Here is a 64,548-nt window from a genome sequence, read left to right as displayed (position 1 = left end):
ATCTGTACAGAAAAAAATATTAGAAACTTGTGTACTTCCAAAAATTTGATTTGTAGTCGGTTTTAACTTTCACCCGCACCTCACCGTTGTAAGATTGATATATTTATCTCCATTAGTTATTCACTTAAGATATTCCAAATACTTCTGGAGAGATTGATACGATGTAAACATCCCCATTCTTTTCAGGAAACATACATTGCACAAAGATGTCCATACTACAGAGCTAAAGGGTCAAATTAAGCACTATAACTTTACTCATGAATTGTGGTTTTGGTACATACATTCTTAAACAAGAAAGAAGAAAACAATTTTTTCCAAACATTGGTCAGTTAAGTCCTCTGTTAAGAGTTACATGGTTAAACCTGTCTTTAGCAAGACCCTGTACCTCATTTTGTTCTAGACCTTAATAAACTGAAAAGAGGGTCCCATGTTTTTAGATAATTCAATTAAATTGGCCCTGCAAAGTTCATTCCCCTTCGTTGTGAGATAACTGTTATGTATTTGTGTTGTACAGTGTATAATTTTGGATTTGATGTCTTCTCGCTAGATTGTTATTTTAACTTGCCAACACAGTTATCTCATTAACTATCTCCTCAACAAGTAACGTCGTAAATCTTCAAAGGTAATCCACAATTTATATCACTCTTTTATGTCTTTGTTTCCATCAAACTTTCCCATGGTTAAAGAAGAGCCCTTGCTATTTTGTTGGTGTACATTAATATATGATCCCTTAAAAATGATGCACCTGAATTTGAAGTTACTCTATATTTATTTAATCTTTTTTTTTTTTATACAAGTTTACTAATCCCTATACTCTCAAGTAGTTTTGTGCATTCTTTCAGTAAATATGCGCATGTTTAATTGTTGCTTTTTGATAGCTACTACAAACTGTCTATCATCTCATCTCTATTTGTACAGGTTTGTTTTACAGATAGCATTTCCTCTCCTTCTCTCTACCATTCTTTTGTATGGAAATGATATGTACATGTATAGGCCATTACGGTGCTCTATGTAGTATGTTCTACTTATTCATTTTTACTCCATGTATGAAAGTATAATTACTATGATTTTTGTTTCCTTTTTTTGTTTCCCCGTTTTTTTTTTCTGAAGAAAAATGATGGCAACACTAAATTGAAGTTTGTCATTTTGTTTTGATTCATATGGTATTAATCTGTTATATCTTAACAAATATCTTCAACCTATTTATATTATTTTGTATTACATGTTGACAAACTGAATTACACGTACTGTTTAATTACATGGAGAGTGAAATTCTTATTGTGTTGGCTTTTGAACAGAAAATGTAATATATCGATGTATTATATTCCATTTGTTTTTATGTACCCTCTGATAAAGGCTCAGTTTATTATGCAAGTTAATTTATGTTACGTGATCACCAGAAAGAATAGAAAAAGATTTAAGCTGGCTTCCCAGATGAATGTTTTTTTATACTACAAATGTCAAATTTATTACTGATAGGCACTACACAGCATTCCTATGGCTACTTCAGTCCGATGATGATGAATACATGTGTACATAGCCTAGAAATTATGGACAAATTACTTCATCATAGTGACAAATTCATAGTTATCCGCTCTTTTACAAAATATTTTTTACAAGTTATGTGCTATTTCAAGCATAATTATTTCCTTTTGCAACTTTTTATTTAAAGTAGGAATAGGTGGTAGGCTTTATCCTGTCAAGATCTATTTACAACCTAGCTCCCCCTTTTACAAATGTTTTATCTGATTTTAATCAAGAAAGCTGCTAATCTCTTTCAAACCAATTTCTTATTTTCTGGCCAAACCTTTACCAAGACTGCACAGCACTCCCTTTCTCTCCTATTTTCTGGAAAAACTTTTAGTGAATGCATAAATATTGGAAAATTTGGATATAGTCAGATTATACTAGAACGGTAGGACATTTTATGTAAACATGTAATTTGCACTTTGTATTTATTAGCCCAACCGCTATTCTGTTTTATATATATACATGTAGTATGTGAACACCACAGAAGCATTTTGAATAATTAACAATGGAGTATTTTAACAAATTGTCGTGATGCGAGCTAGTGTTCCATACGAAGAGAGTTTTAACTGGCGACGGAGGAGAATATGAACCTCTTGCGTGTGCCGATATTTTGTATTTTATTCTGAAAATGCAAAATCTGTGAAGTATTAAATATGAAATATTACCAAAATATGTGTCTCATGTTTTCTTATTGATCATAATTCATGAAAGTTTAATTTGTAGTGATGAGTAATACTGAACAGGAGGCTTATAATAAGTACAGAAAGCTATTTAATGTGCCGATTGATTGATTGATTCAAATTTATTCCATTTCATATATATCAATTGTTTGCACAATAAAGAAAATAGTTGACAAAGTTCAAAATTATGAAATGAAACAGGAACCTACTGGAAAGCATTGTAGGTTCCCAAGAATAAATATGAACATTATTTTCATAAATCATTTTGAACTTAATAATCACAGTAAAATAGATATAATATAACATATTTTCACAAACCCTTTTAAAGTGTCTGAATAATCGAAATATACAAAAAGAACAGAATTACAAAACGGGACATGAAGGACAGGATGATGATAATGGAGATGATTATAATTTTGATAAGGAAAGAAGAGGAAACGGAATGAAGGCAGCTAGTAATGATGATGATGACTATGCGGTTGATGATGCTGGTGATGTAGGTGTAGAAAGATATGAGAGTGACGATGATGGTTTCATCAATGAGAAGTATATGTTTGGTTGTTGCATGATTGAATCTGAGAATGGAATGGTCAACAAAAAAAAAAAATTTGATTGAGAATGTATAATTTGTCACAATAATACCGATCCTATCACAATGAAAACATATTCAATACATGCCAACATTTGAAAATCAGAAATCTGTACAAATTATGCTATTTAAAAAAAAAGAGGAACAATTCTAACTCTCCTATTCAATACTACAGACAAATTTGTACAGGAAGAGGAACACCTGCATTAAAATGATAATTATCTTCTCCCAAAAAGAGGAATGTTCCTCTTTAATCTGAACAGTTGGCATGTATGGATTCAGAAGAGTATGCAAGACATCTCAAGACTGCAGTTGCTTTCCTAAAGCTTTTACTTTAGTCATGAAAACGATAATGGAGGCATAAAAAGATTTGTGTATCACAAGGTTGAACAGACAAGAACAATGTCAATAGAAACGATATACAAAAACAATTTCAGTTATTAATTCATTTATTTATCGTGCAAAGTTACATCTACCATGTTGCAACCCTCATTAGGTTCTGATAGTCTGTTGTAGGAGATTGCTAAAAAATAACATTTCAATTCAATTTATTTTGATCCAATTAATCTTTGTATAAAAGATTTTAAAAAATTGTAAAAATACATGAATTAATTCATGCAATTTCATACATAAATACATTTGAATGACATACATGTATAACAAATACAAATTATAACAGAACTAAATTGTAAAACTAAAAAAAATATTGTCAAAGTTTAGACAGTTAAATTCCCTGATAAAATAGGATTTGGTAAATATAAATGGTTGGAAACAAGAAAGCGACACAAAGAGGGAATGGAGAGAAGAAAAAAATGTATGGAATAAAGAGAAGAAAAAAGGAACAAACTTTAATTTTGTTTGTTCCCGAACTGTACAACCTCTTGTAATGATTCCATTAGTTGTATGAAATTAAGAAAATGTGATACCTCACTTCCTAGGTGGAAAAAGGTGCAATGCAGATCACGCAGATATTATTATTATTTTTTTTTTTAGCAGATGTTTCTGCATTTATTGATAAATCAAATATAAAACATTCAAATAACAATAATAGTATATAATATAATTGATTTACATCAAGAGTGACAACTTAATACACACAAAATAAAATATTTAAAAAAATGCATAATTGAAAGCTTGAAAGTATGGAGGTAAGTAAAAATAATCAAGATAAATGCAGAGGCCAACTATCATAAGCAAGGAAGCTTGAGTTGATAGCAGCCGGGAAGGGGGGGGGGGTACATGGCGCTGTTTTAGGAGAATGTAGGGGAATAGAGAGTCACATATAAAGATTTTGTTCAGAAAGTATCTGAATAAAAAGTGGAAAGAAATTAATAAAAGAAAAAAGAAGAAAAATGTGCAAGTGTGTGCAAGTGGGTGTGTGCAGGTGAAGTAAGTGTTCGATTCGTATTGTTAATGAACTGGTCATCTAAAATTAATTTAAATAAACAATCAAAACCTCTGAGACCCTTATGATGTTTTTGAATATGTAGATATTGAAGAGGGGAAAAAGAGAAAATGATCGATGGAAAGGAAGAAGAGGGTAGGAGGAGGAGCAGAAGAAATGGGGAGAGGAGGAAGAAGACACGGAGCCTGACAGGGAAGAAATGAACGAGGTTGATGAAAACGTAAAGCATTACACTAATCACTACTACTAGTGACAATACCACCCTTGACATTGCAGGTGATGGGCTTAGGTGATCTTGTATGACCAGAGTCACCAGACCAGTGTGATATGAGCACTTGGCACTTTATACAACCACAGGAGAAGCAGTTATTGATAATGAGGTAGAAGAAGAGGGAGAGGAGAAGATGATGGAGAAGAGGAGGGAGAAGAGGAGAGGGAGGGAGAGGAGGGAGAAGAGGAGAGGGAGGGAGAAGAGGAGAGGGAGAGGGAGAGGAGAGGGAGGGAGGGTGAAGAGGGAGGGAGGAAGAGCAGAAGTGGCAGAAGAAAAGGGGAGATGAGGCAGAAGATAGAGAAGAATATGGCAGGGGAAGAAGAGGGAGAGGAAGGAGCTAGAGCAGAAGCGGGAGATGCATGAGGAAGAAAACATGGAGATCGACGAAGACACGGAGCAAGCTGATGAGGTTGATGACGAGATAAAGCACTACACTAATCAGTACTACTTCTACTACATGTACTACTACTAATGATAATAGTGAAAAGATTTTTTAAAAGAGGCCATATTTAAAGTTACATAATCAATTAAATTTCAACATCTTCACTTGTATAATGCAAGCACCGCAACATCGAATTGAACGATTTTACCATTTAAAATGTATATACACTGTGTTCATGTATGTAATGATAATTATGAAAAAATGAATGTGCAAGTATTTATGTTGTGCAAGTCTTTATGTTGTACGATTTGATTTTTAAGTTTAAATAATTGTATTAAATTACTGTTTACATTTATCTATAGATTCCCTCTACTTCAACGGCTGAAGCCAGGAGGAGGAAGAGAAAAACTACTAGTGTAAAGAAAAAGGTGTGTATGAGGTCACCGTCATCTCAAACAATGTCAATTTTGTTGAAGTTGGCAGGGCCTATTGTTTAACCGAAATGTAGTTATGTTGTATTTAATCTCATATTCCACTACCATTTCCTGAAGGCCTTCAACATCATCGCAACTGGAGCGGCAGAGGTAGAGAGGGAGGACCTTGACATGCCCCTACCTCCTAAGTCTAACCCAATTCACCATGCACAATTATTAGACGAAGGCAGGGAAAATCTTACTGATCAGTTTAGAACATTGGGTGCTCCATTGGCCGAAAATACAAACGCGATGGCAGCCTTGACAAGGCGGGTCATGGAGATGGAGGAGAAAATCAAAGGCTTGGAGACCGAGTTAAAACTCATGAAGGCCAGAAACACTGCCACCACGCCCCAGCTAAACTTCACATTTCCTCCTGCTGCAGCCCATCCACCCGCCCCTCTCGAACGGCCTCCGCCCGCGGCTCAACCGGCCCCTCTCCCTGCCGCTATAGACCCTGGGGCAGAGTTGGAAAACATTGCCCAAGGTATCTTGTTAGATCTCATGGCAACACAGACGACCAATGCGCTGGCACGGAAACTGGCAAATGTTTATTTTACCAAAGAAGAAAGAATACCATTTAACATGAATGGGACCCAAGGGTACATCCGCCTGGACGCTATCAGGGTAGAAAAGCTTAAAGCAATCTTTTTGCACTTGATGGGTGCTCAGGCGAAGAACCAAGAGTCTCTCAGGGCTAAAGCCACGGTGGCGATCGACCTCCAGACGAGAGGCTATAGGAAAAAAATGAGACGGGGAAAAGACTGTAAATTATGTATTCTGGCATATCAAGCAGCAGTGCCAGCGTAGATTATGCAATGCTTAACAAGATAAAAGACATGGTAGGTGGATCCCTCAAATCAGTCATTTTCACTCGAAAGTGCTTCTGTAGTAAGTAATCTTAAACACTTTACAGAAAAGAATTTACAGCTTGATTTTTATCGGACGAGGGCTACACGGGTGCATATGGCAGGAATGGGCATATAACAAGATCCCTCTTACGATTCACTACCTTTATGGCTGGTCCTTGAGCAGACATCAAAAAGAGGGAAATGGAAATGGAAAACAAAAATAATAATAAGAGGTAAACTATTCCTTCTGATATTATATTGAATGTCAGATCAACACTTATCATTCTTTGAAACATGTAATAAGAATGTATTTTTATTTTGTATTAAAAAAAAGAAGGGTATAACAACAGTACCATACAATTGTTTATACTCTCATTATTATGAGATTATAATACTGACATCTTAAATAGGCATGAAACAAAAAGTACTCATAAAAAGGTTCAATAACATGATTGAAATCAATATTGGAATTAATATTGGTTGGCTCATTACTCTGTTTCTATCTGAATGAAATATTCCAACAGAGGAGACTCCAGAGCAGATAATGTTGACGTACGCAGGCTACCTCGAGCATTCATCGGGAATTTCCGCCTCTAGTGCCATCGCACATTGTGGGATGCTGAAAAGAATACAGGATATGGCAGGTGGATCGCTGAAGTTGGTCTTCAATGAATCCAAAGTGCTGCTGAAGTTAGTAATTTTAAAAACTTTACAGAAAAACGATATAGTTTGATATCAAATATTGGGCACCTTCAGATCTTTACAGCCTGAAAGCTTCCATTCAAATATGGCAAGATCCAGAGAATTGTCAATGCACTGTTTTGACAATTATGCAAACAGCTCCTCACTAATGTAGATTGCAAACATAACATTTAAAACAAAACAAAATCTGATTTTTCCAAGAACTATAATTCTTGCAAATTATATTACACATGTACTTAAACAGCATCTTTTATTTCAGATTACAGTTTAGAATCCTCCTCGTTGGAAAATAGGAATGAAATATCATTCATAAGTACAAAATAATTTCTTAACCCTGTATAATTTACTTGCATATTCAATACATAATTGTATTTCATACATTTATTTTCAAACAGCATCGTTCAAAGATTGAAAGAATCCAATATGTCTAAAACGAGGCATAAATACCTCGACACACTCAAGAAGTTTGGAAACTTCATTCTGTCGGAGGCCGGATACACAGGGCAGTATGGAAGACCAGAGGATGTGGCAAGAACCCTCTTACGGGTCACTACATTAATGTTCGGCCTCTGACCAGACATAAAAAAAAAGAGAGAGATGGCAAACAAAAAAATGATCAGAGGTAAAAGGTTCCCTCTGATAGTTGGCTAATATCTGAAGAAGGGAAAGTGACGTGTCCGATACTGCGGGCATTCACCCGTCACCTGTTTCTATCTGAATTAAATATCACAACAGAGGAGAGTCCAGAAGAAATTATGGAGACATTTGAAGCACTTGTCTGGGATATCAGGTATCAGTGCCATGCTTAAACGAATTCAAGACATGGCAGGTGGATCCCAAAACTAAGATCCGAAGAAGTGCTAATGTACTGTTTCAAAATTATGCTAACAACTCCAAACTAATGTAGATAGCAAACACAGCATTTTTTCCAATAACTATAATTCATGAAAATTATATTACACATGTACTTTAACAGCATCTTTCATTTCAGATTGCAGTTAAAAATCTTCCTCGTTGGAAAATAGGAAATGAAATACCATTCATAAGTACAAAATAATTTGTGCACCATGTATAATTTGATGTTTTGTATGTAACTTTAGTTGCATATTTTACTACTGGTATACATATATTTCATACATTTATTTTCAAACAGCATCGTTCAAAGACTAAAGAAGACTACATGCCCAAGACCAGGCACAAATATCTTGATACGCTAAAGAAATTTGGGAACTTTCTCTCATCGGAGGCTGGATATTCAGGCCAGTATGGGAGGCAGGAGGATGTAGCGAGAACCCTCCTAAGGGTCACTGCCTTCATGTCCGGCCTCTGACCCGCCATCAAAAAAAGAGAGATGGCAAACAAAAAAAATGTTCAGAGGTAAAAGGTTCCCTCTGATAGTTGGCTTATATCTGGAAAAAGGAAAGGGACGTGTCCGATACTGCGGGCATATACCTGCAACCTGTAAGTGTCCGATACTGCGGGCATACACCTGCAACCTGTTTCTATCTGAATTAAAGATCACAACAGAGGAGAATCCAGAAGAAATTATGAAGACATTTGAAACACTTGTCTGGCACTTTCTTTCGTCGGAGGCCGAATACTCAGGGCAGTATGGAAGGCAGGAAGATGTGACAAGAACCCTCTTGAGGGTTACCACCTTCATGTCCGACCTTTGACCGGACATTAAAAAAGAGATATGGTAAACAAAAAAAAATAATAAGAGGTAAAAGGTTCCCTCTGTATTATATACATCTGCTGATGTAAAACATTAGAGAAAACTTCCCTTTTGAATTTAAGTTCAATTTACTATACGATTTCAAAAATCAGCTGTTTGATTAATTTCACACAGTAAATTCAATCAAGGCCCGCATTCCTCATGGGAACATATCAAGGCAGTGAGGAACACCCCATTGTTGAGCTGGAAGCACAGAATGCTGGATGATGGGGGCTATGTGCCACCCTCATAAGAGCTGAAGGAGCAAAACGCTTGAAATTGTAAGTTGTAACCTTCATAGATCAGGCAGCAGTGCCATTGCACATTGTGCCATGCTGATGTCATACTGAACTGCCTGCACTCTTAAGTGCTCCTGAAGTTATACCATCGGATGGCATTGAGGGGGACATCATATTCCTCTCAACATAATCGTACTGCCCTGACTGGTTCTTTTAAGGGCGATATTTTGATATCCCAAAAAGAAGAGCCAGCCATTTTCCGTGGATTAGCCTAGCTCAGTAACCTCAGATAAACCATAATCAGCAATATCTTCAACAATTAAAATTACAATATTTTAATGCCACTTTATTAGACTGCATGGCTCATATGCATTATGATGCAATCTTCATTTAAGATAAATCCAAACCCCTCAATATGCTTTGCACTGTAGAAGATGAAAATAACATTAAATAATTTTGGATGATTGAATTGATGATTTACAACAGGTTCAAGACCACGAGACAAATAGCACCTATGGGGATGCAGTCCTTATCCTCGACCAGTATGGGTGTACCTTCACGGATACCTACTCAAAGATGAGAGATTTCACACCACGGTACAAGGCAAGCATCTCACCGGACCCCAACGAGCCATACTTTATGGAGAAGCCTGGGGACGACTGTCAAATTCTGGACAGATCATGTCCAGGATGTGGGAGTCCTACAATCTCCCAGGAACTGTAGAAGATGAAAATAACATGAACTTAATTTTGGATGATTGAATAGAAGATGAAAATAATATGAAATAAATTTTGGATGGTTGAATTGATGATTTACAACAGGTGGAAGACCACAAAACTCACAGCACATATGGGGATGCCGTCCTTATCCTCGACCAGTATGGGTGTACCCTGGTGGATACGTACTCCAAAATGAGAGACTTTACGCCAGGGTACAAGGCAAGCATCTCACCGGACCCCAACGAGCCGTACTTTATGGGGAAGACTGGGGGACGACTGTCAAATCCTTGACAGATCATGTCCAGGATTTGAGAGTCCTACAATCTCCCAGAAAATTTCTCCCAATCAACATTTGTAAAACTGCCGCCACCAATGCACGTTAATTAAATGAAATTCAATTCATGTTTGGTTTTCTAAGGAAAACAAATATTAAATTGATGTAGTAAAAAAAACAACCATAAAATGTCTACAATACGAAATGGGCACAACATGACACAAAATAGGAATGTCAATAGATCTAATTAATGAATTATAAGAGAAAATCGTTCAGAGCGGCAACGCACATTTGATAAAATGTATTTTGCATAACGACAGGGCTGTTGGGGTATGTAAGAAAATAATATTTGGTGGCAATGGTATCAAGATACATGTATGCCAAACATACTCTAATTAAAAATAAGGCAATCACATGAGGGGGGGGGGGGGGGGGGAGAGAACATGTTCCCCGTGGTGCATGTTGTACGATGGAGGAGTTACAATTTATTTTCTCTGTTTGGTTTCTCCTGTTCTATCGTTTCTCATTTGATCTTCCTCCAAATGAACCATAGCTAAGAACCAGAAGTGAGAATCACATTAAACTCAAGATCACTTGGATCACTCAAGTCTGTTTTCACAGAATCCAAAGTGCTGCTAAAGTTAGTCATTTTAAAAAGCTACACAGAATATTCTGAAAGGTTTAAATGTGTCATTTGCCGTACGTTATTATAATTCTAGAATTCTAATTTCTAATTATAAAAATGCTCTTGGGAAGCTCATTTTGTTAAAGTCAACCCAATTCATAAAAAAAAAAAATTCAACCAATCATACCCAGTTATGAATCTTATTCATTAAGAAACAGGAATCCTATGGAATACTTACCAGTATTGTATTGTGACAAATGGATCCAACTAGAGAGTATAAGTAAAATTCATAGATAACATTAGAGAAAACTTCCCATTTGAATTTAAATTTGATTTACTATATGATTTCAAAAATCAGCTGTTTGATTAATTTCACACAGAAAAATTCAATGAAGGCGAGGCAGCCTGGAAGGGAATCAAAGCAGTCAGAGACGCCCTCATAGTAGAACTGGAGTGCCAAAATGCTGGACGAGGGGGGCTGTGTGCCACCCTTAAAACCAATGAGGTGGCAACCAGTAAAGAGCGAGATGGAAAGAGAGACTTCTTGGTATTAAAATATTACAAATTGGAACCTTCATAGATAATATAAGGGAAAACTTCCCATTTGAATTTGAATTCAATTTACTATATGATTTCAATAATCAGCTGTTCGGTTAATTTCACACAGAAAAATTCAATCAAGGCTAGGCTTCATGGACGATCATAAAGGCGGTGAGGGACGCCCTCCTCGTCGAAATGGAAGCCCAGAATGCAGGACGAGGGGGGCTGTGTGCCACCCTCAAAAGAGGAGAAGAAGAGAGCTCTATAGCTATTGATGGAAAGAGGGAATTCTTGGTATTCAAATATTACAACTTTTGTATAACTGTTGCCAGCTATGCTGGAGATGAATACCCTGAGGAAACAAAGGGTATTCCGTGATAGATCTCACCCACTCGACATGAACGGCGACACAGAAATGTTCGAGAAATACAGATTCACTAGGGATGGTGTGAGATCTATCATTGCGAGTTTGGAGGCAGCACTCTAGCCCAAATCTCAAGAAAGGGGGGGGGGGGGGGGGTGCCCGGCAGTATCGCAAAATCAGAGCAGATGTTGACAACATTGCTCCATTATCTAGCAGGAGGTGGGTACTACCGGTAAGTTGGGAGAAGTGGCGGATTATCAACATCTGCAGCCTTCCGGCACACCCATCTTGTAGCCAATTTTTTTTATTTGACATCGCGCGACATCATATCCAGCTACTGGAATGGGGGTCACATACCGGTATACGTGAGTGTTAATTGTTATAGAAACCACTCGATCAAAATGGTGGCACTGCTAGCAATGCTGGAGGTGTATACCCTGAGGAAACAAAGGGTATTCCGTGATAGATCTCACCCATTCGACCTGTACAATGATACAGAAATGTTTAAGAAGTACAGATTCACCAGGGATGGGGTAAGATCTATCATTGCAAGTTTGGAGGCAGCACAGAGAAATAAGGCAGTGCCACCAAGCGTGCAAGTATTTATTGCATTAAGATTTTTCGCTACCAAACTTGAGGATAAAGTTCTTGAAGAAACAACTGCTAAATACTTGCCACCGAGTAATTGCCCCATCCTCGATGTACCAAAAGTTAACCCGGTAATTTGGGAAAAGTCGTCGCCGTTCACACAAAGTCGTGACCTGAAACTGACAAGAGTCCAAAAGTTACTCACGAGGGGCTTAACCGTTTAAACACGCTCGCTTTCATCTACACAAGCGCTGAGGCAGCCAGTGGCGTCGCAGGGTCGCTTTCGTCAGAACCTGCAGAAAAAGTAGCTGCTAACATACCCCAAGAGGTAAAGTAGCCCTTCCCTCTACTCCCTCATAAAATTACACTCAAACTTCCAACAGGTAAGTTATCGTTTGAGCTTTCAATTAAACTGTATATTACCAGTTTACATCAATCGTAAAGGACGATATTCAATTAATGTCCGTCCATCTGTGATTACAGGTACATAATCACTAACTGTGTAGCTCGATGGCCTGGTAGTACACATGTATTCCGTGATAGATCTCACCCACTCAACATGTATGATGACATTGCGAGTTTGGATGCAGCACTCCAGCCAAAAATTCAAAGAAACAAGCCTGCAAGCATGCATTAAGATTTTTCGCTACTGGATCGGTGCTGGACAGTAGCGCAACCATTCACGGTGTGAGCCGCTCCACCACCTGCAGAATAATTTCAAATGTGAAAGTCTTGCAAAACTAGTGTGTTCTTAGTGAGTGGAAATGGAAAAAACAAAAAGTAAAAGTTAAATAATTATAAGTAGCTGCATACGAAGAGAGTTTAACTGGCAATGGAAGAGAATATGAACCTCTTGTGTGAAATATGTAATATATTGTAACGGTCTGCAGTCGTGACGTAATAAAGAGGCCTGACGTAGCTATTTGTTTACATTATCACTAAGGAAGATGTTTTAATAAACAAACTCTAGCTAGCCTTCGGAGTAAATAATATTTATCGCATCAATCGATAGATAGATAAATAAGATAGACGGAGAGATAAATAGGCCTTTACTTGTTGATTGTGATTACTAGTTTTTCAACTTTGGAAGGTAGGAAATATTCAATTTGATATTAGAAAAGATATTTAGAGTACGCACTATCAACTACATACTAGTCTATGTTCTATTATTAGCCCCCCTTTGAGGGGCGTTCGTCGAGACAACATGTAATTAAGCTCTCCCTGGAAATTCCCCCCATAGCCGTCTGAGGAACTAGACGTTAATTGGAACTGGAAAATGAAGGTACAGAACGAAGTCGACGCTGGAATTAACATGTACCACTATTAAGATGCTGGAACTAAGATGTACCACTATTAAGACGCTGGAATTAAGATGTACCACTATTAAGATGCTGGAACTAAGATGTACCACTATTAAGACGCTGGAATTAAGATGTACCACTATTAAGATGCTGGAATTAAGATTTACCACTATTAAGACGCTGGAATTAAGATTTACCACTATTAAGATGCTGGAATTAAGATGTACCACTATTAAGATGCTGGAATTAAGATGTACCACTATTAAGACGCTGGAATTAAGATGTATCACTATTAAGATGCTGGAATTAAGATGTACCACTATTATTAAGATGTACCACTATAAAGACGCTGGAAGATTTTTAAGTCCACCTCTCCCACTATGATGCTATAGAAATGGAATTTAACTAAGATGGGAAACTTCCAAGTTCCCTAGTCCTAATGAATCATTGCCCTTCAGTTTATTACATGTATTAGAATATAAGAATGACAATTATATAAATTACTTAAATATAACTATGAGCACAAGGCATTGTAACAGTGGTGATATAAAGATGTTGTAAATATTTGAAGTACATGTATTAATAAAAGTTGACCATTTTTCTTTCGTCTTGAAACACTTTGTCTTTCTTAACTGGTACACCTCCGTCATAGTCGTATATTTCAACGAAACAAACATAAATAAGTAATTGTAGCTTTCTCCGTCTCTTCTCAAATAAAAGATAACACCTTATTCCTTTAACCGCTCAGACATAATTAAGAAGATGTCCTCTAACGAATATCCTGACAGATATAAAGAACCAAATTCCCCAGCTGGGAATGAGAACAATCCCGACAAAGAGGTCGAGATTGAAGAATGAAGACACCACAATACGAAGGGGAAGGCAAGGCCTAAGTCTCGTAAGAGAGGCGAGAAGCGAAATCTCAAGAGGACACTGACTGCAATCCAACATCAATTACAGAAAAGAGAAGACAGGATGGATTTAAAAATGATTATTGAAGTAGATCTGAAATAATATTTCCTGTAACTGAATTTCTTGGAAAACTAGAGTGTTCTTAGTGAGTGGAAATGGAAGAACAAAGTAAAAAAAAAAACAATTACAATTAGCTCCATACGAAGAGAGTTTAACTGGCAACGGAGGAGAATATGAACCTCTTGCATGAAATATTTATCTAAAAATATTACCAAATATATGGCTCATGTCTCAATGATCATGAGGTTGTCATTTGTAAAAGGCTAATTAGTAAAATGTAATGATTGTTGAGGATGATGATAATAAAGATGATTATGAATTCGATGAGGAAAGAAGTGGAGACAGAGTGAAGGCAATATAGTATTGTTTGCGGGATGATGATACAGATGATGGTAATCATGCTGAAGATGATCATGATAATAATGATGATAATTATGATTGTGATAAAATGATTTTGATGGTGTCTTGGTGGGGATGATGACGATGGTGGTGATGATGATGATGATGATGATGACGATAGTGGTGATGGTGGGGATGAGGATGCAAATGCAGGTGTTGAAAGAGATGATGGTGATGATTTGATGAGAATTATGCTATTAGTTTGACTACTGAATGATCTCTCTGAGTTAAATTGAAAAAAAAATACAACTGATTGTGGATATACATGTGTATTCTACCACCATTTGACAATGACACCATCATCTTTATAGGACACATTTATAAAATATGCAAAACATCTCAAGACTGCAGATACTTCCTGAAATATTTTACATGTACTTATCTCTCTTTCTTAACTACATCACAAGTATCTCATCACCCTCCTAGATTAGATCCAGGTCATTGGTTGGTATAAGCTCAGTTGGTTCCATGTCAGTCTATCTTTCCGGCTGCATCATATCACATATGGATCTCATTGCTATTGCACACTAGTAGATCCTGGTCCTATCAGCTATCTCTTCTTCTGTACCACATCACATGGATCTCGTCACTGTTATAGACTTTAAGTCCAGGTCCTTCCTAGGTAGGTCAGCTAGGTCCAGTCTCAACTGATCCATCTTTCCTTTTGTGTCATCAACCATTGATCCAGGTCTTCTTGTTGGTATCAGCTGGGCTGGTCCTGTGTTGGTCCATCTTTTCTTCTATACCACATCACATGGATCTCATCGCTGTTGTAGACTGGATCGAGATCTTCTCTGGGTATTTCCTCCACAGAAAAATGTGGTTCCATCAGCTGATAAAAATCAAGTAAACATGCAACAAATTGGAATCAAAATTCAAACGAAGATGAATATTAGGACAATGTCTCAATATTTTTTTTTTATACATCACCAAGATATAAACACTCAATTTTTTAAGCAGGAATTGCCTTCCATGACAGAAATGGTCACATTTTAAATTTTGTTATTAATTAATAAATTATTGTTATTATTATCATTATTATTTGTATTAATATTTTTTTTTTTTTTTTTTTTTTTTTTTGGGGGGGGGGGGGGGGGGGGGGGGAGAGGCAAATATCAGATCCATACCTTATCAAATAATTGATGAGCTTCAGCATTCTGTCCGATGGTTCTCTCTTCATAGCAGCCGAGAATGTCCGCCCCATCTTTAGAAAGATCACAGAGTGTCTTTACCAGTGGTTGCACAGCCTGTAATATCAGACCACACATGGAAGGTAATACAAAATGTTTTATGAAATTTGATCATTGAGATCAAAATTTAACAGTGCCCAATACCCAGTCCCCAAATTAATGTTATTTAGGGTTCGGGTATGCGTGTTCCCTCCCTTTTAAAGCACCCCTATCTCTACCAACATTTCTGAACCCCCCCCCCCCCCCCCCCCCCCCCCAATGAAGGGCTTTTCCTGCCTTAGAGACCCCCTAAATCCGGAACACTGCTCAATGTACTGCCCTATCTATGACATTAAAGATATTTTATAACCCCCTTTTAAAAATTTCTCAGGAGTCCAAAGAGAGAGGGAGAAAAAACACCCCTTTTTAAAAGAAATCTCCAGGTGAAAAGTCAAATACATTCCAATTTTTTTACAATTCTCAGGGCGGACTTTGTAGCTCAAAGAGTACCAGTTTACCAGAGATTTAGGAAACACGAATGCGGTCTCTTCGACCCTGGAGTTGGGGGGGGGGGGGGGGGGGCTCAATATCAGTGCTTAGAAACATCTTATTAAGTGCTATATGAATTTTGCATATACTATTATTATCATCACTATTATTACAGATCACCAGATATTTGTACAATGTCATAATTACCCCCAACCAAAAAATTTAAAGCCTGCACACAAGTGAGCACAATTTCCACTTCCCCTGCAACACTGCTTCCAAAACTTACACTCTGTTATAATGCATGCATGCAGTCACACAGACAACCACCTTGGCTTTATTAAAGAATTTCTCATTGGTACCTATTCTTTCCTGGGAAAGCGTGACAATGCAGATCAATATCTTGCTCATGGATGTTCATTCCGTGGCCGGCAGTCAAACCACTGACCATTTGATTAACAGCCGCTGCCCCGTAACCTTCGGCCATGACATCTCTCATTAAAATTGAATTAAAAACAAATACAGTCTGGAAACATGCAACATGTTCATGAAAACTACCTACCCTGATACTAACAACAATACAGCCCAGCACAAATGCCAATGATTTCTAGATTAACATGTATTCAGAATACCCCTCCTTTATCTGGAACCATTGTGACTTAATTTAAAGTCACTTAAGCCCACCACACTTTATGCGATGCTCCTCAGACCTCCTGCGATCCAATTTCTGAAGAAATTACAACTTTATTAGATCTGGAAATCTTAACCAACATCTTTTTGATTTAGGTTCTAAATAATAAATGATAAGAATACTAACAACTAGAATTTTAGTGCATTTAAGCCTTCTAATCTAGTTAGAATAAAAGCTGAATCTGCTACAAATCATACAAATTTGCACGAGTCTGAGCTGATTTAGCATTTCCTCCTCAAAAGAAGCTTGATATTCATCAAAATTTAGATTTGTATTAATCATATGTCAATCCAAATCCTTCATCATTAAGATTTCAGATGTTTCAATGTTCACATCAAATGCCATTGCAACTTCTTCTAAAATTGGATCATGTCAGATCGTATAGTGTGCGGTGGGTGTATACATACAAAGTACATGTACCGGTATCTAGTGGTTCATTGATCATTATTAAAGCCCCTCTAAAGTGTTGGAATCCCCAAATTCACCACAAATTTGGAGGCAAAATTTAACTTAGATGGTATCAAAATGTGAAAGAGGATGTCATTTACGACACACTTCTGCAAAGTTCCCCCCCCCCCCCAAAAAAAAAAAAAAAATTAAAAAAAAATGTTGATAAAACAATCAATAATTTGGGTCGTCTGTACAATGCAGAAAAACTAAATTTCTTTCATCAATATTCTTTCACATTATGAAACAGTTTAAGTGAAATTTTGCCACCAAATTTGTGGGGCTCCCAACAATTTAGAGCGGCTTTAAGAATTTGGGTATATTTTGTTTACCTCTGGATAGTAGACACAGTCAGACATGAGAACCAGGTCTGGTAAAGGGTTGAACTCTCCGATGTCCTCACCCCTACATGATGAAGAAATAAATCAATAGCATACAATAAATAATATGATTTCAGATATACAAGAAGTACAAACATTACATGCACATGTAGTACACTGTAGATATGAAGTAGTTTTCAATGCAATATAATACAAGACAAAGTAATGGCCGAATTATAACATGGGACCAGATTTGGTGATGATTTTAACTCTTAATATTTCCCTCCTCTAATATCACCAAATCATAAGCTATATCAATTCTCTAATACAACTGTAAGGGTTGATTCCATGCCTTCCCACAATAGAAATTAGACAGTTCATTTTCGATGGGGGGGGGGGGGGGGGGGGGGGGAGGGAGGGGGAGATGGAGGGATAGATCAAATAATTTGTTTTTTATGTTTAAAGAGGAAGTTCCCTTTGATATAAAGCAGGTCATTACACATTTTTAGCAAAAAAATGATTAAAAATAAGAAAGTTATGAATTTTTGAAGGTTCAATCGTTCAAACACATATTGGCAACTCTGTGACATATCTTGCGATGTCCCCCTCACATTTGCCCTGTACTTAAAAACTTCAAAAATTTATATTGTCCCTTAGAGAACATTTTCAATCATACATGCACCTGAATCTAATTATTGAAAATATGTTTTTGTACAAATTCCTTCATCAATAACTAAGAAAATAAAAGTTTATGAAATTCACTTCGATTGTATGATGAAGTGAAAGAGGATGTCATTTAACGCCGACTTCTGCAAGGATTTTAAAGAAAAAAAATTGTTTGACAACGAATATTGATGAAAGAATACAAAAACAGATTTACTGCGTATGAAACAAAGCCAAGTTTTATATTCTTTGATTTATTATCAATATTTGTCTTCAAACACTTTTGTTTTGAAAATCCTTACCGAGTTCAGTGTTTTAAAATGACATCGTAGTGGTCGTGATGGTTATTTTACCCGACAGCTAAGAAAGCATAAATGCTTGTTAGTAAGCAACCAGAGGATCGACGGCTTTAGATCCTCTCCGAGAGACCTGGTAATGTGGATTAATGCCTTACTAAAGGGCACTAGCGCATCGACTTGGTTTTGAACCCGGGTTGCCGGATTTACAAGATCACTGCTCTACCAACTGAGCTATCGCGCCTCAAGGTAGAACCCCCCCCCCCTCATTACACAATTTAAGTGAAATTTTGCCATCAAATTGATTAACAAATATGGGGTCTAATATCTTGTGACTTTATTCATGTAAATACCATACCATTTCAGTATTTTAGCTGTGGCCGTACCAGTGAGTGCACTCAGGTTGGTTTTGATGTTCAGTTCCATGAGAGGTACAAACTCTTCAAGGTCAGTCAAGGTCACATCAGACCTAATGATAAAACAAAGCGAGAAATTATATCCTTCAGCATGGAAAACCCTGAAAAGATAGGGAACATACATTATGGATTTTAGTTACACATTCTAAGTCTTATTTTTGCTAGTTTTTTAACATAAATATTTAAAAGTGTTATCTATTGTACCGAACATGTAAACTTGAATATTCCAGTCAAGGCTGTCCTTCATGTAAAATTGTATTTGTATGAACCATGTTTCTGCTATAATAAAAACCATTTTTGAATTGAATTGAATTGAATTGAACAGAAAATGATCGTGCATACTTTGAATTCCTGTAGAACTAGAAATATGATCGTTAATATCAATTTGATGCACTGTCTGATCCAGGCGCGTACACAGGGGGGGGGGGGGGTGTTAACCCCCCCCCCCTCATTTTTTGTTTTGCTCATGGGTGGGGGGGGGGGGGGGGTGCTGAGTAAAATATGAAAAAAAATTAAAATATTGCTAGCTAACCCCTGCATCCAGTGAAATACCGATCCGCGCGATCTTCTCATTTCCGGGGGCAAGAAAAAAAAAATTATTGCTTGCTGCCCCCCCCCCCCCCCCCCCCAAGTGAAATATGGTCGGTGCAATGTTTAATTTTCAAACACCCTCCTTGAAAAAATCCTGCGTACACCACTGGTCTGACACTGATGATACCCAGTGGGTGGCGTACCCAGGATTTTTTTAAATCGCGCTGACCGATATTTCGCTCATGCAGTGGGGGAGGGAGTTGGTATGGTAAACCCCCAATCCCCCCCCCCCCCCCCCCCCCCCCCCCCTGCGTACGCGCCTGCTGATACCAGACCATAGCCCATTCATGAACGTATCCAAGTCAAGACTATAGAATCTAACTAGTTAGGTCTATGGAGTAGCCTACCTAGGGAGTAGGGAGTAGGGAGTAGGGTGTAGGGAGTAGGGTGTAGGGAGTAGGGTGTAGACCTGGCATTGATTGGCAAGAGCAAAACAATAATCACAACTGGCATTAACCACACTCAGTCACAGTCACAGTCACAGTCACACTCACTTATCACAGACATAGATCTACCCCTACTAACTCTAAGAACATAGACAAACATTAATAAACCTATGATGTTTTAAAATTAACATGCAAGCTATCAATTATTATGGTAGATCTATTTCACATATTAAATCTTGATCTTTTCATTCTACCCTAATAAAGAATCTATGTTATCGGCGTAGTCTAGGCCTACGTAGTACGTAGACTAATTCATATGTGCTGTGTATTGCATTGGCCAGTATAGAGTGCATACCCAAATTTACACGCGACGAGTCCCGTTGCTCCTGTTCCCGCTCCTATCTCCAGCAATCTTCTCTTCTTTAGCTCACCAAATCGACGATCGAATCCTTTTGTTTCAAGATATTTGGAAAGTACTAATGCAGCATCCCAAACCACGCAGCCGACATCTCCAACATAGCTCTGTTGGATCGTCAGACAAGTTCCATCTTCGCATTCAATTTCTCGCGGGTACATTTGCGATGCGTCCATGTTGTTTTCTGAGGTCATGCAACAGTTAATTTCCCCCTTTAATTTGCTGTATGTTTGAGCGCGTCCACCACGTGGGCGCGGCGCGGGCGCGTGGCACGCGCTACGTACGTGTAGATCAGACGCGCAATAGAAGACGCGCGAAAAGCTTCATCCAATCAGGTGATTTTAGGGAGGCGAGATTTCAAAGTTCCTTTTCGCAATCGTTGGGATATGCATAGGCGTGGAGGTTGGGGAGGGAAGCTCGGTGGGGGGGGGGGGGGGGGGGGGGGGGGGGGGGGGGGGGGCAATCGCCCCCAAACGAAAAAGTAGAGAGGAGGCAAAAAAATATTTTCGCCCCCCCCCCCCCCAAAAAAAAGTAAAAGGGTAAAGATAATTTTTTAGAAAATAAAAAAGGAAACGATCGAATTGAATCACATAAAAATTATCTACAAAAACAGTCATCAAATTTCCTAAACATTCTGCATGCCCTTATTTTTATCATGAGAGGGTTTAATGATAGCGATACCGATATGTACGCGCTGGAAAAGCATGTGTTTTTTTATCATAGGGGTGAGCAGGGGCGGATCCAGCCGGCGGCAGGGGAGAGGGTCCGATTCGTGAGAAAATATAGCGGCGTAATTAAACAGCCAGCGGGTGAATAAGCGGGGGATGGGGGGAAGAAGCACTAATTATTTTTGGGGGGCCCCTGAAAATTTGAGAACCACACCCCCAACCCTTGAGCACCAGGGAAGGGGGCCCCATCTCCAAATAAAGGTAAAATTAATGTGTATTACCTGTATTTTTCCCAGTGGATCCGCCACTTGGGCCAAGAAGACATGAGCCCCTGAACACAGGCGTAGCCCCCAAATGAAATTCAAACATGGTTTATTTCTAATTCGATACCATTGTTTTAGGCCATTAAAAAAAATATATAATTCCCCGCTCGCTTCCTTTTTGGGGGCAGCCTCCAATTTTTTTTTTTTTTTTTTTTTTTTAAAGAAAAAAAACATGAAAAACACTGCTAAGATGGATCTATTTCTGATTTTTTTTTTTTAAATGTCGGCAGCCATCTTGAAAAATGGCCCGACTGTCAGGGAAAATGTACTGAGCGGCCATTTTGAAAAGAAAAAAAAAGGGCCTCCTCTTTCCTATATCTAAAAAAAAGTAGGACGCTAAACATGCTTTTTTTTTATTTGGCCTTACAAATGTTGTTGAAATAACCTGCTTTAGTGACCACCTGTCTACAAAGACCACATTTTTTGTTTCCCTAGGGCGGTCGCTATAGACAGGTTTGACTGTATTTGTATAAAACACATTATAAATTGTGAACTTCAAACATATACATGTTAACATGTTCACGGGGAATGTCCAGAATAAACTTACTATTAAGACTTGCAAGGGTTTCTTGCCACAGGCTCCATTTAGCATTTTCTTAAAATTTCCAATTAATCCTTACATCAATTCTTTTGATGACCAAAGAGGCTTGCCTATCATGGCAACAACTACAGCATGAACAGTGGGTTCCATCCATAGAGGTTGATTAAAATGGATCCATAAGCAGGTTCTTGAGAAATATATGAACGTATGAGCAAATAAAAGAACACATATGCTGATATGCATATGAACACTTTATTTGTATTGCTAGTTCAGCCACGTAGCTGGTTTTTACATCGGCTAAGCAATACAAATTACAGTTTATGGACACAGAAAATTATTAACACAAAAGTAGTGTTGACTATACATACAATGACAACGCCCTCCTATAGCTGTCGGTTGTCAATATCTCCCATCTTATATCACACACATACACACATGTACATACATACATACACAGTGCTATGTATAGTTTATCAAATATTTTTATTTAATATATTTCCTCTGAAAATATTTCGTAAATCTACAAATAAATTAATCCACATATACATATGTAGGACTTTTTTATCCATTCAAAAGTCACAATTTTTTCATAAAGAAAAAAGAAAGAATTGTCAATCAGCTAAAATTTGAATATTCCCAATAACAAACAGCTTTAATAAAATACTTTTAAAACATTTTAATTTCAAAATGACAATACATAATTATAACAAATTAGTTTAAATATTAGAGAACAACAGATACATGTAAATTAAATCAATACAATGAAGAGTTTTTAGTATAAATATTGTTGTACTTATTAGAAGCACTGATTTGCAAAATCGTGATTCAATATTATTACCATGTAGCAGTACCGGTATTGACAAATATTTTTTACCTTGATGGGGCAATGCAGTACGTGTTGTAATAAAAGCAGAAAAGTGAGAGAAAAAGATTAGAGAAAATTTAAGCAAAATTGTATTCAAGAAAAGAAAGCTATAATTTTTTAAGTTGGACTCAACGATACAAATTAGCTCCGTACTGAAAATACAATAAATTTCTATTTACTTTGTTATTGCTGAAAGAATAGATTTGCTTCATACAGGGTTGTGTAAAAACATTTGCGATGATTATATATATCTAGGGTGCTTGGATTCTTGAAAATTTGTAGAGACATTATCAATTCATGAATTATTTTTAAATACAAAGCAAATGGAAGAGGACTTGTAAGAAACAATCTACAGTGCTTGGATTCTTGAAAATTTGTAGAGACATTATCAATTCATGAATTATTTTTAAATACAAAGCAAATGGAAGAGGACTTGTAAGAAACAATCTACAGTGCTTGGATTCTTGAAAATTTGTAGAGACATTATCAATTCATGAATTATTTTTAAATACAAAGCAAATGGGAGAGGACTTGTAAGACACAATCTACATCATAGAATTTGTGTTTAATCGATTGCAAATCAAAATATTAATAACTTTCTTATTTTGCTTTGGATTTTCCTCAAAGTTTCTCTAACCTGTTTCTCTATTTTTTCTCCTTCTATTTAAACTAACTCAATAGTGAGCAGCATACAAATCACAACAATATTGAGATGATTCAAATGAGTAAAGAGACACAAAGTTATGCTCAAAACATAACCAAAATTAAATTACAAACATCTTTGGTTTACATCTTTGGAAGAATCAATTTTTTCTTGCTTGCTTATCAAATTATCTGCTCAACCAGGATAATCTCAGATTCCCCTATCTTATGATTTTGAATAATATAACTGAGCATATCATACGATAAACATTTATTTGATGCCATCAATCCAAGGTAATATCTTAATTACATTTCCAATTTTCTATGAACAGAATTATAAAGTCATATTAAATGTTTGGGGTTGCTTGTTTGCGAATTTTTAACTTATTTTAGCAATCCCAGCATTTGTAAAGAATTCATTTTGATCTTTATCTTTGCCAAAATAATGTGAATTGAATTGAATTGAATTGAATTGATAAATTGGTTTCACAATCTAAATGTACCAAGAAATTCATGGTATTACACTCATCTTCATAGTACATGAAATACAAATTAAAATACCTTGATACACGAGTAAATGGTCGAATCATTAACATCAATGCCCACCATAGCATCTTCTCTCAGAACAAAAAAAACAAAAAAAAACGGTTGATCTTTTCAATATATAGAGTTGAATAAAGCCTTACTATTAATATATCAATGCACTGTAGATATTTCAAGTTCCTATCCTCCCTTACAATTTTCTGATTTTATCTTAAAATATAATTTTTAAGCTGAACTCATACAAAAGTCATTATTTTACAAATACCTCTCAAATGTCTTTTATGTACACGGCTAAAAATTGTCTTAAATAAATGTCAATGACTATATACTTCAAGCAAGAATGACCAAAATAAACAAGAAGTTCTTAATTTGTTACAATTTGCATACCCAATTTGCAAACAATTGTAATGTTGCCATACTTGCTTCACATCACAAAAGACAAAATCCTGCCACTAGATGACTACAGATAATAGGGGAAAAACCCTGTGAATTGTACTTATCATCTGCCTAGGTCTTATTGATAACCATTGACCTATGACCTCATAGTTTTCCTCCACATCACTCATTTTTTGTTGTTATGATGTTGGGTTTGAATAGTATTGGTAGATTTAGGTTAATTTTTGTTGTTATCGTTAAGGTCCTTTCCTTTTTTGAAATTGGTTATTTTTGCCTTTTTGTATTTCTTAGTTTGCCTTAATATCATTATTTGGTACCTTTTCAAATTTTTCTATGACTTTAGAGCTTTAATCATATTGCATATACACTCAATCTAGGCCAACTGACAATGCTACACCATGAAAATAAACTTAACATGAAGACTTTCTCAAGAATGAAACAAAATATCTAAATGAAATCTAAGAAAAAGAAATCGGTTTTTCACAGCAGATCTATAGCATATTATATACCTCACTTAAGAAATCCAGCCATCTGATTGGTCGAATTGCATTCATAAACTTCAACTGTTCCTGTAAAATTCTCGGTAACCATGCATAAAACATTTCAATATTTTTAATAACCATGGTTATTAAAAAAAGTTGGTCAGCCTCCATGGTTACCCCATAGGTTTACATGTTAAAAAATGGTTTGAGCGATGGAGGATGCCGTATGTGTGCGAAGGATTGGTCGGTAATTTCAATACAATTGAATCTCGATCGATCTTACCGACAATTTTATCTTGCATTGTTGACATGAAGACGAAAATAAACTTCCAAAAACAAAAAAACAACATCTGCCGATAGATCTTGATCTAAGTTCGTGCCAATATGCATTGCAAAAGTAAAAGAAGAGTCCGTATATGGAGCTTTTGCGAAGCATTCATCACACGCGAAGCCGGTTTCAATCCATTTTAATGTATATATTGGAGAAAACTGCCAAGCATGTTAACGGCGGGCCATAGCCGAGTGGTCTAAGCGTTGGTTTTCGGTACACCTCTTGTTGTACGCAAGAGTTCGAATCCCGTCTTCGACAAAAATGATAAATATTTTTAATTTTTCATTTTTAGTCTATTTTTTTTCGGCATATAAAAGTATTAATGACTGCTTTAATATTCGAGAAATAGTTGTTTTCATACGCTCTCGGGAAGGTTACAATTGGGCTATTCCCCTCGGCAAGCCTCGGGGAATAGCACAATTCTAACCTTCCCTTGAGCGTAATAAAACAACTATTTCTCTCAAAGCAGTCATTAATACTATAATATCACATGATTATGAACAAATCCAATAGATCTCTTTATAGTCTATGGTCTAAATAGTCTCTATACAATTCAGAAAACAACATTCCCTCAAAGAAATATAAATATACCTGTATTCCTTTGCATTTATGTATCAAATTAAAAAATAAAATGATTGAAACAGAAAATAACTGTCAGGGGAATGCTTTGGCATTTAGTAGTGATTTCAAATGGTTTGCAGTCTTATTACTGATCATTTTGGCTTGATGATGAGTTGGTTGACTTAAAGCTGATGAATCTACTACTTTGATATTGACCTGTAGGCTGTACCATTTCATTTCTTTTCTTGAGTTAGGCTTGCTCTAAAAATTCTAATACAAACATTCACAATCACTTTACACGTAGTTGAAGGAGCTCAAAGTTGTAGAGATATACAAATTAATGCAGCAAATATAATTTTTGTTTAAAGAGCATATATTAATTTCTTACTTCAACTGAAAGTTCCTGACATTAGTCAAACCATTTTAATATCAATGCATGATTGTACAAATAAATAACAACAACATCCCTGAATGTTCTAAAAAATGTGACCAACATTGAGAAAAGAAAAATCAATGCTTAATTTCAATAATTAATACTGTATATGGAATATCCATTATTTCCCAAAACACAAACATCACAATTATAGCAGAAATTTTAGGAGATTGTAAACATCTATGTACTCTCATACTCTTTTGGAATGACTTTCACTAGAAATTTTCAAAAAATAGATAGTAAATTAGAGGCATTTGAAATAAATATTTCATCAAAATGTTTAAATAAACTATAGCTGAATACAAAAAGCTTCTTGTAAGGCACGATTAAAATAGATTTCTGATTTGTGATCACTTATTGCTAACATTCTTAAGTTGTCAATCACAAAGGAACCCCCTTCCCATCGAATTCTAGAAATCTTGATTTAAACTTTCAGAATCAAGAGTGGCAATGATCAAAGAAGGCAGACAGATCAACACCTCAAGCAAAGTCGTTGAATATCATCTATGGAAAATAGCTTTGTAGTTGGAAAACATATAAAATTCATTATAATAGATATATACTAAATAGATCATTGCATAAAAAAATAACACCTTTGGAAGAGCTGCCTACAGCAACAAGTACTAAATGTACTACATTACAGATATTACAAATATTACAAGTAATTGTCGCTGAAAATTTCACCCATTTAATATGACTATCAACTCCTCATTCAAACATGACCTTTATAACTGCCCAAAAAGACTTGCCATAGGAAAGCACAATTATTTCACGTGTAAGTGAATAGCAGGGGAGGGTAAAATAAAGTATATGTGAACGTCAGATTAATGGCCCCAAGGTGTACTCTGTGAGCATCGTGTTTAAGTATACATATTTGTAATGTGCATTGCACTTATGATGTCTTATCTTGTCTCAGCAGCTTCTTCCGAGGGGGTTTATAATGTCATGTATAAACGAGGCTATATTTAGTCACTGGCCAATTTTTCACTCTAGTTATGTATAGATGTACAACTTCTCTAGGTCAGCTGCTAATTACTTTCTCCATGGTACAGTGGAACCTCACTATAATGAACACTAATACAACAAACTCTCAATATAACAAGGTGACTTTGCCAGTCTAACTTCTTTGTTGTCTATTGTTTTTTATCCCAGGTATAACTAGGTCCCAATGCGACAAAGCAAGTTCCTTTATCTAGTGGATACGTCATCCGGACTGTGGATCACATGGTTCACAGTTCAATCCAGCGTTGTACTAATGTCCTTTGGCAAGACATTAATCTACATTGGCCACAACCCAACCTTGTGATAAATAGGTACCGACTCGAACATTAAAGTGCCTTGACTAGCATGTGTGCGATTGCAAAATGGCGCTTGGCTGGAATACTCCCTAGGGAGCCGAGTGTCGCACTATCACGTGCGGATTAGCAATTGCATCCAGTGACAAGGTTAATAACAATTACAATGTAAAGTGCTTAGAAATGTAGAATTAAATGTAAATATTAGTATCATTATAATGAGGTTCCACTGTAATGAGTCTTGAAGGTAGGAGGAAGAGACATGCTCAAGCCCTGATCACCACGTTGGCATCTTCTACTAAGTAAGGGTATGGCTCGGTCCTCATATGCTTTGGTTTCCTTCGCCTGTAAAGACATCAGAGACAAGCATTTTATTACACATAACATGTCGAGTGGATATGTCACCGGACTGTGGATCACAAGGTCTGCGGTTCGAGCCCCGCTTGGGCACTAATGTCCTTTGGCAAGACATTGATCTACATTTGCCACTCTACACCCAGGTGTTGAAAGGGTACCTGGTAGAATGCGAAAGTTAATGTGGTTTAGCCTCATGTCTGCTGCAGTTACCGCCTGACTGCACATTGTACGGTCTGACTGCGATCCACTTTTGAAAGCAATTCAAATATTAATTTCAACTAGAAAATTTTCCGATTGAGCTTCCTAAAAATTATATGAATTCTTAATTTGAAATCGAAGGGCGACTGCTCAACCTCCAGTCTAAAAAAAAAAAGGCCAGAATCAGCTTAACTTGGGGACAGCTTTGCTACTTTTCTGATGTTACTGCAATTCAAGGCCAATGCAGGGCCTTATCTTAGACTGAAAGGCCCAAAGCACCCTAAATTGCAATTCTACTGATATGAATATTGTGGAGCTAAAAAAAGAATATTAAATGTAGACTGTCATATATAAATGCTGTTGCAATTTTTCCCAAAAATTGGATCACAGTCAGATCATAAGTACGCTGTGGGCTTAATTCATTTTTCATAATATATACAAGTAACACACTACATATTTCCTCCCATAAAAAAATAATGTTTGCTCCAGAAATCTGTATTAAAAAAATATGTACTAAAGTATTTGTACAGTTAAAGTCAAAGTTACGGCTGAAGTAAAATCCTTCATCTAGCTTTGTTATATATTAAAGCAAACACTGCAAAACAAAACAAAAGAGCTAATATTTACCCCTTCCCACACTGGTATTCCCATACACCGAAGAGAGACATCACGATCACAACGACAAAGCAGCCCCCGGCAAAGATGGTGGATGACCAATCAAATCCCAGTTGGTTGACAAGGGCGCCCCCAAGTGTTGGACCCACGAAAGTTCTGAAGGAAAGTAGTATGAATGAAGTTTTATCCTAGAGACTTGATAGAATTTTGATTCAATTTTGTGATTAGATTGCAGCATATAATATTACGAATACAATACTTCATGACTTTCGAAATTCTGAGTGTTATGCATCTTGAACACCAAGCTTTTAAAGAGACTCGGTAACATTGCCTCAGATTCTGAAACAAAATCCTGGAATTAGCTCATGCTGCAATCATAATTATAATCCTTTAGGTCAGTCAGGAATCCCATGACTTTTACAAGCTGATCGTCTGTCTGATTATCAAGTTATTTATGATTGTAAATCGAAATTTCATTTTTTCATTTTCCTAACAGTTTTTATAACACTACAGTCTATTGGGCAAAATGAGTATGGTAAAACCAGTAACTCAAAGATGTTTTGAGGCACTTCATGATCATTTTAAAGCGCAATTTGTTTAGGGCTTCAATATTACACTACATCACAGACACTGATAACACGTAGGGCCATGCATCTCAGATTTAACATTGTTAAATGATGCCTTTAAAAACTAGCCATTCTATTATATCTGGAGGGTCACATGACCTATGCCAAGTACATTTCAGCCGGCCAATTTAGGGTTTTTTCGTCTTGATTTAAAAAAAAAAAAACTTTTTGTACATGAACAAAATTGTAAAAATCACACACTGTTATACAACTTTTTCTTATTCATTATTACTCCAGAGGACAGTAAAAACAATATTGTAGAAAGAAAAAAAAAATGAATTAATGAAATTGAGCCGAGTGATTTGAATCAGCCTGTATTAAACATACAAAAAGGAAATTAATGTTTTTTTTTATTCACTAAGCGAATTTCATTTGTATTTATCATCCAACTCTTCACACTTTAGACTTATATTCTTGTCATGTTAATTTAAAGGTAATTATTCCCATTTCTGAACATACCCTAAAGAAAATGCTCCATTGAACAGCCCGGATAAAATAGCTTGTGTTGAAAGATCCTCAGGTAACCCATACCATCTACAGAATAAACAAACATAAAAAGTCATAACATGGGACCACATAAAGTGGTTCACATTAACATTCAGGTAACTAAAATTCAGGTGGTAACAACAACAAATAACATTTGTCACAGTAAGACCACATAGCAGCAACATGAAATGTTATAACTTAACTTACAGCATAAGAAGCACTGACTTGCAATTTGTAATAACATTCCAAAGAAACTGAAAGTAACTTTCTGAAAAGTAACTGGTTTCAACATTCACAGAATCAAACTCACGACAGAGAGTTATTACTCCTAAATATCAATACCAATTTACGTGTTTACTTGAATAAATATTTGTCTTTAATATCATCAAAGATTAATATCTGTAAATGGAATAAACATACAACTCAAATGGAAATGAAAGATTTTGCAATTATCAAAGGATATATCATTATCTCACAGGAGATATTTAGAGCAAGTAAGTTATCCTTTTTATACTTTTTATACAAAATCACTTGAAATGGTTCAGAACTAAGAAGAAGAAAAAAGAAAGAAATGATTTTAAATTTTTTTTAAAAAAAAGCAAAGAAGAAATGAAAGTGAAAACTTACTTGGCACTTATAAGAAGATCTAGAAATGCTGGCATAATTCCAATCCCTATAGAAAAGCCCAGTAATGCAAGGGATATCATGATGATCCATAATTTACTGTTAAAAAAATGAAAATAAAAACATACTATCAGCAGAAGTTGATATCACTTATAACACTGGCAATACACCAATCACACCAAGGAGACCAATGCCAGACTGTTTCTGGCATCACTAACAATATTGAATGGTTTTTCAAAACATTTTTTCATTTTCCATGAAATAAATGGGGGAAAAAGACATGTCACACAGAACAAGGAATGGCCCTGCACTGTTTGTTTTCACATATGGTTAACTGTGCAACAAGTCGAGTTCTGGGAAGAGGTGAACAATAATTTATGAGCGTTATCATTGTTATTATGCAAGTGTAGGAGAACAACAGATAAAAAATGTTCCCTAAAAAGCATGGCTCTTCAAATGCCTTAATATTCTAAATATGGCAAGTAATATTATAAAATTCGGGACAGATTTTTATGCCGCATGTTCGTGTAGTCCCATATACATCTTTCAGTGTCTAGTGCTTGTAACTTTACCAAGACTGGGCCAAATTTCTTATTATTTTGATGATTCCAGAACCCTGCAGTACACACCAATACTTATTATATACTAGATGATCAACATTTTCTGATCAATTCCACGTTTCTTTCACAATTTAATCGCATGACCAGAACTCAACTTTATCTTTAATGGTACTCACCCTGGGAGATCGAGGAGAGGACTCGGGCCAATCAGCATGAATGAAATCCCTATGATGTAGAAGCCTAGAACCATCATGATACGGGTCATTTTCTGGAAGATCACAATCAAAGACAAACTGTTGTTTAGACAGGGTTTCACAACAACTGGAATTCAAGTGCAATTGTTCCAAATTTAGAATGACTCCTGGATTCAATCAAATTGTTTATGAAAAGAGATGAAGATAGAACCACATTAAATTCTCATATAAAGAGTACTGCACAGAGATACATCTTCATTTAACCAGCTTTGAATATGCTTCATGTTTTATAGTCCATTGAATAGTTTAATGAGACAAAATCATGGCAAAGTCAACAAATTCAAATCTTGTTAAACAATTCTATAAATTCGGATATCAGCACACAATTGTTGACAACTGGTAAACACAGCAGTCCCTATAATGACAGTCCCAAATAGGGCAATAAAAACTGGTTTGCTGCTGCTCAGATGAGATTATGTATCACTAATCAAATAAAAAACAAAGGTAAAAAATCAAATAAGGCCTGTCTTCATCAGCTCGAGATTGCAAAAAAAGCCCGCTATTTCTGATTTGGGAAATAATCATTCAGTGATTTGGGCTCTTAACACAAAGACAAGAACAAGATACTTACGTAAACTTGGTAGAATAAATATCTCAGATGATAGATATGACCATAGCTGTGCAGCGTCATAGAAGTTAAAAATTGCGTCTTCATCACCTCGAAACTTGAAACTCAAGCTCAAGAAATTAGCTAGAGATATTTTGCTCAGCGTTCGCGCCTAGTGCGTGTCTTCGGGCTAGTGAAGATGCACTGAACAGATAGCGGGATACTTTGCAAGCTAGCCCAAGATATCTTGGGATGATTATATCGACCAAATATCCCGCTAATTGCAACTCCGGGCTGATGAAGACGCAAATTAACTGGATAATTTGCGATTGGGATAGTTCAAATAGCCAGATATTTGGCAATCTCGGGCTGATGAAAACAGGCCTATTCAGCATATATCTTCAGCTGCCCACCATGAGAGCCATGCATTGTTAATGATAGTAATGGCCTTCTTGCAAGTAGCTGACGAAATGTAATCTTCAACTTATCATCTCATACAATTTTAACTTTGATACAATGCCTGTCAACATTTGAAAACAAGAAATCTGTACACGTAACCGGCGATCTCACAGTCTTACCATGGCCATGTATGCAACTGTAGCAATACACGGTAAATATGTACAAACAAAAAAAAATCAAATACAAATTTGTTGCTTGATCGTGCAGCCTTTCAAAGCAGATAATACGCGAACTCTCAAATCACAGGACATGGTAGAACAAGCCAACTTTAAAAAAAAATATTTAAAAAATAATTATTTGGTCATTCAGACTTGTGAAAAATCAGAATAATCCAATTAAATTGGAACAGTTGGCAGGTATGCGATACGATAAAGTAATCAAAAGTTATTGTGAATCCAATACAAGATTACTTACCTTTTTATCAGCTATGTAGCCCCAGATTGGTGCGAAGAGTGCATACATTCCACCAATGAGTAGAAACATCACACCCACCATAGAAGGGTGGACATTTAATGGAGGCTAAAATGGTGTAAAAATGTAACGATACATCAACATTTATCAAACAAGGGAAATTCCCTTGGCAGTAGTGAAAATCATCAGAGCAGCATTCTGATTTGGTAAAAAATCAAAGTTGGGGCACGTAAGGGGCGCTGTCATAGAGACCCTAATGGGCCAGGGGGTGTTTCACAAAGATTCTAAGTTGAACTTAACTCTAAGTTGGACTTAAATATTATGGAGATCCATTTGTAGCCTTAAAGACCATCAATACTACTGGGATTAGACCACACAGCGAGGTCACTGACAGGTGGCTATCTCATTAACTCGGCTCTCAACTCACATAAGAAAAAGAGGATCATGGGGACCAACAGGCACCGATTGGGGAAGTTTTCTATATAGAGGGAGCAAGTAGCTACAAGTAGGACAGTGGGGCTTTAAAATAAAATATATTCAAAGCAAAAATTCAAGAATTTTATTTTTTTTATAAATTCCACATCAAGAACATGAAATCTCCTTGACAGAGCTGCCAACCTTTGGAAGTACAAATTAGTACTCAGCGCCTCCAAAATTAGTATTTTACCATCAAAATTAGTATTTTTCAACCGGCCTTCCTTTCACCTATTAAAAACCTATTGATGTCGTAACACAGCGCAAATGCATACTGTAAAGACCACATTTTTGCTGTAATTAGTTTTTTAAAAACATATTCAATTGTACATGTTGGCCGGGCCAGTAAAATTTCAGAAAAATGTTCGGGGTTCGGTAATATAATAGCGAGCAGCGTTATAGCCTCGACGGTCGGCACTGGGCGGACCGCCCGCCCTGCCGGGCCCGACCAGCACGGACAGACTTCTGCACACTGCTTCCGACCAGCACGAATTTCACATTAAAAAACTGCTCTAAACGTAATTATTTGTGAAGAAGAATACTACTTACATTCGTATTTTCGTCTTGAATCGTGTTTTATTTTCAATTTTAAAAGAATCATGTTTTCAATTTGTCGATAGATGATATTTTTTAAAGATTTTCCGAGACGGTTTTTGTTTAATGTTAGAGTCATGAAAGCTGTCATCTTGAATAGGCTCGTCAATAACTGTTTTTTATAAGTTTTTATTTTCAATAGGAAAAATATAAAATCCCTATATATATATATATATATATATATATATATATATATATATATATATATATAAAATCCCTATATATATATATATATAAATCACAAAGGCGGAAAATGGGAAAAAAGTAAATATAAAATGAGCAATCATGACATGAAAATTAGGTACAAAATGACAAGTTTATTAGCTTGCAAAAAGTTTACATTTTTCTGCCGAACATCCGAAACCACGCCTTTGCGTTCGGTTCGGTTCGGAAGTGCCATGTTAGGCGAACTTCCGTTCGGTTCGGCGGTTCGGCTACAGCACTACTTTAAAATAACTTTTAAAAAATGTTTTCAAAGATGCTAACGGCTTTCCATAATTGTTAAGTCCAACTTAGAGATAAGTTCAACTGAGGATCTTTGTGAAACATCCCCCAAGTCCCCTATTTGAATGGCTTACATCCGATTCATCGGTTTGAGTGGATGTAATCTTTAGTTTAAATAAAATTGAGCGAATCTTTTAGGGTGCTGTCCCTCATACCCCTCAAGGACAATGTCCTATATTTCAAAACGTTTGAACTCTCCTTTCACTGCGAATGATTCCTACCAAGTTCGGTTAGAACCTAGTCATCCAGAGACAATATGATTATCAAATTTAAGCCCCTCTGCACTAGTTTGGCCAGGAGGGATTGGACCTCCCTGCATGGTCACTGACAGGTGGTTTTCTTATCAAATCAGCTCTCAATGAACATGAGAAAAAAGGGACCATGGGGGCAGACCTGCCAACCTCTGGAGTTCAAAAACTGTATTCTTTAGTGTCAAAGTTGTATTTTACTGACAAAAGTTGTATTCTTGAAAATAAACACGGATTGTTACGCGAATCAATGCCTCTTACAGTTTCTACCTACAGGAAGATTTTTTTTTTATTGATCATTGGTTGAATATGCATTATTTCGTCACGACTGGTGTGTTCGATGAACCAATAAACATCCCCAAATTGCTGATGTGAGATGCTTGTAGGATACTTTACAGGACAGAATGGACATTTTGCCATTGAAAATGGCGGACGCACACACAAAATATTAATTAAAAAAATATTAAAAAGTAAGTAGCTGTAAGTAGTGCAGTGGGGCTTTAAAGCATATAAAAGAGAGGTAGATAATGGATGTTATTACTTACAGAGGTGAGATGGAGAGACAGTGTTGGGTCTGAGAACCCCAAGCAAGCACTACCCCAGACGCAGGCTGCAAGCACTATCAGTACAGCGGGTATCTTAAGCACTGTCAATATAGATCCTGGCTTCTCCTTTCTGCTTGCAGGTGCTGCTTGGACACAAATAATAATAGTTATAATAAAAAAAAAAAAAGATTTTACATTTTGGAATAACAGGTTTTTATCATCCTTCTGATGGTCCGCACACGACATTATTATTCCTGTGGTCTGAACAGTAGAATCATGCTATGATACATGACCAAGTACAAATACATAAGCAAGCAGTGAGTAGAACATAAAGATCAAAATACAAATTACATAAGACATTACATCAGTCAAACACAATAAGAGAGGTCATATCATGCGTAGGTAACTGCAAAGAACTTAAAGTAGCCACACAAAGAATCAAAAATGTTTTGAATTGATGCAAAACTCATATCATTGCGAAGGGGAAGCCTTGCCGATCAAATACAACAACTCTTCTCTTCAAATATGTTTGGGGCCCGCATTAATCAACTTTCACAAATGTTAGTTTTGAGATCTAGATTTTCTGCCTTCAGCGGTCCTTTGTAGAGCATCAATATTTGTGACGTCACATACGGGACACGGCTGGCTAGCTGCATAAAGCTACACAGCACTGAGCTGTACGTCCAGTGTGTGACGTCACAATTCAGAGCTCGCTACGCTTGTGTGTTTGACTTAGGTTCAGGGGCGTTCGGGGATCTAAGGAGGGTCTTGAAAAATTGCATTTTACGCCTTTCCATGATATCTATATGATTTCTCAGCAAATTGTTCGTGTTTTTCAAGAAAAAATCTTTCCATCCATATGTAATTTGTTCTAATTATGAGTTGTTAGTAAATTTTCTTTGTGTAGCTCCTTTAAATTGACTTCCACTCAGGCATCAAGTTTGTTGAATAAAAACTAGAGCGTCAATAAAAATATACTAATTAATTCTGACAAAGGCTTAGCAAATTAAAACTTTTAGGTAATAAACAAAATGTCAAATCTATGATCCCAGTTTGTTATGAGCACTATTCTATATTATAAGTAAAGCTCAATCGTATAAGTTCTTTACATAAAGAAAAACCTACAACATGAAACCGAATCTGCCAGAACACAAAGATAAGAACAAGGTACTTACGTAAACTTGGTAGAATGAATATATCAATGACAGATATGACCATAGCTGTGCAGCCTAGAGCCAGGAAAGGAAGCTTGTAACCACCTATCTGTGTCATTTTATTTTTCAAAGAGGAAGAAAGAAAAATGCGCTTTAATCACTTGATATTTTTTCTATTTTCACATCTAGTACATGACCAATAAATTTGAATTGAATTGAATTAAATTAAGCAGTGCCAGGTCATTATCTTGTATATTCTTTATTTAAAATTCACTTTTTAAATCATGGCGGCATTACGAATATACAGTTTATGTTTTCTTCATCAACTTCATCCGTATTTTAGAAAAAAAACAGCAAAAAAACAAGTATAGTTCACCAAGAAAAAACATACTATCATGTATTTATGAGAAAATTCATAATAATTATGGTACAATTTGAATTATTCATATTTGTAGATAACATATTACTTACTCCATACAATAGACTGCCAAGAGGGGCCCAGCTGCAAACCCAAGACCACTGAATAACTCCAACATACCCTGAAAGGCAAAAAGAACATTGGTATAAATCAACATAACCCTGATAATGATTACCACTCTACACCGATTCAGAGAGCTGAACATGGAAAGTGTCAGGTGCCATTAGGCCTAAAAGAAAAGATGTTGTATTGCCCTTTGCGACTGACCCAAAATCTTGAAATCTACGGTCGGCTTTTTAATTTTTTAATTTTTTTTTTTTACCGTTTTTTTTAGGAAAAAAATTTAATAATAAAAAAATAAATAAATAAAAAAATAATATGTTAAAGTCCACTCCAACTTTTATTAAGTTAAACTGAAAATGGAAATTCTTTTTGCCCAATTGATCGTGAGCCCGGCAGCCACTGTCCAGCACCAGATTGACGTTGCTCTATCCCTAAAGCATTCAAAACTGAAAAATGTTAACCCAAAGAGGGAGTAAAAAATTGAAGAAAAAAAAAAAAAAAAAAAAAAAAAAAAAAAAAAGATTTCTGACCGACTGACCCATGCTTTGGCACCTAATAAAGGGAAATACAACATCTTCTTTTTTTAGGCCTTATTAGGGGCCATCAAGTATGCTAAATATTAGTTAAGATATCCTCGCTTTAGTTCAGGTACGGCCATGCACCTGTCTGGTTACATACGACATTGAATCATCTCTCGTGTTGCTCTTGGATGCCCCCCCCCCCCCCCAGCTAAGGTGGATTGAGTCCTACAGTGGTCCCAGAAACCATGGAGGGTGTATCACAAAGATCCTAAGTTGAAGTTATCTCTAAGTTGGACTTAACAATTATGGAAAGCCTTTAGCGTCTATGAAAATATATAGTAAAATTTGTTTTAAAAAGCATAGAATGTTGATTCAAATCATTCATATTTTCTATTATCAAGGAGATTTCATGTTCTTGATGTATTGTGGAATTTATAAAAAGTCTAAATACTTGAATTTTCGCTTTTGAACAAGTGCAGGGTAGGGCAACTCACACTCACAATCTAATCATACAGCATGACTAGGTAGGGCTTGAAATAAAAAATAAAGTTCTGAGAATATAACTTGTAGGTTAACTCACACTCATCTGTGCAATATTGTCGGGGAAGACGTTTGCACAAATAGACATGCCCGCTGTTATCGCTGCTGACGATCCTAAGGCTTCCACTATGCGAATGGTGAAACAGTAGGCCAGGAACATGGTCTTGCCTTGAATCTCGTCCAAAAACCTGTTTATGTTGAAATAAGATGTTTAAAAAAAAAAAGTCAAATTGATTCTAAATGATTGTCGTTTATGATATGATATGATTGTAGGGTCCTCAGGGAGAACAGTATTAATACTGTTGAGGCTACCCTGGGTAAAAGGGACATATTATTATCATTATTTGAATATGAGAACATGAATAGCCTCTGTTTAAATGGTCCGTTTTGGGCTTTCCATTCGTTCCTGCAGGGTACTATGATGAGTATACAATGTACTCAGGGGCGTACACAGGGGGGGGGGGGGGGGGGGGGGGGGGGGGGGTTTTTGGGGTTCAAAACCCCCCCTTTGGTATTTTTAAGTGTGTAAACCCCCCTAAAAAAAACTAAAACCCCCCCCCCTTTGTTTTGTTTTTTGTTTTAATTAAAAAAAAAAAATAAAAAAAAAAATTATGCCCACGGCTAACGTAAAGTGACCTTACCCCCCCCCCCCCCCCAACAGAAAAAAATGTCAAATTTCGAGACCAAAAAAAAAAAAAAAAAGTGTCCGCTTACCCCTCCCCCCCCCCCCCCCCAACTGAGCAACTTTTCGGTTGGCTGAGTCGTTGCGATTAAAAAAAAAAAAAAAAAGTGTCCGCTTCCCCCCCCCCCCCCCACTGAGCGACTTTTCGGCCGGCGCGATTTTCAAATTTTCGGGAGCAAAATATTTTGGGCCAGATTGTAAAACCCCCCCCTTGAAAAAATCCTGCATACGCCCCTGAATCTACTGCTGTATATGTTTCCTGAATACTCACCCAAATAATAAATTGCAGCCAGCTCCAACAAAACATCCACTCAGATACATGAATTTAGCTCCAATGACCGGCAGCTATAGAGAGAATTAACCAATGAAATGAACTAATGAATTAATCACCTGCACACAAAGATCAATTGTCTTACATAGAAAACACTTTTTGTTTCCTATGAGCAGTGTTTCTCAATAGAATGTAAGATACCTGTACTTAAAGACCAGCTGCCTATAAAAACCACATTTCTTGTCTCTCTTGAGTGGTCATTTCATGTGCGGTCTTGAGGCGTGACAAGTTACGGTAATGCTGATATTCAATCAGATCTGTACAGTGGAAAGCTTACAGAGAATGTTCAGTTCTGAGTCCTGGGGGTTATAACAAATACTAAGAACAAATTTGAGTTGGACTGAACTATGGCAGGCCATTCATGCCACTGGTTGCTCTCACTATTGGTCTCTCAATTATTATCCTCATAATATTTTGTCCTTCAATAATGATTCTATCAAAATTCAAAAAATGTAAATTCTGTAGATTTGTGACCATGATTTGTATGTCCCTTGAGAAACCAATGCCAGGAATGGTCAGAGGAACTAGCAGCATGAACGGCCTGCCATAGTTCAGTCCAACTCAAATTTGTTCTTGGTCTTTGTGAAACACCCCCTGGTATTAGAAAAGGATGTAGAATCATTCAGGAGCTTTCTCACTTCGTTTATTTGTATGTGGAAAAATATCATAAAAGCTACATCACATTAAACACAAAATCACCCTAGATATGTCCTCATATGGTAAGCAAATATTAATCGACTATGAGGGTAATGGTGCAGACTATCATCGCCGAAGTGATCTCGGGGCTAATATCTTCCCGAGTCGCAAGGCGAGGGAAGATGGTAGCCCCGAGATCACTGAGGCGATGATAGTTCGTATCCATTGCCCGAGTAAAGGACGTTAATATTTGTTTTATATCCCACATCGGCAATAAGGTCTATTTAAAGTGAATTTTACATAATTAAAACAACTGATTTTGCAGACAGTTTAGCTTCAGCTAGATTTTACAAAGCACAACATGCGTACATGTAATACAGTCGATGCGCGCTCATTTGACATTGACATTGACTTTGACATTTCGCGTAACCTACTTTGCTATGCTTATTCAATGCGCAAGTCGCGCAAGTGGGGCAGCAGCAAAAAATTACTTTACAAAAAGACCTATCTTAGGTAGATAGTACTTATCTATACCTTTTTCGTGCTCTGTACAATCGCAATGCAAACAACTATACATGAGGGATATAATATCTAATATCTATGACAAGAAATACTTAAAACCTTTAGACAATGTAATATATTATACCATAATTGCATGTCGCTTGTGATATTCAACAAAATTTAGTTCTTTGATTTCAATAATTCAAAAAAGTCACACAACAATACACAAATCAGATCTTATTTGCCACATGTTCAATCATCTGTGATAACTTATGGACAGTTCCTGTTGCAATGCAGTCATACGATGACTAGGAATCAACTTCAACCGAAATTCTTTCTGGTTAATTGTCTTGGACTTGGAGTATAACGAAGCTGTGGGCAAAGGGTATACATGTACATGTATGTCATACTCACATATTTGCCACAAATAGGAGACACAAGAAAACTGGTAAGAGAAAAAATACCAAACACAAGTCCCGTCTCAGCTGGAGTTACACCTTTCTTCTCCGCCTGAATAAGAAAAATTGGACCATAAGAAAAGAAAGAATTAAACCAGTGGGCCGAAATCACAATCTTTTATCTGAACAATTAGGGTCACATTTATCTGTATATTGTTCATTGAAAAATGAAACTCCTGATTACTCATACTTTGGTAACTGTTTTCAACGGAACAGGTAAACATTTTTTTTTTTTTTTTTATTTTTTTTATTTATTTATATTTCACCAGGGTAGCCCATTCAACAAAAAGTTGGTCTTCCATGAGGCCCTGTAAAACATGTATATACAATTAAAAAGATAAAACAAACAATTAGGTATGAATACATTAATAGAACAGTATTACATATTGAAAATAAATATACAATATCAAACATATTAATCAGTGTCAATTATGATGAATGCTATTATAAATAGATCACTTGCTAAGAGAGTAAAGGATTAAGTAAAAGAAGCGAGAGCTTAAAGAAAAATAGAGGCAGACTAGCAGTAAAAAATAATTTAAAAAAGGTGTTCCTCAAAACCTATCCTGATTCAACAGCAAGGTGGAAAAAATATTTCTTAAGTGCCAATTTGAAGGTCTTTACATTACTTATCTGCTTAATATTAGAAGGTAATTTATTCCATAGAGAAGCACCATCATAACTTATTGCATTCTCAAGGTATTGTGGCGGCCGCCCCCGCCTCCGTCTCCAACCTCGACCTCTACGTCGGGATTATTCTCATTCCCAGCTGGGGAAACTGATTCTTTATATCTGTCAGGATATTCGTCAGCCGACATTATTTATAATGTATGTCCGAGCGGTTAGAGTAATTAGATCTTATCTTTTATTTGAGGAAAGACGGGGGAAGCTACAATACTTATTTACGTTCGTTTCGTCGAAATATACGACTTATGACGGAGTACCAGTCAAGAAGAAAAACAAAGTGTTTATAGACTCATAATTTCAGTTTTAAGACAAAAGAAAATGGTCAATTTTTATTAATGCATGTACTTCAAATATTTACATCTTTATATCACCACTGTCACAAATACCTTGTGCTCATAGTATACTTAATAAATTTATACGATTGTCGTTATTATATTCGAATACATGTAAAAAGTGAAGGGCAATGATTCATTGGGATTTATGGGACTTGGGAGTTTTCCGTCTTAGTTTAATTCCATAGCATCATAGGGGGAGAGGTGGACTTAGAATATTCCTGCATCTTAATAATAGTGGTTCATTAATTCCAGCATCTTAATTCCAGCGTAGACTTCCTTGTGTACCTTTATATTCCAGGGAGGGAGAGAGATCTTATGTGTGGTACCAGTTCCGACGAGCGCCCAATTCCAAGACAAGTCCTTAGGTGGGGGGGGGGGGATTTCCAGGGAGAGACTAATAGTTCTGATTCCGACGAGCGTCCAATTCCAACTCAATTAAGTCCTTAGGTGGGGGGGGGGGGATTTCCAGGGAGAGACTAAATAGTTCTGATTCCGACGAGCGTCTAATTCCCTCTCCTCGCGTTTTAGAAATGTTACGGGTTATAAAGGCATAATGCGGACGTGGGGGAAATCGATGCGCTAAGCGATCTTGGAAAGTACGCGCGCAGCGAAAATGGATTTAACATGAAGACTGTGCTAGTTCAGAGCAAAATATCTAAGTAAATTTCTTATTTTACCATTAATTAAATACAACACTCTGAATGACATATCATTTGCAGTGAATATTAACAAGTCACATTGTCTAAACAACTTTCCTTCCAAATTCATGTGATATATTGATAAACAATTACAGTTTAACATCTTAAAGCATCTCAATAATGGATCCAAATGTCAATCGCTCGTATGCAAATTATTAACGTAAACATTGTGCGTCGGTGTATGATGACGCGCTTGAAAACAACAATCGTTTAAGTTAGGCCTCTTTGTTACGTCACGACCGCGGAGCGGATCGTTACACAGCCCTCCTCCTTACAAAATGCGTCCTCGCATTTAAAACATTAGGTTTTCCTGGGCGATAACCTTGTTACAATGCAACCTTGTCTAAATTCGATTGCAAGTATATTAAAACCAAAAATATATATCATATAACTTCGCTCAATATTACCAATAAGGTAGGTGACATTTGGAAGAAAGCACTTGTCTTATTTTGCCCACTTTTTTTTTTCCTTCTTCTCTGTTACATCACAATCTCTCTTTCAACACGAGCATCAATCAAATATACATCTACAACATAAGACATCTGCTTTTCTTCCAAAACTTGTCAATTCTTTGTTCCTATGCAACATGGAACGTGCACTTATCTTTCTTAATTTTTTATCGCCCTAGATTACCTATTACAAATAAATTCTAATTCTTAAATCTACTCAGTGGCGTTACAATGTCAATAATGTTCATTTATATACAATACAAGCAATGGAATCTGTATAAGGAAGAGATATAGATGAGAAAACAGAGTTGAATAGAAGAAAGAAAGAAGTGAGATAGAAAGTTATAGAGAAGGAAAGAGGAGAAGGAAACAGATCCAAAGTAAAACAAATATTATTCTAAACTTTATTTCCACAAAACCATTTCTAATAAAAGAAATGTGCGGGTCTTCTATTCCTCAGTGGATAGCGTCGAGTATCTTCTTGTCTTCTATTTACAGTCACGTCTTGCGTTGAATCTTGATCAACCTCTTCAGAGTTGGACTCCATCTCTCTGGCATCATTTCCAGCATCTTCCCGTCTAGTATGAGCCGTCTTCCATTCCTTAGGCTCGTCTCCTTCACATGGTTTCAAACGGTCAAAGTGTACAACCTTCATCTTGGTTCCAGGACTCTTTTGGATTCTGTATGTCACATCAGACAACTTCGTCTTAATCTTGAATGGGCCATTCCATCTGTAACTTAGTTTGGGACTGATGCCTTTGTGTCTCTGATTATTTCGTAACCAAACGAAATTTCCTTCTTCGTAACTACTTCCAGCAATCTTCTTGTCGTAGTTTCTCTTCTGTCTTCGGAGATTCTTCTGACTGTGTTCAGTAATCCTTGTATAGACTTTATCCATCCTGTCTCGTAGTTCGTCGACGTAGTCTGTTCCAACTTCCATATCTGGTTGGATCATGTACTGATCTGAAAGCATTTTCAGTTCTCTTCCGAACATCATCATGTTTGGCGTTTCTCCTATTGTCTCATGAACTGAACTTCTGTATGCCGTTGTAGCTACATGTACATACTTGTCCCAATCTCGCTGATTCTTTCCAGGCTCTATTAGCGTGACAAGCATATCGAGCAATGTTCTGTTGAAGCGTTCAATCATTCCGTCTGATTTAGGGTTATATGCCGTCGTCCTTGTCTTCTTTATTCCCAAGATCTGGCAAACTTCTTTAAACAACTGTGACTCAAAGTTCCTTCCTTGGTCTGTGTGAATCTCAGTTGGAACCCCGTATCTACATATAAACTCTTCAACTAGTTTGGGTGCCACAGTACTTGCTTTCTCATTAGGTATGGGATAAGCTTCTACGAACTTAGTGTAGTAATCGGCTACTACCATTATGTACTTGTTTCCGTCATTCGTCTCTGGCAAAGGTCCTAGTATATCAAGAGCGATCCGTTCCATCGGACTTCCACTTCTTCTCTGCTGTAGAGGTGCTCGCCTCTTCTTACCAGCTGACTTCCGTCGAGCACAAGATTCACATTTACGGATGAAAGACCTCACATCTGCCTTCATTCCTACCCAGTAGTATCTCATCTGACTACTCTTCAGTGTCTTAGTTGCTCCCAAATGACCAGCTAGAACACTACCATGAAGTTCTTTCAAAACTTCATCTATTTTCCTTCCAGGTAATACTAGTCGCCATTTCACTTCTTTGCCATCTATAGATTCCCATCTACGGTAGAGTATTCCATCTCTGATTTCAAGTTGTTCCCAATGCTCTAACAAGACTTTAACTTTCTTAGACATTGCGGAAACTTCTTCCTTTGGTGGTCTGGTCTTCATTTCCATAGCCTCTAGCACAGGCTTTATATTTGGGTCGTCTAGTTGATCTTTCCTCATCTCAGACAGTCTCTTCTCATTTGTCATCATTATTACACGGGCTTTGGCTGTTTCTTCCTCCTTGACCTTGAACTCGCACTCCAGTCCTCTTCCACACTGGCCACATGGTCTTCTCGACAATGCATCTGCATTTCCATGACTTCTACCAGCCCTGTGAATGATCTCTATATCATAAGCTGCGATGACCTCAAGCCATCTTGCCAGCTGTCCTTCAGGGTTTTTGAAATTCATTAGCCACCTTAAAGCTCCGTGATCTGTTCTCACTGTTACATGTCGACCGTAGAGATATTGTCTGAAATGCTTCAAGTAAACGACAACTGCGAGTAGTTCCCTTCTTGTAACGCAGTAGTTCCGTTCTGCCTTACTTAGCACTTTACTTCCGTAAGCAATTACTCTTTCCTTTCCATCTTGTACTTGTGACAACACTCCTCCAATCCCATCCTTACTGGCGTCTGTGTCAAGAATGAATGCACCTTCCGTATTCGGGTATCCCAGAATAGGTGCAGTAATCAATCTTCTTTTCAACTCTTCAAACGCATCCTGACAGACAGAGCTCCATTCGAACTGTCCGGCACGGCGCTTTTCCGTGAGTTGATGAAGAGGTTTGGCTATACTAGCAAAACCTTCAACAAAACGTCTGTAGTAGGATGCAAGACCAAGAAAACTTCTAATTTCCGTCACATTCTTCGGCGTCGGCCATGTTTTTACAGACTCAACCTTCTCTGGCTGTGTTGAGACTCCCTTGCTTGATACTTCGTGTCCGAGATAGGACACCTTCTTCCTGAACAGAAAGCATTTCTTTGGTTTTAACTTTAAGTTGGCTTGTCGTAGTCTACAGAATACTTGACGTAACCGAGAAAGTTCCTCTGGTATCGATTTACCAAAGATAATCAAATCATCTAAGTAGACAAGTAATGTCTCCCAATGCAATCCGGTTAGTACTTTATCCATCAATCTCTCAAAAGTGGCTGGGGCGTTACAAAGTCCAAAAGGCATCACGTTCCATGAGTAGAGTCCACCATCAGCTACGAAAGCTGATTTTTCCTTAGCATCTTTGCTTAAGCCTACTTGCCAGTATCCACTTGCCAAGTCCAGGGTTGAAAACCACTGCGCTCCTGACAAAGCATCCAATGTTTCGTCTATACGAGGTAGGGGGTAGGCGTCCTTGATCGTGGCAGCATTCAGTTGCCGATAATCCACGCAAAATCTCTGAGTTCCGTCCTTTTTCTTTACGAGTACAATGTTTGAAGCCCATGGACTATCAGTTGGTTCAATAAGACCTTTCTGTAGTAGCCCTTCCACTTGCTCCTTGATTTCGTCTCTCTGCCCAAAAGGGTGCTTGCGTGGTCGTTGTCTAATTGGTCGCTGAGTTCCAGTATCTATCTTGTGTTGTACCAAATTAGTCCTTCCAATATCATCATCTCCTCTTGAGAATACATCCTGAAATTCCGTCAATAACTTTGCCACGTCTTGGCGATACTGATCTGGTATTCCTTCTGTACTTCTCTTTAGCAAATCCCTCAAATGTTCCGGAACTTTTCCATCACCAACAGTGGTGTACTTGGGGACTTCTTGTACTTCACTTGTATCTATTACGGTCATCATAGCGATTGGTGTGTTCCTCTTTATTACTTTGTTGGAAGTAGATGGGTTGAATACTCTAACAGGCACTAACTCCTCCCCTGTCTTGATTAGAGTTCTAGCTGTAATGAGTCCTTTCTTCACTAATTGTTGTTGAACATTTCCAGCCTCTATTAAACCTAGGGTGTTAGATTTAATTCGATCTCCTTCCTTCATTGATCCAAGTATTACAGCTTCATGTCCTGCGGGGATTGTAGTAGTTTCTGACGCAGTTATGCGGAAGGATAGTCTTTCTCCACTTTCATTCTTGCACTCTACTTTGCCCCATTTTGTGGTGAGTTGGAAATTAGTCAGATCAATGCTAGCCCCCATTCTTGTTAGATTGTCCAAGCCGAGGATTCCATCACTACTCACATCTGCTACCAAAACTGTAATTACTCCTTTATTTGGTCCTATCTTCATCTCATGAGTTATTGCTCCATAAATGGCTAATGGTGAACCATCTGCTAACTGTGCACTTATGCTACGATGTTGCAGAGGGGGTCTATCTTTTTCATCTAATTGTTCATATGATCGTCTAGAAATGTAAGAATCTGAAGCACCAGTATCAACTAGAAATTTGTATTCCTTGTCCTGAATGTGCACTGGAACATAAAGACCATCAACATTTTGATTTATACTGGGTATGAAACTTGTCTTTGTTTTGCTAGTTTGGGTCTCAATTAATTTTGGACGATTGGCCGCGCCACGACCCTTTGGGGCGACCACTTGTCGTTTGACTGACGCTGATATCTTTGTCTTGACCAGTTAGATTCACCACTTGGATAGTTCCTTCCTCTTCGATCCATTTGTTTCTCACGGCATTCCCTTGCGAAATGGCCAGGTTTCTCACAATAGAAACATGTTTGGGTTTTCACAACAATTCTTCCTTCATGCGCTGTTTGGCTTGGTCTTTGATTAGTTCCTGGTTTCTTCACATATCCCTGACATATTTCCTTGTTAGGCTGACTTTCCATGGCTTGGCCTAGGACTTTGTTGACTTCATCTTTGATCATCTTCTCTAGATCCACTTCAGAGCCGATTCCTCTACTGTAAGTAGGCTTAACCTTCCATCCATTCCTCTCAGTCTCCGTCTGTAGAAATGTCTCAGTGGTTATTGCTGCTTGAATTACCTCATCTAAGCTTGCTGCCTTAGCATGAAATATTCCCATACGAATCTCACTACTACGAATAGCATCAGTAAAATGAATCCTAGCTAGTCTATCGACCCCTTGACTTTCAAAGTTTGGATATGCCTTATCAGTTAGTTCCCTAATATGACGTCCTAGTTCCTGAAGTGATTCTCCTTGACGTCGCTTACGATTCCTAAGTTCCAACAAATAGCTTTCCGCTTGTTTGGCAGAAGAGAACCTGAATGACAGTTTACTCTTTATTTCTTCAAAGTTCCACTTGGTGCCTCTTTGTTCTTCTAGTAATCTCAGAGCTTGACCTCTCAAGCTAGCAGCTAGATACTTGGCAGATTCCTCATCTTTCCAGTTGTTGATTCCGCAACAAGATTCAAAGTGCGAGGCGTATTCTTTCCAGTCGGTACTTCCATCATACTTGTCCGGCATGATCAGTGGTCGATGAGTAGTTTCCCGAATTCTATCTTCTTTGGCATGGCGAATATCATCATTCCTCTTTTGTGCTTTCATCTGGTTAGTTTCTTCCTTATGTTTCCTCGTCTTTGATTCATCGACATGAGATATTCCTTCCTCGTCTCTATTTTGGATTTCCATTCCTAATTCCGGTCGTCTATTTGGTTTGAAGTTGAATTCCACTTCATCATCTGAAGAATCAGATAGTTCTTCCGTGGAGGAGTCTGGGCCAACAGTCCTCTTCCTTGGTTTCTTTGTCAACTTCATCATTTGCCCCATTAACTTCGTTAGTTGACTTAATATCCGACTTTGTAATTTCTCTGATCTACTCTTCTTTTTCTTTGAACTTTTTGTACTAGACATTGTCTCATCTGAGGAGCAACTTAGCTCATCTATTTCTTTCTTAGACTCTGGTACCTCCGCCATATTAAGAATCCCACTTCTGACACCAAATTTGTGGCGGCCGCCCCCGCCTCCGTCTCCAACCTCGACCTCTACGTCGGGATTATTCTCATTCCCAGCTGGGGAAACTGATTCTTTATATCTGTCAGGATATTCGTCAGCCGACATTATTTATAATGTATGTCCGAGCGGTTAGAGTAATTAGATCTTATCTTTTATTTGAGGAAAGACGGGGGAAGCTACAATACTTATTTACGTTCGTTTCGTCGAAATATACGACTTATGACGGAGTACCAGTCAAGAAGAAAAACAAAGTGTTTATAGACTCATAATTTCAGTTTTAAGACAAAAGAAAATGGTCAATTTTTATTAATGCATGTACTTCAAATATTTACATCTTTATATCACCACTGTCACAAATACCTTGTGCTCATAGTATACTTAATAAATTTATACGATTGTCGTTATTATATTCGAATACATGTAAAAAGTGAAGGGCAATGATTCATTGGGATTTATGGGACTTGGGAGTTTTCCGTCTTAGTTTAATTCCATAGCATCATAGGGGGAGAGGTGGACTTAGAATATTCCTGCATCTTAATAATAGTGGTTCATTAATTCCAGCATCTTAATTCCAGCGTAGACTTCCTTGTGTACCTTTATATTCCAGGGAGGGAGAGAGATCTTATGTGTGGTACCAGTTCCGACGAGCGCCCAATTCCAAGACAAGTCCTTAGGTGGGGGGGGGGGGGATTTCCAGGGAGAGACTAATAGTTCTGATTCCGACGAGCGTCCAATTCCAACTCAATTAAGTCCTTAGGTGGGGGGGGGGGGATTTCCAGGGAGAGACTAAATAGTTCTGATTCCGACGAGCGTCTAATTCCCTCTCCTCGCGTTTTAGAAATGTTACGGGTTATAAAGGCATAATGCGGACGTGGGGGAAATCGATGCGCTAAGCGATCTTGGAAAGTACGCGCGCAGCGAAAATGGATTTAACATGAAGACTGTGCTAGTTCAGAGCAAAATATCTAAGTAAATTTCTTATTTTACCATTAATTAAATACAACACTCTGAATGACATATCATTTGCAGTGAATATTAACAAGTCACATTGTCTAAACAACTTTCCTTCCAAATTCATGTGATATATTGATAAACAATTACAGTTTAACATCTTAAAGCATCTCAATAATGGATCCAAATGTCAATCGCTCGTATGCAAATTATTAACGTAAACATTGTGCGTCGGTGTATGATGACGCGCTTGAAAACAACAATCGTTTAAGTTAGGCCTCTTTGTTACGTCACGACCGCGGAGCGGATCGTTACAGTATTCAGTATGACATTTATCAATAATCAGGTCATGACGAGTACATTGCCGTGTGTAAAAATTATGTTGAGTTGATACTTCTTGAAAAACATCTTTGTGAAAGTCTGAAGATAAATCGTTAAGACATTTAAAAACAAATATACATCTAAAATATTTAACCCTCTCTTGAAATGGTATCCAATTCATGCGAGTAAATAATTCCTTTGATGGGGTATACATATTACAGTTTAAAATCATTCTTGCAGCCCTCTTTTGTAGTTTAGTTATCTTATCTATATGACTTAAAAACCTGTTTCCCCAAATTTCACAACAAGGTAATCATTTTGTGATTGTATGAGACATGTGTATAATAATTTCAATGAAATGTCATCTACATGTACATATGGTTTAACTCTTCTAAGCATGGCAAGTCCGGCAACACTTTTCTACATAAATAATCTACATGATCAGACCATAATATGTTTTTATCGATCATAATACCTAGACATTTAAAGATCTTACATTGTTCAACACATATATCTTCATACTTTAATGTAATACTGTCATTTTTAAAATGGTTTAATCTTTGTTTACTTCCGATGATCATAAATTTGGTTTTATCAACATTCAAATAGAGTTTATTACATTTTATCCATCTACATATAACATTAAAATCACTTTGCAATTTAATTTGTACATCCGAAAAGGTGGGTCCACTTACATAAAGTGTCGTGTCGTCGGCATACATTACAATTTTTCCATGTTTCAAAACTTCTGACATATCATCTATATAAATCAAAAATAGGAGCGGGCCCAACATAGATCCCTGTGGAACTCCAACAGAAATACAGCGATCAGTTGATTTAGAATCATTTATAGCAACATATTGTTTTCTATTATTTAAATACGAGTCAAACCAAGCTAATGATAACTTACTCAAACCTATTTTCTTTAACTTATTTAACAAAATATCTGGATTAACCGTATCAAAAGCTTGTCTTAAATCAATAAAAAGAGCCCCTACAATGAGGCCTTTATCTATGCAGTGTAACCAACTGTCTGTTAAAGCCCCAAGAGCCGAGGCTGTAGAATGACCTGGCCGAAACCGAACTGCGTCTTACTGAGGATATTATGTTCTATTAAATAAGGTTAATGCTAAAGGTTAATCCTTTAATGCTATCTATACCTACATGTACCGTTAACATCTAAGAAATCAGACATTAACCTTATAAACACACTGGGAATAAAATGCAAGCAGACAGAGAGCTGAGACATTAGGACCATTTTACGGGGCTATGATGAAACAATGCAGCAAGGTCACTGACAATTGAATATCACTTAACAAAATTCATATACCATATGTAAATTACATGTAAGACATGTAAAAAAAACATACATGTTTGTCATACAAATAAAAGCGAATTATTTAAATGTTCTAAAAATTTAAGATGATTCTAATGAAATAAAGAACTTAAGATCTTTAATTTTAAAATGAAAGAAGAAACTTCTTTGATTTTTTACTTGAAAATATTTATAGAAGTACAGATTTTATCACATTTACCTCATAGGGAAAGAAAGGAGCAAGCACAGAGAAGGACATCATCGAGGTGAGGTACATAGCGGCGATCCCAGCAAATGTCAGCTTCTGGTTTAGGGTCAGCGGCTTTGATACCTTCTCTTCCCCATCACTCTCACTCTGAGGGTCAGCTGTTGAGTTGATGGAGTCTTGGGTGCCATTAGGACCGGTTGGGTTTGATGGACTGTCTGGAACAGGACCACATCCTAGATCCCCCAAATGATCTGGATCCTGGATTTGAATGTTTCTTGAAGTTTTCTCGTCTTTGTGGTCAGCGAGGAGCTTGACTTTATCGTCTTCCATGGTGCATGAGATCTGTTACTGCAGAGCCATGAAAACCTTGTGAGCAAAGGATACATATTTAAGAAAAGTTTGAAAGCAGATAGGCCTACATATAGGAAGAAAACTGCATTGGTGAGGAGTGACCCAAAGATAGATCTGTGGTTTTGAATACATGTATGGCAATGATATCTCTGATTAAAATATATCTGAAATACATGTTTATATTGGGAGAAACTGAGTGACAGGTTTTTGAATTAATTACCAAGAAAATAATCTACATTTTGCCGTATTTTGTATTCACTGGCAAGCGGCATGGATTGGACATAACATAATGGTTTTGATGCGTCTGTCAAAATAGGAAAAGGAAAACAATGTGACCTAGTCTGTTTTGATTAAGGGTGGCATCTCCACACAACTGCCAATGCCCGCATTTCCTGAGACATTCGAGAGTACAGAAGATCGAAGTACTTATCAATGGCACTCAACACTACAAATCTGTTGAACTTTCTGCACTACTAAATGTCCAACTCCAATCACTTTTGTCCAGTTAGTATACCGAGATACTGGCCAAAATTAGAGGGAAAAAAATATGTTTAAAAAAGCACCTTTTCGGCTCAAAATGTATATGTCACATGCTAAATAACTCAATGAAATTGATATCAACTTGAAGGTATTTTAATTATCCATCTGTTGACACCAAATCCATGGTGATTAGAGGTTTTGCTTTATAATTTATATTTAAAACTTGATGTTAACACACCAAACACGTCCTTAATACACTAATACACGTATATGCATACAGTTTAATGGTAGTACATAAGGGCAAAAATGTATTTAAAAAAAAAAAATCAAATCAATGATTTTGGGTTGCAATAACTTTTCATTGAAAAAATATATAAGCCTCTCCTTCGCACAGGATAATGTGCTTGAGCATGGGCAAGTTCCTAGAAAGTTTCGAAAAAATGCATCTCTCTGATTTTGATATATGGAAAATATCAGTTTTTGATAAAATTCAATACTTCGAAAAATCACCAAAAAATCATGGTTTTTACTTTAATTAATCCTAATTCCATTGAAATTGTTATCAAAATGAAGATAATTCAACTTTCTTTCATATGACACAAAACTCATGATGGTTCAAGGTTTCCTTAAAATATTATTAACAAAATACTATTTTTCGTCAAAAGGGCCACTTTATGGGACGCCCCCTCCAATTTAGGCGTATTCCCTACAATTATATTAAAAAACACCTCTGAAATATTGTTTATTACATATGATAAAATCTTTCGAATAAACAAGGTGTTCTTAGTTTGTGTAGTAGTGCCTAGTGCCAGGCTAAAAACTCTTGTCTGACTTTGGCCCTCCGCTTATAGATCTAGTCTACATGTAAATCAAATTTAATTAATTGCCAAACAAAATCAAATCAAGAAAGAAAGATACTTTGTTTTCCAAGAGTAAGATTTGTGTTGCCTACAAATTGGGTGACAGTCTCCCCTTTAGTGTTTGCAACTAGTCAACACTGACAATGTATAACGTTGTTGTTGTTTTAGTTTTAAGGGCGTGTGTCATTCAATTATGAATATTTAAGCCTTTTTTATAGCCTTTTTATAGGATACCATTTACCTTTATTTACATTTGCTGCATCATGTGCAAACAAAGGGTTTACCTCGGCTCAAAATAAAAGTATGAGCAGATTTCTCATGCAAAATCACACCTTTTGAGTTTGACCGTCTAGCCTACTAAATACTTTAAAGATAAACTCCAGTACTGGTAAAAAAATAAAAATTAATTCTCACAGAATCAAACGAAACTTACACTGAATGTTCAAGATTACAAATAAATGACATGTGCCAAACAATTTTGGAAGAAAATGTATACTGGCTGAGTAATGAGCATAGAAAGACAAGGAAATCAAGGTAGTACTAGCCCCGACACCATGTGTGTTGTCCCATATATAGCTTCCCATAGGAAAGTAAAACGTATGCCGCAGACCTGCCGCAGACCTGCCGCAGATCTGCCGCAGACCTGCCGCAGACTTTTAGTCTGCTGCAAAGAGTATGCCGAAGTATGCGGCAGAAAGAAATTTTGCTGCAGACTTGCCGCATACCAGTATGCCACAGGAACAGTCTGCGGCAGATCTGCGGCAGGATGAAATTTTGCTGCAGACTTGCCGCATACTAGTATGCCACAGGAACAGTCTGCGGCAGATCTGCGGCAGGATGAAATTTTGCTGCAGACTTGCCGCATACTAGTATGCCACAGGAACAGTCTGCGGCAGATCTGCGGCAGGATGAAACTTTGCTCCAGACTTGCCACATACTAGTATGCCACAGGAACAATCTGCGGCAGATCTGCGGCAGGATGAAATTTTGCTGCAGACTTGCCGCATACTAGTATGCCACAGGAACAGTCTGCGGCAGATCTGCGGCAGGATGAAACTTTGCTCCAGACTTGCCGCATACCAGTACGCCACAGGAACAGTCTGCGGCAGGTCTGCCACAGGAAATCCCATTAAAGTCTAATAGGGCCAATTGAAACCAATCATCTCATGCATATTCATTATTACTTTACACGTGTGACAGAAAAATACATTTATCATGATTTGTTAAGCAAATTAAGACAATGCACATCATTTTTGTGATTTCTATTTTTCTTTTGTCATTATTAACCAATAGATTATTCTGTCTGATCATGTTACAATTACATTCACGTTTAAGCAATAGATATATTGATTACTAACCAAGAAACTATGATTACTAACCAAGAAACAATATACATATTTAGTATATACATGTATATGTGTACGAGCCTGTGTCACTTTAAATGTTACTCTTGAATACACATCAAATGATCAATGTGATGAAGTTAATACAATTGAGAATAGAATATACCTAATTGGTAATATCGATATATATTGGTATTACCTAATTGGTAATGTCGATATTGCCAATATCGATTATGAAGTATCAAACAGTTTATCACTGGTTCTTCTACATGCATACTTTATTGCCACGTACTGGATATGAAAGAGTATGCGGCAGGTCTGCAGCAGGTCTATATGAGATATGAATATTCATGACGAAGAGTCTGCGGCAGGTCTGCAGCAAGTCTGCGGCAGACCTGCCGCAGACTCTTCATCATACTGAAAGAGTACGCGGCAAGTCTGCAGCAAGTCTGCGGCAGACCTGCCGCAGACTCTTCATCATACTGAAAGAGTATGCGGCAAGTCTGCGGCAGACCTGCCGCAGACTCTTCATCATACTGAAAGAGTATGCGGCAGGTCTGCAGCAAGTCTGCGGCAGACCTGCCGCAGGCTCTTCATCATACTGAAAGAGTATGCGGCAAGTCTGCGGCAAGTCTGCGGCAAAACTAATTTGCATGTGAAAAAGATGACTGTCGATCTGCGGCAGGTCTGCTGCAGATCTGCGGCAAGTCTGCCGCAGGAGTATGCGGCAGGCTCATTTCTTTCCTATGGGTTTCTATGTGAGTGCTTGTTACTTTACCAAGACTCGGTCAAATTTATTATGATTTTGATGACTCCAGAACCTTGCAGTGCACACCAATATACTTACATGCTACATGATCAACTGTTTCTGATCCTTTCCACACCTTTTCTTTCACAATGCAATCGCATTACCAGTACTAAAGTTTATCTTTAATTTCACTGTCTATAATTACTTTTATGTCAATAACATAGTTTTTCATGATCAGTCACATCACTTCGTTTAATTTGTGGAAACTACCAGCATGATGCCAGTGTAACATGCATGCGAGAACAACTTAATCTCCCAACTCTTAAAGAAAGAAGAAAACGGGCACGATTGTGACAGTACAAGATAGCAAATATTGAAATAACAAAAAGTCAAAATTGCGATACAATACCGGATTACATCAAACCGAGGGAGCGAACTACAAGGAGGAATCAACAACAACAATATAGTCTAGATCAAGTATGAGACTAGGCTCTTAAATGGACACTTACAAATTTAGTTAGTGTCTATTTCGATCCCCAGGACTTTAAGTTACCTAAGTTAAGGACTGGGACTAACTAGTAACTACCTCAAATGATCAATACCGGATTACATCAAACCGAGGAAGCGAACTACTACAAGGAGGAATCAACAACAACAATATGGTCTAGATCTAGTAGTATGAGACTAGGCTCTTCAATGGACACTTACAAATTTAGTTAGGGTCTATTTCGATCCCCAGGACTTTAAGTTACCTAAGTTAAGGACTGGGACTTACTAGACCTACTACTACTAGTAACTTCCTCAAAATCGTCAAACTGCCTTCTCTAGAGCAGCTAGCAGTTCATCAAGGTGGCTCTTGAAACAATTTAGTTCCCTTTTCAGGAACTGTACCGCATAGATCTACATTGTAGAGCTGTATATAACAACTCTATGCTTTGCTTTACCCTCATCTAATACCCTCATATAGATGCTGAACAGGCGTTGATGAGTATTACCATTGAACTTGAAGTAGAAGATCGCATGATCACAGGGTCAGGGCCAGGTGGAGACCAGAGACCAACCTGTTCATAGCTAGCCCGACAGACAAGGGCGAAATTCTACAAGCAAACCACTACCATCGGATCGGCACACCAGTGCAGTTGCAGTGCAGTGTTGTCATGGCAAAATTTGATACGCGATAGGCCTTATCCGGTTCATTTGGAAACTTTGTGACACCAGAGAAAATTGAAATAAATATCAACTTAATTCAATACAAATGAAAACAATCTATGTCACGTTTCAAAGGGTTACTTACTTGGCAAAAATCAGATGTGACGATCGAAGACGTGACTCCGAGCCGAGTTGCGGTTGTCTGTGTCTGATCCCGGCCCGATTGCGATATAAAATGCAACGAAAACTGAATTGATCATAAGCATGCAGCAAATAGCCGGCCTGGCCTACTTCAAGCAACCGGAAATTTGTATACCGTACCCTGCAGCTAGCTCAGCTAGCGAGGGGATGGATAAATGCCACCTAGCGCCAAGGCACATGCACTTTTCTTTCCTCATAGAATATTCAAATTAATTATAAAAAAACACTTGAAGGAGAACAATCTATCTCTATATCTATATCTGGACTCTGAACTTGAAATATTTTTTGTAAGGATTGATGAATGGATCTGGAGAAAATTGTGCCACTGTGTCGCAATGCAATATGTATTTACTTAGACTCTAGCATAAAGTTTGGACAGCTGGTTATTTTATTTCAATGATAATAACAGAACTTTATTGCATATCACAGGGCTGTCTTAACCCTCTCGATTTGGAGGGAGTAGGCCTACTCACGCCACCACGCTCATTCTCCCGCCGCCAAAAGCTCGTAGCGGGTGACTCCCGCCACCACGCCTTTCTCCCGCTCTCCCGCCAACGATGTAGAATCTCCCGGTTTATGAAAAAACCTCCCACCCTCCAAAAAAAAAAATGTGCTCTTACTCCCCCCCCCCCCCCCCCCCCCCCGCTTATTCAGCGGCTGGCTGAGTCGTTGCGAAATTTTAAAAAAAAATCTCCCTCCATGCAAGCAGTTTCCCAAAGTTGACAGCCCTGTATCACTGATAGCTTCTTCCATGCATGACCTATTTCCTCCTCTTTATTGTGCCTTAAATTTTCTAGTTCTCTCTCTCTCTCTCTCTTCTCCATTTACCTCGCTTGATTCTCTCGGCTATTACCCCCGCTATTACCCTCACTACTCTTCTTCCCTTCTTTCTCTCCACCCCCCTCCCCCTAGCTCTTCTCTATAGCTAGGGCATACATGCATATCATGATACCCCATATTATCAACTCAATTGGGAGCTTAGTTGTATGGTCAAGATTACATCTGCTGTTAGGTGTAGCCAGGTGCATACGCAGGGGGGGGGGGGGGGGGGGATTTTGGATGAAACCCCCCCCCCTTTTAATCTTTTTTTTTTACCTAAAAAAGGTGTCCTCTAACCCCCCCCCCCCCCCCCCCTCCCCGGCTTATTCAGCGGCTGGCTGAGTTTTCGGCCCGATTTAAAATGTTAACCCCCCCCCCCCCCCCCCTTGAAAAAATCCTGCGTACGCGCTACTGGGTGTAGCACTGGAGATATCACTGTCCTCCCCAGTAATTTCTCTCTGCTATCTTTAATATCATTTAATTGGGCATAAATGCAAATCAATTGAATGTAGATATATCTTATCCTCAAGCATTGCAACAATCCTTTCAGGACAAGATATTTTGTTTTCATGCACGCTGGCTATAATCACATATTTTTCCTTTATTGCTACATTGTTAAAATATGATTTAATAATATATCTCTGAATACAATACACACGGACGAGGACGTTGTCGTAAAAGTTGAAACAAATTGCAAATTTTGATCGAAATGTTATTAAAATATCTCAATGTTTTGTCAATTTCAGGAATTTAAAGCTTATTCCTTTTAAACTTCATGCCATCAAAGGCAATTATAGTCATGAAACAAAAATAGATGCATGTGTGTGTAGAACGTTTGGTGCTTTCTACTCATACATCACACATGTTTTTAGGACTCCAAATCAAAAGATATTGAGGAAAAAACCCAAATGTGGAGTGACTGTAGCAAAAAAGTTAAAGATTACTCCTTGCTGGTAGTAAGCACCCAGTAAAAAGTCGCAGATGACAGTCAAAAGCAAGCTAAACAAAGATATGCAAATTGGTAAATTTTCTGTACAGTAGCATTTTAATACATACATATATCTATAAATTGTTATAATGTACATTTTTTACAATATCAGTTATTTCCAAATTTTCATTTCAATAATACACATCAATGCCTTTCAAAATTCCATCTTCTCTTTTCTGCTATTGTTCTGACGAAATACAACAAGAACATACAATTTCTTTAAAGAATGGAGCACAATCTCAATATCTGTTTTGATGATTGACATTTTTGGGGTATGTGCGCTATTGCAAATAAAAACTTATTCTCAAATGAAACTTTTAACTTTCATACAGTAATATCAATCTAGAAAAGACAAAAATGTCAAGTATATCAACAAATTATTATTAAGTGTAAAATCAGTAGGACATTGATGAATTGATGTTCATGTATGTTCATCTTATCATTATATAAATATTGAATGCTCCAGAGTTCATTTATGAACTGACAAATTCATAATCCTGACCCCCCCCCCCCCCCCCTCCCACCTTCAATCAAGAGCAAAACACGTTTTGGTGATTGCTACACTTAAAGCCATTGGACCAACTGTATATACACAATTTGTATATTACTTCAGAGATATCACAAATATTTCTGTACTTATTTTTCCTAATCATCTGGGGGAGGGGGGGGGGAGGGGGGGGGGGGGGGGGGGGGGGGGGGGGGGGGGGGGGGGGGGGAGGGGGGAGGGGGGGGAGGGGGGGGGGAGGGAGGGAGGAAGGGCAGTACCCCTTGCCTAAGCGAATGAGGGGGAGGGTGGGGCTTGTCAGAGACTCTGGATCCACCACTGAGCTTGGCAGAAGTTTTTTAACATGGACACGACTGAGAGAAGCATGCCATCTCAATGACTCATTGTAAAGACCACCTGTCGAGAAAGACCCTGTCCATTCTTTCACTTGAAAAAGGCTATTCATTTCCTGGAAACAGGGTTTTATTCTATAGATGCAAAGGACTGTCTTGTAGAGTTTGTGGCAGTGCTCGAGTCAAGACCTGAGACCTTGCAATGAGAAGAGTGACAGTCAGCCAATCTAATCCTCTTCATACAGATAATCTTTATATTCACAACTGCAGTTTGTACTAATCCATTTCGCATAGACAGTATGAAGTTCTTTTCATATAGCAAAGTGTGATGCCCTATTCACATTGCAAGGTTACATTAGAGTTCCGGAGCCGCTTTACAGTGGAAATGGAAAGCACCGAAACAGACTTGCTTTGTTTGTATACTGTAAACTGCCCATCCCCTTCCATCCTTACAGTATAGTGTCATCTTCACATCGATAGTCTGAAGTCCTTTTCATAAAGAGAATTTTAAGTTCCATTCACAATGAAAGTGTGATGTCCAATTCACATTGAAAGTTTAAATTTGAGTCCCGGAGCTGCTTTACAGTGGAAAGCACCGAACCAGATTTGCTTGTCCGTATCTGTAAACTGCCCATCGCCTTCCATCCTACACAATCGACAAGAAAACAAACAGGATGGATGAGTGAAAAAATGTTATTCAATTGCTCTGTTTTCTTTAAAAATTAATTAAAATTTTAATAAGATTCAAACGAAACTATAGTTTGATTTAAGGACAGTCCTCTATACCAATGCTAGCAGGGGGAAGTGTGGTTAAGGTAAGAATAATATTGAAACAGATCCATGGCAGATTTAATTGAATAACAAATTGATGAAAGAGCGATTAAGATTCTTGAAATGATCAACTATGTGAAATATGTATGAAACGTTGTTGTTGAATGCAAAATGTGTACAAAGCAAAGTTTCACTCACTTTTTTTGTTGCTAAAATGACACTAAGTAAATGAAACTAGGAATTGGCATGATGCACAATTTGTTCAAATTAAAAAAGGATTCAGCAATTTCATTTTAGGAGCATGAGCTAAAAGTTATTCCCATTGTTTAACGGAATAGGGTGACATATTTCAGTTATCTGGAGAGTTTCAAACAGAAAATCTGAAGTAATTTACAAATTTTGCAAATACAGCTTCATACCAGTTACATAACAGCTACTCACTTATTTTCTGTGAAGCTACCATCAAAAATAGCGTTGTTGGCGAATATGTATCTTCCCTTGCCGTGAAACTGATTATCGACAAACTCTCCTTCGTACACACTTCCATCTGGTTGTGTCAGTTTTCCTGGTCCGTTCATCTTATCACCAGCCCACTGTCCGTCATAGCAAAGCCCCTCAGGTGTGACATGTTGTCCTTGGCCATTACGCTCTATGGCCCCATCATCTGTCTTCACATAATCTCCCTCTATAGATGTCATTCAAAGAAATCAAGAGTATAGAAAAAATAACAATAAAAAGAAAAACAATGTCAATATCAAGAAATGATAATAAATCATAATAATAAACAACTAAATTAATACATTAATCAATATTCATTTTGTTGTTGTCTTTCCAGGCAGTGTGATAGACAATTTATCATCTCACTCTATTCACTTGTTAAAATACAAGCAAATATTGCTATATAAAATGCAACTTTCAAGGGCACTTTTCTTTTTGAACAAAGTACTTAAAAGAGAGGTTACAGTAGATAAAATAAGTCCGCTATGGTTTCACACCCTTGATATTCTACATCCCCCCCCCCCCCCCCCCCCTTGAAGTTAGACCTGGAAGCTTGGCAGCTGGAGACGGCTTTCTTCCAGAAGCTTTGGTATTCAAGGTATTATTCAAGGCCGACTCGCATATTTGTGTATAAAGTTAGATACTTGGGCATATATATGGAGAAAGGAAATAGACCCAGATCTAGGTCTACATTATGATTATTACTGACCATATCTGTCTCCATTTGGAAAGACAAAAACACCTCTGAGAAGAGGCGCCTTTTCCTCTTCCTTGACCTCTCCTTTCCTTCCTCCTCCTTTGGCTAAAGAACAAGATGAAATAGAAGATGGAAGAAAAAAATCAATCATCAATTAGAACAAAGAGTAAGATCTAGGGTCTAAGTTAAGAATAAGATAAAAATTAAGATTAGGCCTATGCCTAGTATCTAGACTAGGTCTAGATTCTAGATCTACTTCACTTCACTTTACACTCAAGTCAAGAGAAAGGCTCAAGACAGTTTTTACCAGAGTCAGACTCAGAGTCAGAGATCGATGACACAATTTTATTTGTCATCCTTTCACCTTTAATTTTATTTCTTTTTAAAATTCACTTGACTCTTGAGACTTGAGTTGAACAAAACTAAGTTAAAATTAGACTCTAACTTATTGTTTTTGTTGGATAGATCTAGATCTAGACCTAATATGAATGGTCTCTAAATGTCTGGATTTATATTTGCCTGAGCTGCGCCATGGGTATGGCTCCTGGCCTCACCCAGGCCAGGCCAGCCCAGGCCCAGCTAGCCCATATTAGCCCATCGAACTTTAGACGTGTTGCCAAGCATTATAACCGGCAGTCCTCCAGCGGAAAGGCCCCAACCGGACCGGGCAGGCTGAGGCGCCAAGCACTGGTGACGGTTCTCGGACTCCTCTGCACAGCAGACAAAACACAAAAGCAAAATGCAAAGCTGGGTCTATTTTTATTCAAAAACCAACCAACTGAATAAAATTCATGCTACTGGAGTCATATTCACGTACCTGGCATTTTTGTCGATTCTAATTTTCCTTGTAGCAAATTTCGAATTGTTTTTACTCCGGTGCCGATTATCACGATTTCTGGTTTTTATTTTGGTAACCCAGCTATACTAGATACGGACGTAGATGGCGTCGATCTAATACCATTTTTTCCTTCTCGAAGACAAAAAATAGATAAATGAAAATTAGGTCAAGAGTGTTTTCCGAGAACATCCCTGCAATATATATGCACTTTGAAGAGCACTTTTTGTATCTATACATAGTTTATTAATGTTCACTGAAGCCAAATAACCCCCTCCCTGACCCTGTCCTCAAATCTCATGCTACAAAATACATATTAGTATTACAGGCACTCATAATGTTATATGATTTTTTTTTAAATTAATTTATTAATTTATTTATTTATCTTCTTTTTGTTGGGGGGGGGGGGGGTTCTTATAGCCGTGTCCGCACGCTATACATAAATAAAGCAAGAAGTGTGTGCATCTAACAACACTCAGCATCATAACTGTTTGTCCTTTATTATTGTATAATACTATTCTTAAAAGATTTCTGAAATATTGCATGGAAACTTCTTCAATTACTTTTTAAAACCAACTGTACGGACACCCAACATCTTGGTATACCTCCAGGCTCCATTTCCATTGGGGTAGAAACCGGGGGAGGGGCTGGTGGGATATCCTCCCACAATTTTAATGGCTATAAACCCCTTATTTTGTAGATTTATAAAATTCTTGATATCAGATCAATTTCTTTAGATTTTTTTAAAAGGATCTTAATCACTTATTATCCATGATATATTTTGAGTAGTGCCCCAAGTGCATGAGAAGGCACTTAAAGAAAAAGAGAAATTCATTATATTTTCTACACAACAAATAGGACAGTGTCCCTGCAGTGGTCACAATCCACTGTCCAAATTCGCACGGATTTAGTGATCTCACATTTCAAACATTCATATAATTACCTTAATTATTATTTACAGGATTCAGTATTTCAAACTTTCATCATAACTCTCTGTCTCTTATTTTTCTGCTCCCGTATGCATACCAATGAAGTATATTACAAGGGTAATTGGGTTGCCCTTTAAGAGTATGTTCTGTTTATGATCGATGACAGGAAGATCATTCAAAGTCTACAAAAAGCTTTTCAGTACAATAGATGGGAAATTAAGTATCAACAAACAATTATGCACACGCTAGTGTGTGTATAATAAATTACTGTGTATTTATGTTCAAGATAGCCAACGTATTTCCTGTAGAAATAACTTCCTTATTTTTGGTCGGAATTCATTTCAAACTTTTGCCATTCTGTTTTTGTTATTTTTTTGCTTTCATCTTACAAATCAACTTATTACAAGGGGTGGATTGCCCTTTCAAATCTAATCGTTAAACTCAACTTTTGAAGAAAGTCATTGGTCAATAAGTGTTTCTTCAAATTGTATCATGACAAGGGTGCTCTTTCCACATGTTTGGATTAAAGTCCTGTGGTTTTCAATGATTTTGTCATATTGATCATGAAACTAGCTTTGTATTCAGTGAAATGTTTGAAGATTAAAGATGTTTGGTAACAGAAGTACAATTTTAGGTTTCTTCTAGTAAAACTAGAACCATGACAAGTGTTGAGGGGTGCAATAATGCACATTGCACATGTTTGGAATAAGAAGAAATAATCGAAAAGAATTTGGTCATTGTGATAATGAACTGGTCTGACTCTGAACTCTGGAGTCAAAACTAGGATTGCAGGTGTTTAGATGGGAATAGGAGTAAATGTTATTGAAATAACAAGCATTAGACACAGTTTGTTCAAACAAAGTATCAGATTTTATTGAGCAATTAAATCACAATCAATGTAAGGAAACATATTTACAAACATGAATGGTGAGAGCATTTGACAAAACTGACAATTCAATTCAATTCAATTCAATTTAAATATAATATAGGCATAATATGTTTACATAGCGATGCTAAACTAAACCTTACCCAAAGCCTAATTGCAATCCCAACCTTAAACCTTTGACAAAATAAAGCCCTAAACAATTATTGTCACAGGAGCAATTGTCATGTCACCATAGACATAGACTGGAGAGATGATCACAAGACCACATCAAAACTTGTTTTCTCTACCTCACATCAACAGACTGAATATTATTTTGTAAATAAATGTATATACCAAAAAATAGTAAATAGATGGTGATTGCTGGTGTCTGAAAATAGTGGAGATGGTGAATATAACTAAGTGAACATAAAGAATTCTATGGATTGACAAGAGTATTTTGAATTCAATTGTCATCATTAACAGTCTGAAACAATTTTTAATCAAATTATCATCAACTAAGTTTTCCTCACGAGTCACAAGAAATACTACTAATTAAATTTATACATGCTTGATTGCTTTTGTGTCTTTCTGACTTTTTTATTATCACTCTACAGAAGAACAAAATATCTTTCTCTTTTAACCTTTCTCTGCTCGACTTCCATTACAACAATACATTACATCAATTTTGATTATCGGTTTAAATTGTAATCTATTGCCTCTTCATTTTATTTTAAACCTCTCTACTCTACAAAAATATTCACTTTTATTATATATACATTTTCAATTCAATTTTTCAATTACATTTATTTTTACTTTAAAAACAATTTACAAATCAATAACAAATACATAAGAATAATGGTGGCGGGATCATGAAAAGCACTAATTGGCTTATTAAAAATGACCCCTTATACAAGTATACACATTACATATGATACAGTGTAAGAGAAAATATAATAAAACTAATTATAATATGTTTGGAACTAAAATCAAAATTACAATGGATTTAGACGGGGACACACTTCTTACTATTCTTGAGATTAGTTGTCAGAGACATAAGTATCACAACTTGCAAATATAATCTACAACTACAAGCAGGATTTAAGTTGACAAAAGGATAACAATCTATCAAAATTGTATCAGCACTCTGCTTTCATTGATTCAATTTTTGAAATATCATATTGGCATCCTACATGCTGGTATGATAACCGATATATTAACTCATAAAAGATTGCCCTCAAAGTGCTTTTACCAATTAATT

At 37.1% G+C, this 64,548-nt stretch overlaps 3 protein-coding genes across 3 annotated transcripts; all 3 read right to left on the bottom strand.

Moving 5' to 3' along the window:
* Positions 1-13,842: 13,842 nt before the first annotated feature.
* Positions 13,843-20,771, bottom strand: LOC100892809 (protein-lysine methyltransferase METTL21D). The gene is made up of 5 exons (XM_011665318.2): positions 20,439-20,771; positions 19,049-19,159; positions 17,744-17,816; positions 15,746-15,865; positions 13,843-15,450 (listed from the first exon to the last, which is right to left on the bottom strand). Exons 1-5 carry the CDS (start codon positions 20,690-20,692, stop codon positions 15,322-15,324), a joined length of 687 nt encoding a protein of 228 aa, XP_011663620.2. The 5' UTR covers positions 20,693-20,771; the 3' UTR covers positions 13,843-15,321.
* A 5,342-nt stretch (positions 20,772-26,113) lies between these two features.
* On the bottom strand, positions 26,114-50,469 carry LOC100891858 (MFS-type transporter SLC18B1). The gene is made up of 13 exons (XM_030973742.1): positions 50,092-50,469; positions 40,341-40,436; positions 38,730-38,803; positions 37,817-37,964; positions 36,706-36,773; positions 36,256-36,343; positions 35,081-35,223; positions 32,719-32,823; positions 31,221-31,312; positions 30,488-30,583; positions 29,834-29,908; positions 28,761-28,904; positions 26,114-27,923 (listed from the first exon to the last, which is right to left on the bottom strand). The coding sequence occupies exons 3-13, from the start codon at positions 38,763-38,765 to the stop codon at positions 27,845-27,847; spliced, it is 1,074 nt and encodes a 357-aa protein (XP_030829602.1). The 5' UTR covers positions 38,766-38,803; positions 40,341-40,436; positions 50,092-50,469; the 3' UTR covers positions 26,114-27,844.
* Positions 50,470-58,697: 8,228 nt separating this feature from the next.
* Positions 58,698-61,592, bottom strand: LOC100892733 (MORN repeat-containing protein 2). Its single transcript, XM_011665310.2, has 4 exons — positions 61,479-61,592; positions 60,674-60,766; positions 59,908-60,151; positions 58,698-59,341 (listed from the first exon to the last, which is right to left on the bottom strand). The coding sequence occupies exons 1-4, from the start codon at positions 61,483-61,485 to the stop codon at positions 59,239-59,241; spliced, it is 447 nt and encodes a 148-aa protein (XP_011663612.1). The 5' UTR covers positions 61,486-61,592; the 3' UTR covers positions 58,698-59,238.
* Positions 61,593-64,548: the final 2,956 nt, after the last annotated feature.

The sequence above is a fragment of the Strongylocentrotus purpuratus genome, unplaced genomic scaffold (genome assembly GCF_000002235.5).
Source record: "Strongylocentrotus purpuratus isolate Spur 01 unplaced genomic scaffold, Spur_5.0 spur5_scaffold_7, whole genome shotgun sequence".
In the NCBI taxonomy this organism is placed as follows: Eukaryota; Metazoa; Echinodermata; class Echinoidea; order Camarodonta; family Strongylocentrotidae; genus Strongylocentrotus; species Strongylocentrotus purpuratus.
This window is presented reverse-complemented; position numbering and strand designations above follow the sequence as displayed.

Bases quoted from the DNA above. Each gene is read 5' to 3' on its own strand.
- LOC100892809 (XM_011665318.2), bottom strand. From the start codon at position 20,692: ATGACCTCAGAAAACAACATGGACGCATCGCAAATGTACCCGCGAGAA. The intron at 19,160-20,438 runs GTATGCACTCTA...TTTTATCATTAG, and splicing joins CTCGTCGCGTGTAAATTTGG to GTCTGATGTGACCTTGACTG. The intron at 15,451-15,745 runs GTATGGATCTGA...GATTTTTATCAG, and splicing joins CTCATCAATTATTTGATAAG to CTGATGGAACCACATTTTTC.
- LOC100892733 (XM_011665310.2), bottom strand. The intron at 60,152-60,673 runs GTCAGTAATAAT...TGACATCTATAG, and splicing joins TCCAAATGGAGACAGATATG to AGGGAGATTATGTGAAGACA. The intron at 59,342-59,907 runs GTGAGTAGCTGT...TCGATTGTGTAG, and splicing joins GGTAGCTTCACAGAAAATAA to GATGGAAGGCGATGGGCAGT.
- LOC100891858 (XM_030973742.1), bottom strand. From the start codon at position 38,765: ATGTTTTGTTGGAGCTGGCTGCAATTTATTATTTGG. The intron at 28,905-29,833 runs GTATGTTCAGAA...ACTTTCCTTCAG, and splicing joins AATGGAGCATTTTCTTTAGG to AACTTTCGTGGGTCCAACAC. The intron at 27,924-28,760 runs GTAAATATTAGC...ATGTCTTTACAG, and splicing joins GAATACCAGTGTGGGAAGGG to GCGAAGGAAACCAAAGCATA.